This window comes from Stylophora pistillata, chromosome 10 (genome assembly GCF_964205215.1).
Source record: "Stylophora pistillata chromosome 10, jaStyPist1.2, whole genome shotgun sequence".
Classification (NCBI taxonomy): domain Eukaryota; kingdom Metazoa; phylum Cnidaria; class Anthozoa; order Scleractinia; family Pocilloporidae; genus Stylophora; species Stylophora pistillata.
The window spans coordinates 3,268,175-3,339,971 of record NC_142528.1 but is presented as its reverse complement, the minus strand read 5'-3'; the positions used below and the strand labels follow the sequence as shown (position 1 = coordinate 3,339,971).

The window sequence follows — 71,797 nt, the reverse complement described above, 5'->3', positions numbered from 1 at the left end:
AGTCCAAACTAGTGAAATACCAACACCTGATATCCACATTAGAGATCTTAAGTAAACCACGACGGCGACGGCAACGAGGACGTGGAAAAACCAAAAACACCAGTTAGCAGAACAATAGCTCCGCACGTGTATTTTAAAACTTAGTACATTTCTTAGCCGTCCTTTGCAAAACAACAACGTGAGATCACCAAACTTTGCGTCGTCTTTGAACCGAAACCGTGATGGCAAATTACTTTGATTTCCATTTAGAACTCAACGCTACTTTTATACGTTATGTTGAGGTTAAGTTGTGGCGCCGTATGAGATGGTAAATACGTGCAGCCATTTCCGAAAATCTGATTAAAAATAGAAATTCATTTTTTAATCGACGTCTTTCTTGGCGTTGCCGTCCTAACTGCTTAAGGTCCCTAATAAGATCATTGCACCAACAAGGCTCCTGATATCTGAGATGGAGATGAGCAGTCAGGAAACTGTCCAGACTCAAAGCCATGACGCCGAGATGTGAAGCGGTGCACAGAGTACATATCATGACCAGTAGTGGGGTGGATGCCAAGGTATCGCCGTCTGCGGTGTTTTGCTTGGACCGAATGACAATAAGTAGGATATATAATGGCTGAGCTAACAAACCAGCGATAAGGTCAGAAACTCCTTGCAAAACACTATTTGCAGAAAGTATTTGCAAACAAGCCGAGATTAAATTTTTTCATTTCATGGGCTTGAAATCTTTAAGAAAACATTACAATCCAGCTGAAGTGCGATGTGCTTTGCAAATTTTGGCCAAAAAGTGAAAAGCGCGAGCTCTTGTAGAGCTCAACTCAGGCTTAAAGACAAGTCGGGTGCGAGTGATCAGTGAACCAGTCTGTCAGCCAGTCATACGCCAGTCAGTAAGCAATAAGACCTTCAGTGAACCAGTCAGTTAACCAGATAGTCAACCAGTCACTCAGCTGGTCAGGTACCGGTGAGTCAGTGAGTCAGTGAGTCAGTGAGTCAGTGAGTCAGTGAGTCAGTGAGTCAGTCAGTCAGTGAGTCAGTGAGTCAGTGAGTCAGTGAGTCAGTGAGTCAGTGAGTCAGTGAGTCAGTGAGTGAGTCAGTCAGTCAGTCAGTGAGTCAGTGAGTCAGTGAGTCAGTGAGTGAGTCAGTCAGTCAGTCAGTGAGTCAGTGAGTCAGTGAGTCAGTGAGTCAGTGAGTCAGTGAGTGAGTCAGTCAGTCAGTCAGTGAGTCAGTGAGTCAGTGAGTCAGTGAGTCAGTGAGTCAGTGAGTGAGTCAGTCAGTGAGTCAGTGAGTCAGTGAGTCAGTGAGTCAGTGAGTCAGTGAGTCAGTGAGTGAGTCAGTCAGTCAGTCAGTGAGTCAGTGAGTCAGTCAGTCAGTGAGTCAGTGAGTCAGTGAGTCAGTCAGTCAGTCAGTCAGTCAGCCAGTCAGTTCCCCAGTAAGTTAGCCAATCAGTCACCACTCGGTCAGTAAATCAGTTAGCCAATCAGATAGCCTTGAGGTGCCGGTGAGACACTCAACCAATTAGTCAGACAGTCAATCGCCATTAACTCAATCAGTCAGTCAGCCAGTCAGTCAACAAGTCAGTCAGCTAGTCAGGTACTAGTGAGTCAGTCAGCCAGTATAAGAACCCCAGTCAATTAGCCAGTCGCCAGTCGCTAGCCAGTCAGGCACCAGTGTATTAACCAGTCAGTGAACAGTCCGTCAGCAAGGCAGTCAACCAGTCAGTCAAGGACTTTGAAAGGAGCCGGTAAGGATGAAGTTGTCCTTATCGCGTGAAATCTTGGACTTGATGGCGGTGAAGGATTTCAAGGCGTTCAAGACGAGATTAACGATGTACGAGACTTCTATTCTGTGGTCGTAAAGAAAACTGCTGTGAGCGTTGCCACAGAGATGTTTACAGTACTGTCTCCAGCACCGTTCTCGGGCTGATGAACATGGTCCGCTTTAATGATGAACAGCTGCTCACAGAAATTATTCCTAAGAATTCGTTTTGTTTGCTTGATACTAAAATTACCGCACCCTTTTATCTGCTGATACCACGTCAAGTCTATGCCTTTTTCTATCCTCACAAAATCAAGATCAACAGGAGAAGTTTCTGTAATTTTTCCATCGCTGATATCTTATAATATTTCAATGACTGTTTTTCTTCTTTCTTTTTGAATGAAGTTTGTCAAATTCAGTTTGTAAAATACGTGCCGAATTTTCATTATATTTCATTAGCATAGCGGCGAGGTGAAAACCGAATTTAGACTCCAGAGTAGGAATCAAATATTGGACTGAAATTTTCGAAAGTTAGGATTACATTCAAATGTCTTTTTTATGTTATTTTCATGAGTTTGTGGGAAAACTTAATCATGAGAAAAAGAGAATAATTCTGAACTGTTTTATTTTCCCTAAAATCATATTATTCATCGTAGCCGATTGTGAGTACTAGTAAATTCAATCAAGGGCGGGTTCACCTGCCCTTCTTGAAATTAGCTTTTTCCAATGAATAAACAATCGCCGCCCGAAACCCATTAAGAAAGCTTCAGTGAAGAGTGTACTGAGAGAATAAGTGCACTTTGGCTTAAGTCAACTACTATACTTTTATTGCATTCCGTTTGTATATCTGTATGAGTGGCCAAAGACGAGGAAGAAAACTTTCAAACTTATAATTATTATTTCTGCTTTAATTAAGTTTGCGCCATTAAAGACATTTCTCGGAAGAGGAACCTGTTGTCACGTTTTTAACATAATTTATATTTTGGTTCATTGACATCTCTGTCGATTGCAGTATAAAAGTCTTTTTTTCTTCTCAGTCCAATTGCGAGTGAACTGAGCATATATTTAGGAGAATACTCATAATTATTATTACTGCTTTAATTAAGTTTGCTCCATTAAGACATTTCTCGGAAGAGGAGCCCGTTGTGACGTTTTTAACATAATTTATGTTTTGGTTCATTGACATATCTGTCCATTGCAGTATAAAAGTCCTTTTTTCTCCTCAGTCCAATTGCGAGTGAACTGAGCATATATTCAAGAGAATACATTTTCATGTTTTCGTAGTGATAACAAGAAAGTATATTATCTGGAAGAAAAAATTATTTTCCTTTTCAGGGCAACTTTCGATTTAAATGATTTTTATGGTCTTTTTATTTACTCAGGGAGTGAAACTGATTTGAATGCGGAACAAGCTTTTCCTATATTTGGACTTTAGTAGACACTACTGTCTGCCCTATTAAACATTCATGAAGCTGCGGGAAGTTTTCGAAAATACACACATAATAGATATTTTTCTCAAGACAACCTGAACGGATATCATCACCCGCTCAGGATGTTCAGGTGCCTATCATTGTCGCTGACAACAAAACGTCCTTCTAAGCACGCTCAATAGCCTCACTATATTATGAAATGTTACTCCTGGGTTTAAGGGCTCTTCTTAGACTTTCTCAGTCTTTTTTTTTTTGTTTAATCTGATCGCGGCAGCTTTATTCAGTTAAATTATGAACCTTTAATCAGACGTTGGATTTATTCTGTATATTAACTTTTTATGTGTTTTTTTTTATAAAAAAATTATGTTGGGTGTTCATTTTCGGGTAAAATAGTTGAGTGATCAGTTTTAGTTCGGGTTCTTCTACGATGAAAGAATTTTACAGACTAGACAAGCCTCGCGCTATTTATTCAGAGAAAAAGGATTAATTGGTCTCCGAATGCATTTATGATATACGTATGTGAAGTAGATTATGATGGCTGCACATGTCGAGATCGATTTTTCAGCGGAAATAATCAACCTCACTTTTCTGCCCCTAGCAAACACCTATAGCAGGGACAGTCACACTCTGACGATAGTGATCTGAGCGCACATTCTACTGAAAACACGCGGGTAGTGCGTGTGTTATACTGCGGGCTTTTTATTCTGCGATTCAGTTTTCCATGAAAGTAAATGACTCATATTTTGAGTAGGGGGTAATTTCTTCTTCCATAATATATAGGGGCTTTCGATTGAGGCTCTATTCAGCTGTAAGAAAATAAAAAAAAATACTGTTTTTACTTCAAAATATTTAATAATTTTTTTTAGTGATCTTAGAAACAGGCTTGTAAGGATGAAAGCGTAGTCTCTGCATTTTACTAACTCAGTATATATCGCGTTCTACTTTTATGTATCGAGCACTGTAAAACGGAAAAATCGAAATGCAGACTTCTTAATAATAGTTTTGTGTGGGTAGAGGGTTGTTTGGTATAATAAGCTGTGGGTTGTGTAGGCGGAGGGTTGGCTTGAATGTCAATAAACTGCGGGTATGTTTGGTCAATTTAAACCGAAATATTTTGTAAGGATGGGTGCCATTCACAAAACCTAAAAACAAACAAAACAAAGGGGTGCATTACTCATAACCAAAGAAATTTTATCCAACTATGATCACTAAGTCCTCTGGGGTACTTAAAACCGAATAAAATTTTCAAGGCCCGTCTAAACGCACGCAACATTTCAACGCAACATTGTTGGATCGTGCGATAAAAAATGTTGTGAAGAACCTGGCCAAACGAGAGAAATATTTTGCAACATCCAAAAGTGTGGCACCAAAAACTTGACCACTTGAAACAACACCAACCAACAATGTAATGGGGTGGCCAAAGGTGTGGAACACGTTGCGCGCAACAACGTTGCAAGATCTTGCGTTAAATTTTGATAGCGTTTGGCCGAGCCTAAGTTTGATGATGATTCTGATTTTTACATAATCGATGCCAAATAAACACTTTTATAAATACAAATGTTCTAGGCATTATCCGGTTAGTGGGTTTCCTCTTATTTGTTTATGTTAAATAACTGCTGCGAGAACTATGAGACGTATGTATCGAATGTCATTTGGATTCGTTTGGGAAGGAAGGGTCATATAATAAATTCTGGATCTTTATTTGATTAAAGATTCGTGAGCCCGAAGTGTAAAACAACCTTTAAAAAAGCGTAAATTGAAAATATAAAAGCTTCCACTGGAGGAAAAGCGACAGAATTGAAAAGAAAAAAACACTTTCCCTGAATTCATTTCGTCAGGGAGTTGTCGGCGTCTACTGTGGAAGCAACTAAAAGGTCAATTCAAAGTTTAATTATATGGTTTTTGGCTGAGCGACAACACTGTATCAGTCAAAAGTTCTTTGTCTTTCCATCGATGCAAAATTATTGAGCCATGAAAATTGAGGTGTTTTTTGTTTGATTTTTTTTTTATGTGATAGCTCTCTAATATATTGTAGTACTAGAAAAAGTAGATAGCTGAAGCTCTCTATTCTAATTCCAATTATCACCATGCTTAAAATTTGTATTCAAATTACATAGAACTTTCCTTTTAAGATATGTACAATAGCAACCGACACGCTTTGATGTGTGCCTTTTCATGTTGCATCTAAATTAGGCTATCATAAATACAAAGCACTTATTTTCTGTGCCAATGTCGTTAGCAGAGGAGCAACAGCAAAAATTGCACCAATATTCTCGTTTAGACAGGCTCCCTACGGTGATTTTGTCCTTATTACTAGAGATCAATTTTGAATATTACAAGTAAACCATTTTATTACTACTTTATGCAGGCTGTTAGTTCAAAAAGCTTATCAAGTTGTGTTATTGTATCCACTCACATAATAACTGTCAGGTGCAATAGCCATAGGAGTTCGACTTGTTATTTTTCTGTGTCGCTCACTTTCCGCACGGGTGTAAATTTTTGAGAGTGTTAATGATGATGTGTCGAATGTGCCTCATACTCCAACAGTAAATAACGGGGTTTAGCGATGAATTCATACACACAAGAGTCCAACTGTAAAACCTAAAAGTTTTCAAAGCAACGCTAGGCTCGTTATTGGCAGTAGCAGCAATACTAGTGCAGTATTCAGGCAAATTACAGACCAAGTACACAAGATACACGTAAAATGTAGTAATGGCAATTTTCCTCATCCTTGCGGCTTGTTCCATGTCACCGTCATCCTGCTCGGCTCGCCGCACTCGCAAGGACTGAATTTCCCTCGTGTGGCGCCGTACAGCAAAATAAATCCTGCAGTAAACTAATCCTGTGCAATTAAAACAGAACCCAAGGACAACAGGAAGGAAAATAAGAAGGGAGGGAGGTATCCAAAAATGTCCAGATACTCCAAGAAATACACTGAACATCCAGATTGATATCACAGCCAAAACAGAGTGTCTGTGGGTGAAAAGCTCCTGATATCTGAGATGAAGATGTACAGCCAGGAATCTGTCCATGCTGAGTGCGAAAACAGTGAGAATTGAAACTATGGAGATGGTATCCGCGATGGCAAGCAGGGCTTTATTCGTTGATTCGTCAACAGGATCAGCGCTTTTCAACCTTCTAACTAAAAGCACGACGTAATAAGGTTGTACAAATATACCAACACCAAGATCTGAGATGGCAAGACTTAGCAGAAATGTTCTTAACGGCCTCGGTAGCGACGAGGTTTTTCTCATTGCGTAAATTGTTATGATGTTCAATGTGATGGCGGTGTAGGATAACAATGCGTTGAGCACACAATTGGCGACCATCGATGAACGATAGGGACCCTCAGCGCTTGTCATTGTTTAGGACGCAGATGAAGATCAAACGCGTGGATAGTCGACCAGGAGACTAACAGTGGACAAAATGGTAACTTCTCGTGAACGAAAGCAGCTTTAAATTATCTATGACTTCCCGGCGATCTTGACTGATGAAATTTGATATTAATTGCCATCTATCAAATCATTTGGGGGCCTACCTCCCATGATCCTGCAAAAATAAATTTGGGAAAACCTTTTTCTCGTAATATGTCCTCCGAGTAAGATGTTCCGAGGGAGAAGGCCAATTATTTATAAAGCAAGGCCAATTGATGAAGACTCTGAGATTCTTTATTTCTCGCTTGTTTTTGCTTTATATGAACATCCGAAAATGAAATGAAAATCGAATTGCCCTTTGAATTTACATAATAATGACAACAAAGTCAGTTTAAATTCTCTTGCGCGGAAGTATTTCGTAAGGTTGAATTTCCATTGAAAACCCATTCTGTTTGTAAACAATGGTAATCGATCACTATACGCGATAAATTTGCTGAAACCGATGGCAGTTTCAAAAGCGAGATTCACTGACTTTGATAGTCAGATGGTCTATGCAATTTTGTTATGCCCCGATAATCGATAATTTTATGCGATGAATTTACTGAAAATCGATGACAGTTTCAAAAGCGGACTCATTGACTCTGATGGTCAGATGATCTATGCAAATTTGTTATACCCGATAATCGATAATTTTACGCGATGAATTTACTGAAAATCGATGGATTCATTGACTCAGATGGTCAGATGGTCTATGCAAATTTGTTATGCCCGATGATCGATAATTTTACGCGATGAGTTTACTGAAAATCGATGACAGTTTCAAAAGCGGATTCATTGACTCTGATGGTCAGATGGTCTATGCAAATTTGTTATGGCACGTTTATTCCGAGTTAGAGCAAAAGTAAAAATCAATTAGACAATAAGGGTACCTTTGTGCTGATCCCTAAACTAATCACATGGAGGCTTTTTCAAGTACAAAGATGTTCCATTTTGGCCGTAGAAATTTTCAGAAGAGTTTATAATAGTATGATGTGCATGAACGATATTTCCGTGTAAGATCACTGAAACTTAAAGATGTTCTGACGGGTGGTTTAAATGTTTTGAGTTGTAAAGTCATATAACTCAGTTTTGATTGATCTCCACAGTGAAATGTATTATGATTTTTTTGGGTAGTTTGGTCTGGTGGTCCGGCTCCAGGGTTGAGGAAGTTTATACAAAGTCTTTCAAGGAGTATGCAAGACTATGTCATGTTAAACGTCACTCTTTTGTATTAAAAAAAGCAGTATATCGTTGAGATCTCGTTCACTTGTGGCTTTGGAGCTTCTGAATTGTTTTCCTCTTCACAGGACTCAACAAGTATCTTCAAATATGGAAAATTCTGGCAAAATCATTAATTTTAGAAGCAACCTTTCAACGTCCTTAAGGTATCACACTACTTTTATTTTGAATTTACTCGAGCTCAAATTAATTGACCATCTTCGTAGATAAAAATATCTGAAACAATTAGCTTTATTTCAGTGACTGAGCAAGTGTAATTTATCTCATCCTGCTGTTTCTAATTGACCTGTAAAGTAGGCGGAGTTTTCTAATCTTGCCCGCGTTAGATTGTTGCTAGCACATCCAAGCTTAAAAAAATATCAATCTTCGCAAATTCACCAGTATTGAGAAGACTATATGCAATAAAACGCGACCAATATCATTTACTTGTTTTGTTGGATATGAACGAATGCAAACAATCATAACTTTCAGTGGACTTAAATGAGGGTGCAAAAGATTAACATCTTGTTCAGAAATTGATAAACAATCAGTCGTGTGTTCATTTGGCATGTCGGAACATCAAAGGAGACCTAAACGGAGGCATTAGCATAATAACCTCAGAATTGGTAAATTTTGTCTTGAAACAGAGTTTATTGAGTTTCACGCCTTGTACCATACCCAAATTCTGCCTAAACTACTTTGTTTCATTAAAACCCTCCAAGGTTTGAGAGTTTCCGGGTTTTAACTGCGTATTGTTCTTTTTAAAGACAGAATGGCCCCTAAGTGTAATAGCCTGTCGACTGAATTCATATTAAAAAATCGATAACATTCACCGTGAGTGTGTGCTTAAGCCTCGTAGTGTGTTTCTCGTACAGACACGCTACCCAATCTTAGATGATTGTTTTTTTTTCTTCCTTTTTCTTGTGTTGTTTTGAGAGTTTCCGGGTTTTAACTGCGTATTGTTCTTTTTAAAGACAGAATGGCCCTTAAGTGTAAAAGCCTGTCGACTGAATTCATATTAAAAAATCGATAACGTTCACCGTGAATGTGTACTTAAGCCTCGTAATGTGTTTCTCGTACAGACATGCTACCCACTCTTAGATGATTTTTTTTTTTTTCTTCCTTTTTCTTGCATATTAAAAATGTAAGGTTTACCTACGAGTATCAGCCCCTGATCAGTTCGTCAGCATAATAATTATCAACTATGATGATTCTCTGATCGATCCGCTTGAGCAGTTGTATTTAAATGAGAACGTGACTCTTCCCTGTATTTTGTCCGATCAGTGGGTTGACAAAATTCTGAAGGTTATTCTACAAGAAGAAGGTCAATTAGGCGCCGTACAACATAACCGTTGACTATTTTCAGTAGGTAATACGGAAATGCCTTGGTTAGTTAAGAAATAGCACAAGATCATGATGATAATCACAAAGATTTACAATTCATTGGCCCTCCAACTAAAAAAATTATATAATAAATACAAGATACAAATGCAAAAAACCATGTAAAGAATGATATAAACCACTAAAGATATGGTCGATGCTCTTTAAGACAACTGATTTCAAGTCTACAAGGAATTAAGCTCAATGAATGTATTAAAACTAACCAAAGGTCATTTCTAGTGGACAAAGCTCCGAAACAAGTAGAATTTCCAAGTTGTGGATTGTTGCATTATCTTAGCAAGTAGTAACTTCCTGCCGCCTTTAGTGTAACAATTGAATTTTGGACAAGAACCACTCGTAAGTATACTGCATCAAAAAGAAAGGACATGCCTTTTATTTCTTTACCCATGCTCGTGGCCAATGGGGGAAGTAAAATTATTCTCAAACACAGCCGTTGATTTTAACTGGCCCATCGAATAATATAATTGAAGAGTAGGCGATTGTGGTTTCCTCCGGAAAACATATTCCATCTTCTGGTTAGCACACAAATATGAATGAATTTGCGTATTGCTTTAAGAGCTTTTGATTACATCAGTTGTTGTCGGTAGCAAAAGTACTTGCATGGACGGAATCATTTGATGGATATGCCAGAGATCTGGAAAAATAATCCTTTCGGATCCGGGTTGTAGTGATTGCCGAGTTGCACGATGTGATCTTTTATGCCTGAGTTTAGTTTCTATTCATATACGTTATGTTTGTGTAATGCCTTTAAGATTATTACCTCTCAGTTTTCCCAGTGGCCATGGTGGGGAAGTTAAAAGAGTTACTAACAATATAATTACATGATAAATAGTGAAAATTTTTAAATAAGCTTTAGTTAGAACTTAGTGTGACTCTCATTACAACCAATGCAAGGTCAGAAGGGCGATGAGGCACCAAATTCTGGCAAAACTTCTTATCAAGCTCGGTTGCCATAGGATCATTAGTTATACTGTGTAAATACTCACCTTCCAAATTTGGTTCCAAATCTAAGAAATTGTTAAGGCGTTTGAAAACAGAGACTGATAAGAGGGCCTCACGAGTTTGATATCAGCGAGTTAAAATCAGTAAATTGGGAATATGAATCCTGCTTTTCAAAATTTCGAGTCGTAAGTTTACGACTTAGATCTGTTAGCAGCATTCAAATTAGAATGTAATTACCTTGGCTAGAAAACGGATGGCAATATTAAAAGTGGATGGCTTCTAGTTTTCTACTAATAATATATGTCACCTTTGACAAAAGGGTTTACCATGTCTATTGACAAGCAATCTGTCAAAATCAACACCCACTCAACTTCCTTGAACTTCATCGAAATTGGTAGATTGTTTATAAAAGCTCATCCTAAAAAGAGTATAAAACAGATACTTCTGGGTCACATAAATTTCCGTTTGATGCAAGCCGCAAAGCTACCTTTCAAGGTCCATGAAGTATTATTAAAAATGAATATTGGGTACTTTTGAGGTGTTACCTCTAAAACAACAGATCCGGGCTATTTTGTGATTAATTTCATACGTAACTGCTCCAAGTCACTCCTCGGCATTTTTAATACAGCTACAATTTTCAATTGGACATATTCTGCAAGGCTTAATTATCAATATTGATTATTTTTTTTTTAATTGTTACCGAACAAAGGCTTGAAATCGCCTATCATGACTGAGTCTGTTGACGAATGTTTGACACTTAGAAATTTCTTTCATTTCACTGCTGTTCAGTTGACTTTCCTCAAACAGATCACCTGCTCCCTTCTATGGCAGTCTTCTAGAGAGTGTAAACTCAATTATTAGTCGTTCTGATATTGAAATGTCATAATCATCCAGTGAAGAGAAATTTAATTTCTTCGAAGCTTCAACACTTTTTTCCACCTCTAGTATACTACAGAGAAACTTAGCAGTTCAAAGAATCGATAAAGGACTCCTCCAATCGAATACAGATAAATCGAATTTATATTTTTAGTGTAAAAAATAAACCGCTGTGAGGTCTTGGTTTTACAGTGCGACGCTTTGCTTCCGCATTAGACCATGTCACAAACAATACTGCTGACCTGCGCCAGGCATCACCTGTAATCAGTGGGTGGGAATGCTACTGAAATTTCGATTGAGAGTTTCAAAAATGTTACCGGAATCGACTGCTGATAAGCAATCATTCAAAAGTGCGGTTTGAGTGACGAGCTTTAATAATGATAAAATCGAACTTAAACCATTCAACAAATTAAGCCAAAAAGCTAGCATATTTTGAATAAAAAATCTTTCTAGATTAATTTCTGTGCATTTTTTCAAATGTTGGGTATTCAATATAAATCCTCAACTAGATTTGTAAGTTGTTCTCTGTGTGAAGAGGCTATGTGTTCCTCTGGGGGACCCTCAGGGGGTGACCGATGACGTTAACAGCTATTGTTTTTGTTTTATTATATATTTTTTTACCTATAAGTTACCCGGAAATTGATTCAAACGAACGCCAATTACTTAGCTAGAGGGTCTTTAATCAGATAACTCTAAAAACGAAAAAGAAAAACAAGCTTTTTTTTTACTTTGAAATAGGAATATGACACGTAAAGACGATAAATTATGAGCATCTCCTGCTTAACATGGCTTCTTAAAGGTGTTGATTTCGTATTTTGCCGAAAGATTATTTTTGTAAGTACACTGAGTGATTCTGTGAGAGTATTGAAAAGATAAATAGATATTCGTTTATACAACTATGAATTTTTGTCTCATTTTAGTTTCGATTGAATTACTTACACGTTATCCTCTCCTATACCAAAATAATAGGGACTTTAAGAAACCACGACGGCGACGCCAAGGTAGACTTCGATTAAAAAATGAGTTTCTACTCTTAGTTAGAATTTCAAAAATGGATGCAGGAACTTACTGTCTCATACAGCGCCACAGCTCAACTTCAGCATGACGTATAAAGTAGCCGTTGAGTTCCAAATGGAAATTAAAATAATTTGCCGTTGCGGTTTCGGTTCGCAGACGACGCAAATTGTGGCGATTTCACGTTCAAGTTGTTTTGCATAGGACGGCTAAGAAATGTACCAAGTTTCAAAACGCACGTTCTGAGCTATTGTTCTGCCAATTAGATCTCTTTTTTTTCCACGTCCTCGTTGCCGTCGCCGTCGTGGTTTCTTAAGGTCCCTAATAATTCACCTCCGCTTCGGTGAACAAATGTTAACTAGTTTCTTTTAACATCAAAGATATATTTATGATGCACGATCCTTCGCAGTAGATGGCGCTATTTATGCAATAGCGAAAATCAGGCCTGAAAAACAGCAGGCCTGTACGGGATTCGAACCACTGACCTCTGCGATACTAGTGCAGCGCTCTACTAATTGGTGGTTTGCAACCAACCTCTAGAGACACAGGTAACAATGGTGAAAGGAACAAATGCTGGTGGACGAACAAACGAAGCTAATGAGATATTCATTGTTTACGTCCACCAACATGGCGGCTATGACGTAACGTGCAAACCACCTATTGAGCTAACAAGCCAACTGGGAGCAGGCCGTTAAGTTGATTCGTAATAAACCCGTGATGATAAATCAGATACAATAGATATATGAAGTTCATATGTTTTGCACTAGTATCGCAGAGGTCAGTGGTTCGAATCCCGTACAGGCCTGATTTTTTTCAGGTCTGATTTTCGCTATTGCTTAAATAGCGCTATCTACTGCGAGGATCGTGCATCATATGTATAATATTGTTGATTTAAGTTGTTGTCCTTCTCGAGAATAAAAAGAAAGGTTTGCGAACCACGCAATACTCACGATGCCGGTTTTTTCCTTTCAGGAAAAAGTCCCTCCTAGATGCAATTTAACAATCAAATGTAACTCGTTAAAATGATCAAAAGGTTTCAAAACCGAAAGTACAAAATTGTTTGAAAGTGTACCATTGAGGGCTGGTAAAAGCGAGTTCAAAGCCATCTACACAAAAACGCTTAATCAAATATAGAAAACAGATATGAAGAGAAGAAAATCATGTCTAAAATGTAAGCGTACCTCGCCTCTTCTTGATTCATCTAGAAGACCCCTACAATAGATAAAACCCAATATTTACCAAGTCAATTAAATAGCACAATTTTGGCTTACCTTGAATAGGCTCCATTAAGCTAAGAGCATTTGTTTTTGTCTTTGTTTTTGTTCTTTTGTGCGAGTCACCAATAACCAGAGGTGAATAAAACAACTGGTTTCTGTTAACTGTTTGTGACTCATGTGACAAGATAAACTGGAAAGAGAGGCTCTGCTCGTTGCCTGTGATTATAGAGATAGTTTGCAAGATCGGTCTGAGATTTATGGTTGATAGCTTAAAACAAAATCAACATGAAGAAAATAACTAACTTTGGTAATGGCTTCCTTTTTGTTGGTTCTACGGTAGATGATAAGATCGACTGCAAAAATGGATCGAGGTTCTGACCTTTCTGTAGAGAGAAACAGCAAGGTTAACAGTTTTACCCAGGGGACATTCATTGCATACCCAGGGGATATCCATTGTATACCCAGGGGACATTCATTGTATACCCATGGGACACTCCTTGTATACCCACGGGACATTTATTGTATACCCACCGACTGAATACTTGAATAGAGTTCTAAGTATAAGAATCAAGTAATTCACTTGTCTTTAAAGCATCGCCGGCTTACCTCCTTTTTGAGTATTGTTGTCACTGACTTGATCTTTTTACCTGCGAAAAATGCAGAATCGAGAAATTAGAACAAAAAGTATGGACTCCAACAGCTAAAACTGCAGGAGGGTGTCGGTAATATTCCTATGACAGAGAATCACGTTGGGCAAACAACCTGTCACACTGGACATTGTTTTCTGATTAGCTTAGATTGACTAATTTATCAGTCCTATAACCCCTCTTCGCTGTAAGTATGTTTCAAAAAAGCTTTTTTTCGCTCAGTAACGTCACGTTGCTTATTAATCTATTCTTCTATTGATTTCATCCTGTATTCTTTTCATTCTATCTGTGCATAGGATATATGAGTGGTGCAAAACAGTATACAACTTACCCGCTTTATCACCCATCTTGTCAGGGCCAAACATTTTACTGAATTCCTTTTCTGGTGAAAGGAAGTTGAACAATAATCCGCTTCCCTTTAGCAGCGGATTAGAACACAAATACTAGAGAACAGAAAAACAACAAATTGTTCGAAGAATTCATTCCAAGCCTCGAGATTCATTCATGCCTCATTCTCACCTGGAAATATTTCTCAAACTGAACTCTGCAAGCATCGAAATAAGTAGCTGTACTCTTCTGCGAAACTGATTTTAAAGAATTACGCTTCGGTGGAAGAAGCGAGTCATCGATTGAACCTGCAAGAGACAAAATGAAATGAAATCATATGCACGAAGCACTTTTTAGGAGTGTCGAACGGGAAAAAAGACTCGTCTAGTGGGTCTCATGGGTGTTTCTCTCATCTTGCGCGTGCTGGCTGATAAAAATGACCCTGTGTCTATGCCTTTTAGTTTGGTGTGATATTTCCAATGGAAATAATTCAAAGCAAACATAGATCAAACTCCAATACTTACCGTGGAATTCTTGTAACTTGCTTTGAAGAACAAAGAATTCCTTATACCGCCTGTTGATTTAAAATAAACATCAAAGGGCGATTAAAACTGTTAAAACCAAGTCTGTAAAGGTCCAACTTCCTCTTACAAGGACTTGCACGATAGTTCCCTCTTCGCGACTATTGTGGGTAATATGAACAAAAAAGGAAACGATATTACCAGTGCCTTCGCCACTTTCAAAATGGAAAAGGTAAGAGGAATGTTTAGCAAACTTCGATTGCTTTGTGAAAAAATGTCAAAATCGTGAAATTCGTTTAGTTCCTCAACAAAATATAGAATGGAAGGGCATCTGTATAACTTGAACTCCCCTTACTAACAGCAGTCTCTGCTTTTCGGTGAAGTTCGTCGCACGAGGGGAAAAAAATCAGTGCGCCTCGCACCTAGAGTTCTGCGCGGTGCGCTAACACCGTTATTTTTTTCACTTAATTTGTTTTGACTCGTGCGACAAACTACGCCGAAAAGGAAAGACTGCTCGTAATCTGGGAAGCTGATGACAAACAGTAATTAAAACCTACCGTGCTACATCCCATCGGGTCACTACAAAGAAAGGGAAAAAAGAAATATAAGTTCACTGCTTGAGCTTCCCCCCCCTTTTTACCAAAATGCATGCATTTCTAAACCGCTTTACCAGTACCGTACCGTTCCTCAAGAAAGTAGTAAAACGAAAACAGGGATTTCTTTCATTTGGATCACTTTCACTGCTCCTTTAACGGGTCACCGCTTATGTAAACTCACAAAGCGATTTTGCCATATGCGTGGGTTGTGGAGGAGCTGGGGTGCCTTGAAGGCGTCAGTTTTCAGAGGTAGTGCTAGTTTGGTATCCATTGAAACCGTTTCACACTGGACTAAAGAAGGTGTAAGGGACTGAGAAGGATACGCTCATAATCAGAAATACACTCGCAAAGTAACTGTGGAATGAGCGGACACTCGAAGGAACCTCGAACAGAGCTATGGAAAAATACCTAACCACTTCAGTGGAAACAGTAAGAATAAAAATACCTCGCATTGAACCCTTTGTCGAAGAGCATGTTTCATCTTAATGAACCGTTCTTATGTTGAAATTGGTAGCTTAAAATAGTAATAGTTATTATAATTTTGACTTTTAATTATCGTCATCTTGTTATCGACTTTGTTGCAAAGAAAGCCACTTTTTGCTGAAACTATACCTTTTTTATTTCAAAAGGTGACCAGCGTCGCTTTGATTATTTGAAAACTATATACGCCGTTGATAGAGCATGAAGCGAACTAGAGCCTGGCTTGTAACTCTAAAGAGAAGATGATGGAATATGAAAAATTGCGCGTTTAGCTTGAAACCTTGAATCACCAGCTCGCACTCACCGACCGAAGACTTTCACGAAGTGCATTATGGTTACAAATCTCCATGGAGCAAACGCAAATAACTCAAAAGGCAGCAGTAAGTTTGGAAAAGAAGTTCGCACAAATATCCAGAGATTTGGCGGAAATGGAAGCTGGAATCATGAGAGCGTAGAAACATTGGTTGAAAAAGATGGAAACCATAGGAAGAAGAGAACACCTCTCCGATCAAAACATAAAGTCAAGTAAACAGGGTCAAAGTCGCTGAGGGATAAACTATTTAGTGCAACAACCTGCTGATGAAAAGGATGACACATTTGTTGGGTAAAAGTAAATTCTGTCTTCGTTGATTTTGTGATGGAAAATGCTCTGATTGTTCTAGAATACCTAAAGGTTCTACGACGAAAAAGAGGAACTTTGATTTCGGAATAGCGGCAATTGTACCTGATGTATATTTACAGCATACGCACCTTCTTCTGCATCAGCTCTTTCCACAGATATAATAAACATACATTTCTGCAAAGCAAAGAAACCTTTTATGTCATGCATGAAAGTCTATTACTGCTCTCAGTTACAGTAATCGAGAGCAAGCGAACACACCACAGTTAACACTAGTTTAAGGATTCACTCTACTATCTTTGAACACGGTCACCATTCCTATCACTAGACTGATCCAACAGAATTTTAAAGGATCTGGTTTGATTGTCACAAAATGGAAATTACAATTTTCCAAGTCAACCGCGTTACAGTCATTAAAGTTTACGATATCCTTATATAATAATATTTTACTTAATGTACATAATTCTTGATGTAGGTTGTAATTTTTATTGAATATTTTGTTGTGGGCTTCCTAGAAAGTAGGCTGATAGGTTCTAAAGAAACTATTTAGGGCTGTGTCGGTGGGGGTAACGAAATAATTCACAACCCACACAACCCACAATTCCTCTATTCGCTCCGACGAAGGGCTAACGCTTGAAATGTAAGCTTTTGGAATCGTTACGATGGCCAATTTACCATTTAACTTTTGTTGATATATCCAAATTATTTCCTGGAAAGTAGCTTGTAGCTAAGTGTGGTGGTACATTAAATAAAGAAGAACTACTACTACTACTACTACTACTACTACTACTACTACTACTACTACTACTAAATGATAAGGTTATTTCCTCCTCACTTTAACCTGCAATGGTAGCCTATCCCTGACGTTCAATTAGTAAAACAAAACGCGAAAGCAAAGGGCGCGATGGTGGCGAAGGAGTGAAAAAAACCGGGAAGGTTTGGGTCGGGTCGCGTGCTTAATCTCAAGACCCGACCCAATCTTCCCGGTTTTTACTTGAAGTAAAATGACCAATCACCTGTTTAGTTTCCATGATCACGTGAGGAATCGTTATCTTCCACAAGCTGAGGTCACGCGTCTCCTTTTCTTCCACTCCTTCATTTTCTTCTTCACTTTCCCAGTCACAATCCTTCAAACAAATGAATAAAAATTCGTTTTCGAGCTTTTGCAAATCACGAATTGATTTCAGGATCAACATCGATGACCATGATTCAATTGCTCTGTGATCCTTTCACTGTTCACCTACATTCAAACAATTCCAAATCGTTTACACTACTAAGTTAGTTGATGAAAGTTGTAGAGTGTTACCGGAGGTGTGTCTGGGATATCACACGGGTCCTCTTCATACGGTGAGTCATCTGGAGCGTAAAACAAATGAAATGAGGTAAAAACTTCAAAAGATTTTCACTCACCACATAATTTGTTGCTGACTTTGCACTATCTTTAGCGAATGTACTTGCGCAAGTACTTGTAGATATCAACTGAAAAAATTTTCCCTACAACCTATAGGGAACTTGTAACTTTAATTATTAAAGAGAGATTCCATCGCTGCTGCGTAAAACTGTAGTCAAGAGCTTTTGTTGCCCACAAAATGTTCAATTAAAGTAAAATATGGCAAAACGGGTACATCTGCTGTAATTTAATGCGTATGGCACGTTGACTGCTGCTTCAAATACTTTTCAGTCTTGCTGGGAGCACACAAATCAACTTCACCGTTACTTACCTTTGTTTGGATTCATTACTTTATCTTTCAACTTTCCAGCTAACCTTGAAAACTCTGCCAAAGGATCAAACTTTTTCTTTGAAGCCCTGCAACAAATGGAAAAGATCAAGAACCCAAGAAAGTTCGGATAGGGCCACGTGCTCGAATTTAGTGAGCGTCATTTGTTAACTATGATATAGTTAAGCAATGAAAATAAAAAAGGAAGGGATTAAGAAAGTTTCTTTATTTTTTTTTTTACCTTGAAGTCGGTTTGTTCAAAGGTTTGGCTGGCAATCGGCTTCCACACAATAGCGCTGATACTTTCTTTTTGCAATAGAAGAGGAGGTTAAAGCCAGGTTAACCCCTGTTTACCTGAAAGACTTGCCTCAAGATAAGAATAACTATATGCCTATCTTGGTCCTACTAGTTATTTCTAAACCTCTTGAAAGAGCTTATACAGGTTATATGAACATGTACTACTTTTTTGCAACTCTTACTTCAAAATAACTCTTCTGTGCTCAGCACACTTTGTAAAGCCCATTTGTTTTACAACAAAGAATTAAAGACTTTAGAGAGGGTAAAACTGTGAAATGGGTGATGTTGTCAAATAAGTGGTACAACAGTTGATCCCCCTATTCCAAAGCAACAATGTATTTTGACACAAATTTCCAATTTTTTTTCTGAAACAGTAATTATCAGGAAACTCTTCTACAGCACATCAATTTTCAGAATGACATGAGTAATTCTTCAGAATTTCGCCAAAATCGGTTCCAAAGTAAAAAATATGAGCCTCAAACATGCCAATTTTTAGATAGCAAGCACTTTCCCTCTCCCTCCTCCAGCGATACAATCTTCTGAAAAAATTCATAACATGGCATTGCAATAGTCTGAAAGTGAACTTAGATGTTATTCATGTCTTTTTGAAAAGTATAAAGAACTATGGAAGGGATTCATAGGGTTCTTTGATTCCAGTGAGAACTAAATCTGAAGCAATGTTAAGTGTTTGACAGAAAAAGAACGAATGTTAGGAAAAGAAAACGATGAAGAGGAACGGTGGGAAGAATCCTTTCACTCATGTTGTTACCCAGAGCTGTGACTAAAAGTGGGACGGGGACGTGGGACGCGGGGATGTGGGACGCGGGGGCTTGGGACGCGGGGACGTGGGACGTGGGATCGCAGACGTGGGGACGTGGGACGTTGGACGCAGGGACGTGAGGACGTGAGGACGTGGGACGCGGGGACGTGGGACGCGGGGACTTGGGACTTGGGACGTGGGACGCGGGGACGTGGGACTCGGGGACATGGGACTCCGAGACCTGGGACGCGGGGATATGATGAACAAACAACACCTGATTTTTGCGCTGAATTTGTAAAAGTATAATTTTCGGTGGTCTCGGGAAAGGTATTATTTTATGTTGGAGAGCTTGTCAGTAGCAGCCGATGATTTCCAGCGTCCATGGTTCGGCCGGATATGTTTGTTTTCCTTTTTGACCGCAAGAACTCTGGACAGCCATGGAGGACTTTCCCTGTAAGTATCCATTGTTTCTTGTTGATCCTACAACATCCGTGCCTTATCCTTGCAAATTTCGTTCCCGTCCCTGAGTCCCACGTCCTCGCGTCCCACGTCCTCACGTCCCACTTCCTCGCGTCCCACGTCCTCACGTCCCACGTCCTCGCGTCCCACGTCTCATGTCCCCACGTCCACGCGTCCCATGTCCTCACATCCCACGTCCCCGCGTCCTATGTCACCGAGTCCCACGTCCCTACGTCCCACTTCCCACGTCCCCGACCCACTTTTAGTCACAGCCCTTACCAAGGATAGCTCGCTTTCTCTTGCGCAACGTCTTCGAACACGTGACCATGTGATTCCCCCCGAAACAGTAGTGATTCCTTACCGTATCTGTGCTACTGCCATATCATCCTAAGAAAAAGATACAGAGTAGGCCTAAGGCCGATAGGGAAACACTTGTCTCTCCAAGCTACCATGCAAACTATTTTATCAGTCTTGCGTTGCTACGTTTTCTCTTATTTCGGGTGGAAATGAACATCATCGGCTTTCAAGCTCTCAAGCTTTCAGACAATGGGCTTATCGACAGGGGTACTCTATCGAGCTCCTGCTTGTTCATCTCACGGAAACATGGAGAAAAGCAGTTGACTCTGGTTCCATAGTGGCTGTTGCCTTTGTAGACTTTCGCAAAGCGTTTGATAGTGTATCGCACCAGATCTTGTTGGAGAAATTACTCTCAAATTTTGGCATTTGTGATCAAGCACTGGGTTGGATTACAGATTATTTAATTGGGAGAAAGCAGTACACAGTTGATAATGGAAATATCTCTGACACTTTTCCCATATCCGTCGGTATACCACGGGGATCAGTGCTCGGCCCTACACTGTTCTCTTTGTTTGTCAACGATCTACCCACCAAGTGTGAAATCAGGCTCCGTCTACTTATTCGTTGGTGATATTACGATCTACTGTATCAAACAAACGGCAGATGAAGCGGTAGCTCAATTGGATAAAGCTTTAGATAAGCTGTACAAATGGTGTATTTTAAATCGCCTTACCCCACCTCCGCAAAAAAGCGAAGCCATGTTAATTTGCAAAGCCAAAATTACGGGGCCAGTGGCGCCAATCCACATATAAAGGTACCGATGCCATAAAGTGGGTTAACAAGTCTCGTCCATGTTAGGTTCCAAGAGTTCGATGTCGCCATAGTAGTTACACAAAATGGCACATCAACCAATGCTAGGAGTAATAACTGATTTATTTCTCATAGTGAATCATATTATATACAGGTTTTTTAGATAGGCGTAATTAGAACGAAACGATAATCATTTTAGGCATTTACCACAAAGGAAATTTGCAGGTGAGCAGTAGTACGTTGTGGTGTATTCTAATCTGGGGCAAGTGTTAAGTAACTTAAGTGTGGGTGCTCGGAATATCCGGGCATGTATTCTAACACCCCCTCTTGCTCGGACGTTGCGAGCATAACAATCTAACCACCTAGAATAATGCCTGTGAACTTTTGTAACGTAACTTTAGTTACAGGTTTTGTGAAGATGTCTGCTACGTTATCTTGCGTTGCAACATACTCTAAATTTACATTTCCATTCAGTACTTCAGATCTAATAAAGTGGTACTTAATGTCGATATGTTTTGACCTCTGATGATTTACAGGGTTCTTAGCTAGATTGATCGCTCCTTGATTGTCAACTTTAATAAGTACGTTATCGATCACTACATTCATATCACTACATAACTGTTTGAGGAATTTCGCTACTTGAACTGCGTTCGCTAGACTAATATACTCAGCTTCGCAAGTCGAAAGTGCAACAGTTGGCTGCTTGCGACTTTTCCATGAAATTAAAGGGCCTTTTACAGATAGCTGAAAATTATACCCAGTAATGCTGCGCCTATCTTTTACAGACGCTCCCCAATCAGCATCACAAAATCCAACTAACTTCAATGCTGATCTTGATTTGCAAAATGTTAGGCCTTTTGCACGCGTGCCTTTTAAATACCTTAGCACGTGCTTGGCCATACTGAGGTCTGATTCAGTGGGGCAAGACATCTTCTGTGAAAGTTTAGTTACAACATAACACAAGTCAGGTCTAGTACCTGTCATAACGTAAATAAGACTACCAACAATTTCTCTGTATAATCTGGGATCGCTTAATGTGCGCGAATCCTCGCTTTCTTTTTCTATCCCTGTGGCACATGGGACCGATTTAGGTTTGCAGTCGGACATCTCAAATTTCTTTAAAATCTTATCGATGTATTGCGTCTGGTTTATTTCAATACTCTCTTCGCTGCATTTAAACTCCGTGCCTAAAAACCATGCAAGTGGGCCGAGGTCCTTCATTTTAAATTTATTACTCAAAGCGCCTTTTACCTGCTCTAGCAATGGTAAATTTGTTGCGGAAATAATTAGATCGTCGACCCAAACAATTATAATAACACGACCTTCTGTCTCGGAATTGTGAGTGTAAACACAGGAATCTGCGGCTGATTGAACAAATTTTTCTTCGCACAAATAATTATGAAGCATGTTGTTCCAGTTTCGGCCACTCTGCTTAAGACCGTATAAGGACTTTTTCAATCTACAAACTAATTTTTCGCCATTTTCTCCGACTTCTTCAAAACCTTTTGGTTGTTGCATAAAAACTTCGCATTCACCGATTGGTGCATTAAGATAGGCTGATCTTACATCCATTTGATGAATGATCATGCCTGTTTGCACGGCTTGCTGCATAAGTAGTCGAACTGAACTCATCCGTGCGGTTGGAGCAAAGGTTTCGTGGTAGTCAATTCCAGCAGTTTGCGAATAACCCTTAGCTACATATCGAGCTTTGTGGGTCTCCCCACCGTCCGGGCCAACCTTCACTGCAAACACCCAGCGGCCACCGACAATTTTTCTACCCGCAGGTGGCGTGACTAATTCGAAAGTGTCATTGTCTCGAATTGCAGTCATTTCGTCGCTCATGGCCTTTTGCCATTTCATCCCCTCGATAGAGTTTATAGCTTCTTCGTAACTTGTCGGAATGTTTGAAACTCTATAACAGTAATCTACTGTGACGTTAATATCATCGTCTGAGTCAGTGGCTAAAACATAGGTCTTCTAAGTGTTGGGGTTTGTTACGGGTTCGTGGGGGGTAGCGTTTGTCATTTTCACCGTTATCAGATTTCTCACCGGGGCTCTGACTCTCTGTCTCAGTTGAGTTACTAGTCACTTCATCATGTTCCCCCTCTGTCAGTTTTGTCGGGTCAACAGCTGGTCGTAGAGCGTCCTCATCAAAATGTGGCGAGTTGTCAGTTCCGAAAAATTTTACACATCTTACCCGCTCAATTTTGTTTGATTCCGGGAAATACACTAGGTAAGATGGACTTTCCTTGTCATAGCCTACAAAGATACCTTGCTTGCTACGCGCTTCTAGCTTCTTTGCATTTTGAACATAAGCATAGCAAGTGGAGCCAAAAACTTGCATGTGGCTAATATCCGGTCTGTTGCCTACAAGCGCTTCGTAGGGAGTTTTGCCTAATCTCGCGTTGAAACATCGATTTCTGATATGGGCGGAAGTCATTAGCGCGTATGTCCAAAATTGTTTTGGCAATTTTGATTCTAACAAAAGGCATCTGGCCATTTCAAAAAGACTGCGCCATGCCCGTTCCGCCGATCCATTTTGATGCGGTGAGTAGGGGCAGGATGTCTCGTGTTTTATGGTGTTTTCGCGCAATAACGATCAGAACGCTTTGTTCGAAAATTCGCCTCCGTTGTCGCTCCTAATGCGCTTTATCTTGCCATACGGGGCTGTGTCAGCCAGGAATTTCTTTGTGGCCTCTACTGTGTCACTTTTCTGCTTAAGAAAATAAACCATAATGATTCCAGTATAGTCATCCACGAAACATAATGTATACTTGAAACCATCTCTGGCCTCCGGACTGATTGGACCAGCCAGATCACAGTGGACAAAATTTAATGCTGCTTTAGCTCTTTCATCGGGTTTCCGGTTCCGAAATTGACACATTTTACCTTGCGTGCAAACCGCACACTCGCATATTTTGTCATCCTTGATTCTCATGCCGTCAACAACATTAGATAATTTTCGTAAATCCTGAAAATTACAATGGCCCATAATTTTATGCCACTCCATCAAAGAGCTTGCATTGTTGTGGGAGGATGAAATGCTATTCAAATAGTACAACCGCCCCTTTTGTTCGATCTCGAACTTTGTGCCATCCGGTGCTTTGAAATATTTTTCTTTCCTGTTAAGATTTATGCTCGCCCCTCTTTCTACCGCCGCGGAAACAGAAAAAATATTCTGAGTGTAAGACGGGATATACAGAGCGTTGTTAAGGATAACATCATGCAAATTACCGTTAATGTCATATAACTTAACCTTAGCTTCTCCCCTCCCCAAAACTACGTTAGCCTTACTTCCATCGGCGAGCTCAACAACATGATCCTTTGCTTTAAAGTCTAAGTCAAACTTTACAAACTTAGATTCCTCAGTTACTATATGACTAGTAGCTCCCGAATCGAAAAGTAAACTATTTTGCTGTTTCTTACCTAGACCACTTTGGTCTTTAACGGTGAAAGTAAAATAATGTTCAACGGAGTCCATGTTCTTTGATATTTCCCTCTTTCTTTGGGGTTCCGCGGCTGTTTTCGCTGCATCGGTCTTCCGTACTCGGCACTCTTTAGTGTTGTGGGACTTGATCCGGCATTGTTGGCACCATTTATCCACTACTTTATGGGAGTAACAGTTTACAGTTTTGTGCCCCTTTTTGCCACATTTATAACAGTTTCCTTGGAACTTCGCTGGGAGCGCCTTGGACGCGTTAGCCAGCATAACACCGTCGCTTTCACTACGGCAACATCACTCGTTTTCCTCATGGCTTCGAAGGGCTGTCTTAAACTCAGCAAAGGTCATTTGCTTTTCTCTCTGCATAACTACAGTAGCAAAAGCCCTGTAGCTGCTAGGAAGACCTTTTAGTGCCATAGCTACCAGTAAGCTATCGCTGATCACCTCCCCCGCCGCCTTCAGAGCAGTTGCCGCGGTCTCCGCCCTAATAATGTAGTCCGTGGTGGTCTCTCCGTCATTCATACGAAGCGAAGTCAGCTCTGTGTAGAGGCCAATGATTCTGGGCTTTCCTTTCCCTTGGTGGTGCTCTCGCAGCACGCGCAAAGCTTTCCTCCCATCGTTGTTGGCTTCCCTTATGACGAGGGACAAGCTTCTGTCGTCCAAACACTGAACAAGTTCGGCGAAGGCATGCGCTTTCTTTTCAGCACTGGGCGCTGTCGTTTCGCTTTCTGGGGGAACGACCACATTGTACAGCTTCTGAAGGCGCATGTATCCCAAAAACTTTACCTCCCATAGCTCGTATTTACTGTCATCCCCGTCAAACAGGAGTGTTCTCCTGGGCCCATAACCTGTTAGGTTCCAAGAGTTCGATGTCGCCATAGTAGTTACACAAAATGGCACATCAACCAATGCTAGGAGTAATAACTGATTTATTTCTCATAGTGAATCATATTATATACAGGTTTTTTAGATAGGCGTAATTAGAACGAAACGATAATCATTTTAGGCATTTACCACAAAGGAAATTTGCAGGTGAGCAGTAGTACGTTGTGGTGTATTCTAATCTGGGGCAAGTGTTAAGTAACTTAAGTGTGGGTGCTCGGAATATCCGGGCATGTATTCTAACAGTCCAGGCTACTGGGTATAACAGTCGATGATAAACTCTCCTGGGTAGCGCACATGTTGGATCTCAAGAAGAGTTTCGCAAAGAACTATATCTAATTGGGAGATTGAGGTCCCTGCCGAAGGACGTTCTTATTAACTTTTATTTCAGAGTCATATTACCATCAGTAACTTACGGCCTCGTTCTGTGGGGGGTCGTGTTTTAATGCAGATCTCTTCGACTCATTGGAACGATTGCACTGTAGGGCGGCGAGGATAATTTTTAATTTACTTAAAGACATGAGATCGTTGGACGTGTTAAGACAAGCTGATTGGCATCCACTGAGCTCTAGTTATAAGTTATTTCTGTTAAAGCTAATGTACAAAGCATTTCATGATAGGCTCCCACTAGTGCTATCCGAAAATATTATGACGAAACGCTCTACAGGTTACTCTTTACGAGCGTCAGACTCCTTAGCGGTGCCACGTTCCAGCTCTATTTATGGTAAAAACTCTATTGCTTATAGAGGCCCTGTATTATGGAAACTATATATTCCCAATAAAAGTTATCAAAACCTGAAGAAGAAAACCCGTTCAATTGATATTTTTAGAGTTGACTTTCAAAGAGACCTCTACAACAACCACAAATTTTAGATGTAAAGATTTCCATTACTTTTAGGTTACATCATAGCTTCTACTAATTTAATATTTAGATAGTTTGATATTGTTACTTATTATGTATATATTTTGTTCTTAGGTTTAGTATTTATGCACGGCCCCATAAGCTGCATAGCTTTTATTACTATCGCGCTAAAATAAAGGTTGTCTGTCTGTCATTAGGGAACTTAAGCAGTCACGACGGCAACGCCACGGAAGACGTCGATTAAAAAATGAGTTTCTACTTTTAGTTGGAATTTCGAAAATGGCTGCATGTGTTTACCGTCTCATAGGGCGCCAGACCTCAAACTCAACATAACGCATAAAAGTAGCGTTCAGTTCCGAATGTAAATTTAAATAATTTGCTGCAGCGGTTTCTGTTCGCAGACGACGCAAATTTTGGTGATTTCACGTTGCTGTTTTGCATAGGACGGCTAAGAAATGTACAAAGTTTTAAAACGCAGCTGCTGGGTTATTGTTCTGCCAGTTAGATCTATTGTTTTTCCACGCTCTCGTTGCCGTCGCCGTCGTGACTGCTTAAGTTCCCTTTTCTGTCAAGCGACGTTTGGGGTAGATTGAATGAAAACTTAAATATGACCTGAGCGAGTCAAGAGTGTTGGTAGAAAGACCAATCTCTTCGCGCAAACGATCGATCAAAAGATCAGGATTCACCGTATCAACAGCAGAAGGGATCTCTTGAGAATTCATGTTCGTGAAAATGTCATTCATTACTTTGAAACGCCATAGGATGACTGCAAGGCGGGGTATATCGAGTTTGCCATCATTTGCGCATGCGTCTGGTCGAATACAATTTTCTCCTTCAATTTAGACACATAGTGTAAATTGCTTATGGGTCGGTGGTTCTTATACAGTAGATCCAGCTCAGGCCTTTTTTTAGCAGTGGATTGACAAGAGCGCATTTCCAAGCATCAACGAACACACCAGAATCCAGCGATAGACTTATTGCGTTTTACTGCAAAATACAGCCTAAAACTTACAACCGTTATGAAAATAATACGAGGGTTTAAGCAAAGCACTACGGCGACGGCAACGAGGATGTGGAAAAACAAAAGATCTAATCGGCAGAAAAATAGCTCAGTTGCATTTTAAAACTTAGTACATTTCTTAGCCGGCGTCCTTTGCAAAACAACAAAGTGAAATCACCAAAATTTGCGTCGTCTGCGAACCGGAACAGCGACAGTAAATTATTTTAATTTTCATTTGGAACTCAACGCCACTTATATACGTTATGTTGAGGTTGAGTTGTGGCGCTCTATGAGATGGTAAACACATGCAGCCATTTTGGAAATTCTAATTAAAAGTAGAAATTCATTTTTTAATCGACGTCTTCCTTGGCGTTGCCGTCCTGACCGCTTAAGGTCCCTATTGACAGTCAAGTTCGATGAAGTAGAAGCGCGTCCAATCTCTTCCATTTCGAACTGAGTTAAAATTCAGAAAACCGAGCGTCTAAATGAGAAAGTGTGCAGTAAAGAAACTTTCCGCTGGCTCTCAATCAAATAGTTTGAACTTAGCAAATGAACAGCTGGTCAAAATGCTCTCAATACATCAGCGGTGTTTAACACATGGTAATCTTGTACATTAAATGCAAATCCATCACCCGTTCTCTCGAAAAGCAGAAAATCACACAAGTATTTTGCTCCCTTCCCTTTTGCTGGAATGTTTGTTTACTTCTTTTATTAAGAAGAAGTGTTTATTTTTATAGAAAAACTTTTAACTTTAAAATATAAGTGACGGTGGTATTCAGAATAATTTGCAAAGTTAGGTAACTTACTACGTCGCACTCCTCAAAATTCTATTTCAAAGTACTGAGGGAATGCATGTAAAAGTTAAATATACAAAAAATAAATAAATATTTTGAAAACGCGTTGTAGCGAATGAAACTTTACCATCTTTCCAGCGTTTTGTGATTAGTTTATAGTTTATGAATTTCAGATGGTCATATATTCTAATCCAAGTGTATTTTCTATTAGCTAGCATTAAATTAGCTATATGGAGAGTTATCGGAATCACGAATAGAAGATCTCGTATATACAATTTAACAGGCATTCCAGTTTTATAAAACAATTTTAGGCATTATGGCTGATTCAGCTTGTCAGCGGCATGGACACACGCGTTCAATTTGATTTGTATCACTCCTGATATGTCACATGAAATTTTGAACAAATTTCGATGGTTACCGGCGGAACGGTTTAACAGAGTATGAGCTGAGCGAATAACAGTTTAGCAATATATGGTAATGTTTTATGCCAAAGTCAAGCCGGATGTCTTAAGCTGCTGATAGGAGCATGATATATATCTTATCATTAATATCTGGCTCATTGGATAATGCGATTCAAGACTTTTTATTGGCTTAGCCATTATGGTATATGAGCCAATCTACCATAATCTAATATCTGTACATTGTAATATTAGGTTTCTTCTTACAAAATAAAGTCGAGATGATTTGTCTAATATGTTGGGGGCGTTTTTTTTTAATAAAACAATAATTCCACTCGCGCATGTTGGATATTAGATGATTATAGCCAACTCGTCAGGTCAGGTCAGGTCGCTGTAACCGCAACTTGATTCTGCAACAGGTCAGGTCGCTGTAACCGTGGGTAACCTGCTACTGGTACTATGTAACCCAGTACAGCCTGTCGCATAGTCGAGTCGTCGGCGACTAAACTGACAACCCCCCCAGGCTTGCCTGAGGAGGAGGGTGTGTGGACACCCACTTAGGATTAAAAAGAACACCTTCAAAGGGCGGATGAGCTCCTCGCGAGCCAACGGCCATCGACTGCAGCAGAACTTGTCCTCCGGTCGTCGAGGTATCCTTGCCATTGGAACCAGGACATGTGATGTCAAGCACCGTGGGAACTTTGCCGTGCAACTTTGTACTCACGTTAAAAACTCACGCACAGCTACCACTTGGCCAAAAGTCCTACGGCGACTGGTAAGCGGCGACGGGGGCAGGATTGTGAAGTCTGGAAGCCTTCAGTTGTGAACCAGCACGTAGGCGGTGGGGGTCAAGTTACAGTCGCTCTGCTCTTGGAGTTGGGAACAGAAGAGTAGTTCGGTAGTCGCCCCCATGTCTGAGCAGTCCTCTTCAGGAGCCACTCTGCTCACCCCGCATGGGGAAAGAATTAGAAAAGGTATCCTAAACATAGTCTGTTTCCTTATATTCCCTGGCTGGGTTACCGCACCCAACGGGTTCACCTTTGTTGCGGTCGAAAACAAAGAAAGCAACAACTCCTTTTGGTACATGGAATGTACGTACTTTGATGGACGCTGAAAATAGTGAGAGACCAGAAAGGCGAACTGCCTTCGTTGCTCGTGAGCTTCGCCAGTATAATATTGATATCGCTGCGCTTCAAGAGACCCGTCGCGCTGGTGAAGGACAACTGACTGAGAAAGGAGCAGGATATACCTTCTTCTGGAAGGGGAAGGAGGAGAATGAACAGAGAATACATGGCGTGGGCTTTGCCGTAAAAAATGAGCTGATTAGGGACCTGGAGGAACTCCCGGTTGGTGTAAGCGAACGCCTGATGACACTCCGTTTGAAGCTAAAATCCAATCAACAAGCGACAGTAATCTCCGCATATGCACCAACTTTACAGGCTGAACCTGAAGATAAAGAGATATTCTACTCCACTCTTGACTCTGTCTTAACACAGATTCCATCCAATTACAAGATCATTCTCCTTGGTGACTTCAATGCTCGGGTTGGCAGAGATCACTCTGTATGGGAAAATGTCATTGGGAAGGAAGGGGTAGGCAATGCTAACTCCAATGGGATCCAACTCCTGACCAAATGTGCGGAACACCAGCTGGTGATAACAAACACCCTCTTCCGCCAAAAAAACAGGAATAAGACTTCATGGAGACATCCTGGATCACGCCACTGGCATATGACTGACTATGTCATTGTACGTTGCTGTGACAGAAAAGACGTTCTGATCACCAAGACAATGACATCATCTGACGAGTGCTGGACCGATCACAGGCTAGTACGATCCTCTATGTCCTTTGTCATTCGCACAAAGCAGAGAATGACGCCGAAACGGCAGAGGCCCAAGTATAACCTAGGGAAACTTGATCACCCTGAGAAACAAGCTGAGTTCCAGTCCAAATTGACTGCAGCGCTGCTACACGTTGATGACATCGAGGTTGATTGTCTCTGGGAAGGCTTAAAGACTGCTATTAAAACAGCTTGTGACGAAGCACTGGGCAGCCAGAAGTGGTGCCATCAGGACTGGTTTGATGACAATGACGCAGAGATAGAGCAGATGATTGCTGAGAAACGTAAAAGATTCTCTGTTTGGCAGAATGAAATCAGTAATGCTATAAAGAAACAGCAATACCACGAAATGAGATCCAAAGTCCAACGCCGGGTCCGTGAGATGGAAAATGATTGGTGGATTCAAAAAGCACAGGAGATTCAAGATCTATCCGACAGCAATAACAGCAAAGCCTTCTTTGCAGCCACCAAAAAGATCTATGGGCCAACATCCCAGGGTGTTAGGCCAGTTGCAGGCAAGGATGGAACCCTTCACAAGGACTTGGCTGGCATTCGTGACAGATGGAAAGAACATTTCTGTGAGTTACCGAATCAGACTCCCTCGGTAAACATTGACGCAATTGCGAATTTGCCTCAACTCTTCGTAAAAAGCCATCTTGACGAGACACCGACTCTAGAGGATATTGCCACAGCTATAGGTGCTATGAAGAAAGGCAAAGCTGCTGGCCCTGATGGTATCCCTGCAGAAGCATACAAGGCTGCTGGTCCAGCTCTCATTGAGAAACTGCATGTACTCTTCGCGCGAATCTGGGACGAGGAAGTAATTTCCAGCGATCTTCAAGATGCTCTGGTTGTCGCCATTTTCAAGAAAGGCGACAAGGCAAACTGTGAAAACTACCGAGGTATATCCCTGCTTTCCATTGCTGGGAAGATCTTTGCTCGCATCCTTGCATGCCGCCTCTTCCCCATTGCCGAGGAGGTCCTTCCAGAGTCTCAATGTGGTTTCAGACCAGCACGTGGGACTGTGGACATGATTTTCTCGGCACGACAGATTCAGGAAAAGTGCAGGGAACAGCATAAAGACCTTTATAAGGCTTTCATTGATCTGACTAAGGCATTTGACTCCATACATCGGCCAACACTGTGGAAAGTGCTCTCTAAAACTGGATGCCCAGAGAAATACATCAGAATGATCCGTCTGCTGCATGACAACATGTCTGCATCGGTACTTATTGATGGCGAGTCTACCGAAAGTTTTGTAGTGAAGACTGGTGTCAAGCAGGGCTGTGTCATAGCCCCAACACTCTTCACGATTTTCATCTCCGCCGTGCTACACCTGGTGTCGGAGAAATTACCTCGTGGTACAGATATGCAGTTTAGGATGGATGGCAAGCTGTTCAACTTACGGCGACTGAAGGCTAAGACATTAACCACTCACATGGCTATACTCGAGCTCCAATATGCTGACGACAACGCCCTAGTGACCCACACAGAAGAAGACCTTCAAGTGGCTGTGGATGCCTTCAGTTATGCCTATGATGCGTTTGGCCTCACACTTAATGCTCGGAAGACACAAGTTCTTTTCCAACCATCACCTGATCACACACTTGAGCGAAAACAACCAGAGATCACAGTTGGAGACACGCGCCTTAGTTCCGCTTATCATTTCTCGTATCTTGGTAGTTGCCTGTCATGCAAGGCAGATTTGGATGTTGAAACCCAAGTTCGTCTAAAATCAGCTAGTGCTGTCCTCGGTAGCCTCAGAGGCAGGGTGTTTGATAATAGAAACCTCTACACCAACAACAAGATAAAGGTTTACAAAGCCGTAATATTGCCGACCCTGCTGTATGGCTCAGAAGCTTGGACAACCTATAGCCGTCATCTCAAAAGTCTTGAGAGGTATCATCAGCGTGGCCTTCGCCGTATCCTCAACATCAAGTGGCAAGACAGACGAACAAACAGCAGTGTTTTGCAAGAGGCTAATGTCACAAGTATTGAGTCCTACATTATCAAGAACCAACTTCGCGGGGCTGGTCACCTTTTCCGTATGCCTTCATCCAGGCTCCCAAAGAAGATTCTATATGGTGAACTGTCCAATGGAAGACGTAACCAGGGGAGGCAACGAAAACGCTTTAAGGATAGCCTTAAACACAACCTGAGGCAGTGTGGTATCAACCCCGAGAACTAGGAACAATTGGCCAATGACCGGCCTAGCTGGAGAAGTGCTATCCACACTGGTGTAGCGCATAGTGAGCATCGGAGGAGGGAGCACTGTGAGAGTCTCCGCTTGGCGAGAAAAGAGAGACGACAAAATGCCAGCGTAGTTCCAACCTCCACTGATTTCAGATGTCCAGTCTGTCAGAGAATTTTCTCTTCCCGAATCGGACTGTATAGTCACCAGCGAACTCATGTAAACCAATTTAATTTAATTTAATTTAATCACTGCCAAGTGGACATCTTACTCGTTACGAGGGATTGCCAACACACACACACTCACGCACATACCCAGCTCGGCGCTACGCGCCTCGTTGGCTATATATCATCTCATATCCAACGCGTGCTCGTGGAATAATTGTTAATTAACCAAGTGCGAGGGCCGTACTGGGAGAATATCGGCCCGAGGTCTTGACAGTACGGACCGAGCGCAGCGATGTCCGTACAAAAAAGACCGAGGGCCGATATTCTTCCAGTAAGGTCCCGAGCAAGCTTGGTTAATAAGAGATTTATTATACGACTGAAGTTCAAAGGGACACAAGTGCGGTATCATTCGGGACAGTGCCCGGTCCAATACTGAGAGAATATTGACCGGCAATAGAGCATTTTGATTGGTTGATTTTAGTTATTGGCCCTCTGACTGCCCGAGTCGTGTAATAAAGTGGGTTACAACTTGGGTTATGAATAAATTCAAAGCGACAGTGTGCCGATTAGTAAGTTCCTAACTAAACTGGTGAGATCCAATGAATTCCCGTTCTAGTCTGTTTTTTTCTTTTGATGTCGCCCCACGCTTCAGGTGCAAACATTTATATTCATAATTCATAATGTCATAATTCATGCCAGTCCAGTATATTCATAATTCATAATGTCATAATTCATGCCAGTTAGCCAATGAGCAGCGCTCAAGGCAGACCTTGAGGTCTTATGAATTCATATCGCATAATTTTATTCTACTAATTTATCCACAGTGTCTTTGAACCGAACCCCTTCTTTAAACTGAATCATAAAATGAAGAGAAAGTTGAATCAAACAATTACTTATAAAACATGAACCATCACGAAAATAGACAGCAGAATGGTTAGCAATTTTCTAGATTTTGAAATATCGAGTCAGTTAAATTGAAAACTCAATTTTTGTCACAACAGCTCGTGCTGTCAGAATAAAAATTAACAACAAATGACAAACTTTTTTCTCTGATTCATCTGTTTGCGCAGAGCCCTTTAAGTGTTAAATTTCTTGTGGTTCCTTTATTCAATTTCGTGCGGTGTTATCAACACGAGGTTCCACCAAAGTTAGAACCCAAAGAAGAGCCAAAGAGTCGCGCTGAATTCACAAAATTTCACACTTGTGTTCGAGAGAAGTTCCGCTCACGCGGAGAGTGGTTCCGCTCACCGCCGCCTGGTTAGCTCAATTGGGATAGCGCCGGACTGCTGTGCGGGAGGTCGAGAGTTCAATACCGGCCGGACCAACACTCAGGGTCTTAAAATTAACTGAGGAGAATATGCTTCCTTTCTTTAACATCAAGAATTGGTTAGATATTCTAGTCTTCTCGGATAGGGACGAATAAATGGAGGTCCCGTCTCCTGCAGGGTTAGGGGCAGGAGACGTTAATTTCCCACGCACGAGATCACTGTGTGATGGATGTCCTCCCCTGGGGTGGGTTGGGTGGGTAACAGCGCTTTGGACAATTAGTGGATTTTAGCGCTTTATAAATAAAATTATTATTATTATTATTATTTAACAATCTTGGACTGCAAAACTTTCGCTCAAATCGGACTGACTTTATTCTTCACAATTCAGCTTTGTAATGTCTACGATCTATCCATCTCAAGTTTACAAAAATGCTGCATTTATTAGCTAAGGAAGTCCTTACCCAGGTGCGTAGTTCTTAGTGGGAAACAAAGCTTGCTCACTTTCTACAAGAATTCACGTGTACTAATTTCCTATCACACGCGAGTTTATTCAACAGTCATATTATACTGCTAGTCCATAAGTGGCTAACGCCCTAGAAGTAATAATAATAATAATAATAATAAAAATAATAGTAATCTTTATTGAGATGACTTTTTCATATAAAATATGGTTTTCAAAGAGGATCTCCAAAATATACCTGATATAATGCAACATTGTTTAATTTTATATGCCGCTACGCTTCCAGTTACATTCTTCAACTCTCTTTTTTAGCGGGAGCGAAATTACGGTTTACTTGATAAACAATCGAAGACACGATAAAAGAAGGAAATCGATTTTGAGCGTAGAAATGCTTCACGTGCACAACACTTGTATCTTAACGCCTGAGGGTTTCATTCTGTTTTTTTTTTTAGTAAGACCCTCTTAGTACATTTTATTTATTATAATTATAAAATGAGTTATTCAAGGGAGAGGTGTGTTTTAAACGAACATTTGACTATTTGACTATTTTTTACTCTTTGTTACGAGCGACTTTCATTGCTTTGCAACCGAATTGAGAAAAAAAAAAAAGAAAAAGAAAAACCGCTTGGGGAAATGAAATAATAAGAAGAAATAAGTGGACTGGCTTATCCACATTTAAGCCTTGCAGTTATATTTCGCATTAGGTCCTTTACAGAGTGTCGAACGTCGCTCATTCTCCAGCAGTAGATAATAGGATTCAGAGATGAATTTACAAACATTAGTGTGCGACAGTAAAAATAAAAATCATCCCACCAATTTGGTTTGGACTCAAAGAATGGCGTGGCAAGAAGTGAACAAAAAAAAGGCAAATAACAAACTAAAAAAACAAAATATACATAAAATGTGTTGACGGCGGATTTCCTCAGCCTGACGGTATTTGCTAATTCACCATTCCGTGCGGCTTGCTGCACAGCCTGTACTTGTGAAGCCTGAATCTGGTCTGCATGGAGTCTTACTGCAAAGTAAAGTCTGAAGCTTGTAACAGTTATGAAAATGAAGCAAAGGCTCCAAAGGATGATTCTGATGTAGAATAATTTTGATCCATCAGTAATGACCCAAACGCAAACGGATGAAAGAATAGCACTGAGCACCCATGCTAAGATTACCAGACAAAGAACGCGTTTGTGGGTTACAAGTTCTCGATATCTGAGGTGGAGATGGATAGCCAGGAATCTGTCCAGACTTAGTGCCATGATACCAAAGAACGAAACATCAACGAGTGCAAATTGGATGAACCATAAACTTTTGACATCAAGGCTTCTTGAGACACTTGCAATGCACAACGGCTGAGCTACTAAACCGACAGCGAGATCAGAAACGGCAAGATTCAGCAGCAATATTTTGAAAGGTTCTGGTAAAGAGGAAGTTTTCCGTATGGCTTCAATTGTTATACTGTTGAAAGCGATCGCTATCAATGCTGAAAGGGCGTTCAAGACGACATTAACGAAATTCGTTGAATGGCGTGTACGTTCATCATCTGCCATTTTGCTACGAGGGAAGTTAATCGTTTATGTGAAAAAGTTGAATTCCACGCGGTTTTATTCAAGCTGAAAGCTTGTCAATTTGAAGATGCATGCAAATATTTAGTCTAAACCAAGCCAGATGTCTTCAGCTGCTTTGAGAGGAGACATGCAAAATGAAGAGCTGACAACATGGGATATGAATCATAGTGCCCCAAATGAAGTACTAATATTCAATGTGTTTCTAATCTACTCGATGTTTTACTGTGATATCATTCCTGGTTTCGATTTCAAGTCTTTATTTTCACGAAAGATTGGCAACGAGACTGAGACAAGGTAAAAAAAAAAACTAAAAAAGGAGGAAACAAACATGGTCATTGATAGCAAATGAGTATGAAATGAAAAAGTAAAAACTCGAGTGCTCATGCTATGGGTATCAAGTTAAAACTAAGTGTAAAGAATAATAGCTTCTGGCTTTCAGACATATACCAAACTAAAAAATTACGACTTAAGACTGAGGAGGTTTTACTAATCATCAAGATATCGACGATGTTTCCCACCATGTGGATGTCATAATTAGACAGATGAGCGGTATTCTCCTGTTCAATAGCCAAACTAATTGCATAAAAGCCATTCAAAGCTGAGTTACGTCTTCTTTTTTTAATTTGTGACAGAAGGCTGCTTTGTTGTCAGAGTAAAAATAGAACAATTACTTGAGAACTCATTATTGCGCGTCATGAACAACTCTTCATAAGTTTTTAAAATATACCTATGGAACTCACGTCCTTTTTCTTTCCTTTGCCAAATTCATCTTGAAAAATTTTCGTAAGACAACGTGGGGAAGGGGGGGGAGCGAAGGGAGGATTCTGGTTGTTGAGTCAAGATAAATTCACCAGATGCCCCTATAAGGCTCTGTAATAGTCCTATAACCCCCCAACGCTCATTGACAGTAAATTGTTAGTCAGTATTCTATAGTTCACCTTTATACTCTGTTGACAACGACCGATACCTCCTCTGCTCTCCCTGAAAAAACCATGGGATCCCCTCGGAATCTCCCACTCCCTAAGGCAATAAATAAGGACTGGCCCCTTGGGATTAAGGAGTCTTAGCTCCTAAGCTTTATTAACCATAGCTGCTTGGGTACCAGATTGGGTCTTGACATCTAAGAGGAGTCAATCTTCAGTTTGAGGGGGCCCGTTAACCGGCATTCGATTTCAGTTATTTTGAATAATCACTTTACTTTTATCAGTTTTAATTTCATATAATCTTTCGCATCAATACTCCACTAAGTTTTACAAACTGCGCAACCTTCTATAAACTAAAGTATGTATGTAAATCCTGCTTTGTCCCACCCGACAAAAAACTGTGTCATTGTCAGTTTTGCCTGATTAGCTGTAAAGTTGATACCAATCAAGAAATGAATGATTTATAATCTTCTGCACCAGCGATGATCGTAAACCGGTAGAAAATCTTGTGATCTTGAATATTTCCTCTTTTTACCATACCAAAATTTATTTCCAGGGGTGTTGCAGTCGAATAATTTTGTTTGGAATAAGGCATAAACTTGCTTCCTTGAACTAGTTTCTTTTCAAAGGGAGGGTGGCTAAAATCGCTTGACACAATCACTGAATACATACAAAAGACTACAGGGTCGGTACTTTGCTAAATTTTCCAAAACGCACCCCGAATAAGGAGGCAACAAATGTATATGATCGAATTCTGAGCGAAGTTTATACTTAAGTTACTAAGACATTATTAGCCTTTCCAACCTCAATTTAGTAGGTTTAAAAGTCACTGTTACATACATTTAAAGAAGCAAAATCTTAAAAAACTTAGGAATTCAAATGTCGTAGACACATGAATGGAAAGCCGAGTCAGTTCTGTAAAATTTTTCTATCTTGATCATCCATAATTCTGACATGAAAATATCTGTCGCAGTATGCCAATGGTAGAATATCGAATGTCTTTCATTCTCCAATGGTAAATAATTGGACTCAACGAGGAATTTACAAACATTAGAGTCTGTGAGAAACAATAAAAATGATATGATGCTGTGCTGCTGAAGCGATGTTTCCCAAAATTTAACCGGACAACAACACTAGTAAGAATATATTGGCATGTAACAAACTATGAATACAAAATATAAATAGAATACCCTGACGACTGCAGATTTTCTCAGCTTCCTAGCATCGTCCATTCACCATTCGGCGCTGCTTGTCGAACTTGTAGGGCTTCAATTTGATTTTTATGGCGTTTTGCTGCAAAATAAAGTCTGCAACTTATAACTGCTATGCAAATAAAACAAATACTCCAAATTACGATAACTACAACTTTAAGGTGGATCCAATTCAAGGAAACTGCTGAAAAAACAATATTTAACACCCACGGTAAAATCAGCACACCAACGACACGCCTGTACGTCACAAGCTCCTAATATCTGAGATGAATTTGAACAGCCAAGAAACTGTCCACGCTCAGAGCCATGACACCGAGGAACAATGTGTTAGAAAGTGCATGCAGATTTCCACCGAAGAACTTGACAGTAAATGAGCTATAGTACCTTGAAATCTTCAATGCAATAAATAATGGCCGGGCTATTAAACCAACAGCAAGATCAGAGACAGCAAGACTCAGCAGTAATATTTTTAGAAGCTTTGGTGACGACGACAGTCTTTCTCATGACGTGGATTGTTAAATTGTTCAAAATGATGGCTATCGGTGGATGTTATTAAAACTGGTAACGGGAAAGGGATAACGGGGAACGGGGAAAGGGGAAAGGGGAACGGGGAACGGCGAATAGGGAACGGGTGTACAACGGTAACCCACCTGAGAATTCAAAATGGCGGCGTAAAAGATGTTTACAAACACTGATTTTATCGCTAGGTCGCCGCTTGCAGCGAAATTAGACGACTCGCTTTTATTTAACTACTGCCAAGGCGAAGCCACGAAGCCTAGTATTCCGAGGCGAGTATTCGAAGTCAACGTTTCTGCAATGGCTGCCACCATCTGTTCTGACGTCCCTCTTTGTTTCTCCTTCTTGAAAGTTGCATCTTTTGGCAGGGTTTGGGTATGTTGGTTGTTTGCATTGCCCAACAGCATTTTTTGCTGATAAGTAGCAAGGAGGTAATATTTTATATTAACAAAAATGAGCTAGGAAACGTAATAACCAGCCTAGTTATTAAAGTTACTACATGGAGATATCTGCTTACCTTACCGCAAAATAACATCAGGAACATATCATTGTATCGACCTATAAACTTCCATGTAAACAATAGAGAAATCAAACATTGACAGAACTTTTAATAACATTTAATTTAACAGGAAAATATCAGTTATGTCTTCAAGAATGTAGGTGTATGAATTCACATTGAGTCCTTCAATAAAACCTACTCTTACCGTCCGTGCTTTTTGCTCCGACGATCGCGTTCGAAGAGCACGTACTCAAAACTAGTTGCCAGAAACTTTTAGTTCCCTTTACTCCGCCATTTTGAATCCTAAGGCGGGTTACTGCTGTACACCAGTTCCCCGTTCCCCGTTCCCCGTTCCCCATTCCTCGTTCCCCGTTCCCCGTTCCGCATTCCCCGTTCCCCGTTCCCCGTTCCCCGTTCCCCGTTCCCCGTTCTCCGTTTCCCGTTCCCCGTTCCCCGTTCCCCGTTCCCCGTTCCCCATTTCTCGTTCTTCGTTTCCCGTTCCCCATTACCCGTTCCCCGTTCCCCGTTCTCCGTTTCTCGTTTCCCGTTCCCCGTTCCCCGTTCCCCGTTCCCCGTTCCCTGTTTCCCGTTCCCCGTTCCCCGTTCCCGGTTCCCCGTTCCCCGTTCCCCGTTCCCCGTTCCCCGTTCCTCGTTTTCCGTTCCCCGTTCTCCGTTTCCCGTTCCCCGTTCCCCGTTCCCCGTTCCCCGTTCACCGTTCCCCGTTCACCGTTTACCGTTTCCCGTTCCCCGTTCCCCGTTCCCCGTTCCTTGTTCCCCGTTCCCCGTTCTACGTTTCCCGTTCCCCGTTCCCCGTTCCCCGTTCCCCGTTCCCCGTTCCCCGTTCCCCGTTCCCCGTTCCCCGTTCCCCGTTCCCCGTTCTCCGTTCCCCGTTCACCGTTTTCCGTTCCCCGTTCCCCGTTCCCCGTTCCCCGTTCCCCGTTCTCCGTTTCCCGTTCCCCGTTCCCCGTTCCCCGTTCCCCGTTCCCCGTTCCCCGTTCCCCGTTCCTCATTTCCCGTTCTTCGTTTCCCGTTCCCCATTCCACGTTCTCCGTTCCTCGTTCCTCGTTCCTCGTTCCTCGTTCCCCGTTCCCCGTTCCCCGTTCCCCGATCCCCGTTCCCCCTTCCTCCTTCTCCGTTTACCGTTCCCCGTTCCCCGTTCCCCGTTCCCCGTTCCCCGTCTGCCGTTTTCCGTTTACCGTTCCTTTTAACCAGTTTTAGTAACATCCGCTATCGGGGCTGATGATGCGTTCAAGTCAAAAGTAACGATGCTCGCACTTGTCAGGTTGACTCTTCTTTCTTGCATTTCTATTCTGTACTATGTCAAACACTCTCCTGTGTTTCACGGTGGCGAGGAGCTGTGCTTAGTGGTGAACCGGCGACCACTCGACGGGGAGCTACCGATAACTTAATCTTTGTTGACGAAAGGCCGGTCATCAAAATTCTGTATCAATAAGATCCACATCTCAAAACGTTTTAATTAAAATTCGCAAAAAGCATTCGCGTCCTTTTTCTTGAACTGACATAAATTTCTAAGATTTAAGTAAAAGAGTTTTGAATTTCCTATATTTCATGAAACGAACCTCTGCTTTACATATTGGGATTGTCTAATATGCTAATGCATAGCGGGGGCAGCGAGAGTCACAACTCAGGTTTTAAAACGGTGAATCAAACTAGAATCAAATTAAAGATTACCTATTTAAACAGTGACCTGAGAGGATGACAGTTTGGAAAATTTGTTCCAATGAAGTGTGCCAGATGATCATACGTCACTCAGACAAATTAAACGGTTATTTTTTTCATTTTGTTTTTGTGAAAAATTGAAACGAGACCGTAACTCTACTGTACGAGTCCCAAGTTTCTAAGTACCAACTGATTTCCCTTCAAGAAAAAATATTTCTGTTTCAACGCTGCGGTCTGAAGCATGAATACTTCCTCTACCAGGTGGCAATGACGCAAAAGAACTTGATTACGTACTTCAATCATTTCCGTCAAGAAAAACCACAAAATTCATATGGAGAATTGTCAGCATAGCGTAACTGTTCTGGACATTTTTGAAAACACAACGGCTACAGGAAGAAGAATGAAACCAGTTCTAACGCGCTTGACTATCAACCAATTAACTGATAAGCCGCTACAGAAAGAATTCCCATGACTATCGCGTAGGAAATTAACTCTGAACTCCCGATTAAAGGATGCCTCAGAGTTTGGTCTAGCTTGACCAATAGGAACACAGTACAACTTAAGAAAAACGACTTTCGGCTGCAGGTGTGCGGAAAAACCTGCGAGGCACTGAAAGCTTAAGCGATATTGATTATTCAGAATTCATCGGTGTTTCTCCGAAAGGCTAAGCCCCATTTCCTCTATTTTGATAATAACTTCAGACTCAGATTTTCATCATGAAAAATGGTTTATTTTCAGGAATATTTGCATTGAGGCGCGGGGAGAAAAAAAAATTTACACTATATACGCTTTGCATGAAGTATGTCAGTGTCAGATAAAGAAAAGAAGTCATCAATGAGGCTTCAAATATGTTATCTTCATTTTCTACTAAACGTCGTTGCAAAGGCTTTATCAAACACTCAGATCCTAACACAACAAAGATTGTCACAGAAACCCACTTTTACTGTCACGGTTTTTCTTTTTTTAATGGCACATTGAGCATCAGTAACCCACAAATTTTTCTAACAAAATCCGATCGAAACCAGAAGAGCATAGATATGATTCTTATTGGAGCGCTTAAAATTAAGATTTTTATTCCAAGTATTCATGTGTCTTATGATAGAACGCATTATTTTTCATAACGATTTTTGTTATAAGTGCTATACATAGTACTAAAAGTGTACTAATTACTCAGTCAAGATTAAGGTCACAACCGCCTCAACTTTCTTGTAAATTTCTCGTAGTGTGGATGCCATGTGCTGTTCTTGTTCTTTCATGCGAAGATTTCGTTGGCACTGATTCTGATGCCGACTTGCATGGGAATATGTTCCGCAGTACGTCCATCATGGTTTGACGAATTGGTCTTATCCTCCAACAGTAAATAACAGGATTCAATGAAGAGTTGAAAAACATAACGGTCCGTGAGTAGCGAAGGAAACTGTCTGCACTTCCATGTATTGCAATGAAAATTATACAACAATACATTGGCAAATAACAAACTAAAACTACAAGATACACATACAGTGTACTGACTGCAGATTTTCTCGGCTTTGTAGCACTTTCTACCTGGCTATGCTGTGCTACTTGCTGTACATGTAAGCTTGCCTGGATTTGGTTTCTGTGGCGTTTGATAGCTTGATATAGTCTAAAATTAACAATTGTCATGGAAACGAAACAAAGACTCCAAATTATTGCGACGAAGGAGAAGGCTGTATACGCCTTCCTCCAAATCCAAACTAGTGAAATACCCACACTTGATATCCATGTCACGATCACTGCACCAACAACGCGTTTGTGAGTCACAAGCTCCTGATATCTGAGATGAAGATGAACAGCAAGGAACCTGTCTATACTCAAAGCCATGACGCTGAGAAGTGAAGCGGTGCATAGAGCACATACGATGACCAGTAGCAGGGTGGATGCCAAGGAATTCTCCGAGGTGTCTTGCTTGGACAAAATGACAATTAGTAGGATGTACAATGGCTGAGCTAACAAACCAGCGATAAGATCAGAAACTGCAAGACTCAGGAGAAGTGTTTTGAAAGGTCCCGGTAAAGAAGAAGTTTTCCTCATCGCGTAGATTGTACAAGTGTTGAACACAGTGGTGGTGAAAGATGTTATGGCGTTCAAGACGAGATTAACGATGTACCAGACTTCCATCCTGTGGTCAAAAAGAAAACTACTGTGAACATCGCCACAAAGAAGTTTACAGTAAACTGACTTCCAGCTTTCTGACTGGAGATCGTCATCCTATCGATCGTGTAGTTTTCGCTCCCTTATAGCCAACGATATCACATATCACATAAAACGTCCGCCTGTTACTTTCTGTTCTCATAAAATTACGTAGAAACAGGTGACATATTTGCTTAGCTTTATATTGCCTATACCCGGTAGTATGCGAATGACTGAACTCACTTCAGTTCAAAGTTAATAAATGGCAAGATGAATGACCTTCTCTCCTTAAATGACTTAACGACTGGTTCATGCTTAGCGTGCGTTTATTGAAGTATAAATTGTTCCGTTTTATTTCGGAATACCTGTCACAGCTGGTAATAAAATTAATAAAGCTTGTCGCACTCTGTATTAAAAAAGCTGCCATAGTTTATAACAAAGCTTGTCGCGCTTTGTAACAGCTCGGTCTTTCTGTGGAAGTGCAGATAGTGTCGGTTATGGCGTAAGTCCTGTATCACCATCTTCGTCATTATTATTAATTTTCTTATCGTAGTACTGAACTTCAAGATGCTGAGCTAATTAAAAAAAAACAAAACAAAACAAAACAAAAAAAAAAACATAGGACGTAATAACGTAACCTATGTTCCTACCGGGATTATAACTTCCTATAATATACAACGTGCAGAAATGGTGGGAAACTAATAAAAAGAATTAAAACAGCTCGTGTTCCTTTAAAAACCTAGTTTAAAAACGACGTCTTAACATTTGCTAGAAAGACTGGCCACTGGTTACTATCAATTTTGCTAACTATTTACCATCTATTAGCTATCGTTGGGTCTACTTGCGCTCCGACCGTCTATACCGAGTTTATTATAAAGTGAGCCAACTTAATTTATTACAAAAGGTAATGGTGTGTTAGAAAAAAGTATGACAGCTTTTTAATGAAAAAGCGAGACTATTCTATTATAATGTGCGACAATTTCATTTCAAAGTGAGATGATTATTACAAAGAGCTACAGAACACGGATGCACACAGGAAGTTTAGAGAGCGCCATAGAAGCTTAAAAGTTGCTCGAGGCATAGCCGACAGCGATTATAGCTTCTCTAGCTTCTCGCAGCTGAATTGGACTGGAACGTTGCAGCTAAATTTGACTGCATACGCCACGATATATCCGCGCGGCCGTAGGTATTAAGAGATTTATACCATTGTAACTCAATAGGAGTGACATTGGACAAACACACGTGCTGTGTTATAATGCATTTTAGGGTATGCACTTTGTAAGAAGCATTACGGATTTTTATTTAAATCTATTTGCATACTGTTGAGCACCAAATAAACGGAATTTGTAATTCAGAATCAGAAGCAGATGTGAGTTTCCTAAGTTAGAAATACATTTATTGAGGTTTTGACAGTTTGTTAACCTTGAGGTTCCCTTGCTGGACTCGTTAAATGGCTGAAATTTTGCGCAATGGAGAAAATTTTGAAACTTTTATATTACTTTAATCAAAACAATTTATTCATCATTGAAATTTTGAGCACTAGTCAGTTCGAGCGGGGGCGAGCTCACCTGCCTTTCTTAAAGATGCACAAAGAAACATTAAAAAAAGGCTGGGAGAAGAGCGTGTTTAGCGAATAGCACACCTAGTCTTAAGCTACGAATAGAGCAACACAAATGATATTTGTTAGTTCCTTCTCTTAGCATTCAATTACCGTGCATGACGAAGAAAGGAAGAGCTTATGTCAAGCTTATATCTCTTTCTATTAGCTTCCGCGATGAAATTTACTCCTTTTAAATAGAAAGAACACTAACATGTTTGTGATAATTTGTCTCTTGTCTCACCTTCACACAAGATAAAGTTGGAGCAAGTGAAACTGATCTCAATACTGATCAATTTTTTAAATGTAGGCGCGTAAATACTGAAAACTTTTCAAAATATTAAGAATCGACTTAGTTCTTTCAAGTCACTCCTATTTACCCTGAATTAAGCTCTTATCGAATAAGTTACGAAAAATTGCTAGCAATTTTCGAAAACCATACATGATAAATACCTTTCAGTTCTCAAAAACTTGAGTAAGAGTCATGTTAAACTTCAGAGTTCGGGTCATCACGGTCGTGTCTTCGTCTGAAAAGCATACTACTGTGCTTTAGGTTTATTCGTGATAGCTTACAAAAACAGCTATAAATAGCTATGATAACAAAATGTGTTATGAGTTATCATGTCGCCGCGATAATTGGCTATTTTACCAAAGAGATTGTTTTTCCATATAATGAGGAAAATGTCTGCGATTCGCTGCGTGTAAGAAGATTGATCATGAACTCATTTCAACTCTCGATATGGAGAGAATTGAAAAATCGGCAATGAAAACAGATACACAGGATGAATTTTAAAACTGACTAACTGCAAGTAACAATAGCTGTAACATTGGAAACCGAATGCTAATATTTCTGTCTACGTAAGTTGGGAAGTAAGAGGAAATGAATGCCTAATTACCACTGAAAAAGAGGATAGATCACAGGTGGCCCAAGCTTGCTGTGTGTGACTTTTGGCTGTAAAGTTTATTAATGGCATTAACTAACATATTAAGATCGAATCTCAAGCATACGTGTGGGCCGTTAAAAAAAGGAAAAATTAAGAAAAATAAGAAAAGTCTAAAAGGATAATAAAAGCGAGGAATAAAACATGTGCAGTCTCCTTACCTTTTTTCCGTACCTGCTTTGTTGCCAACGGTCGTTTTGACGCTGTTTTGGCGACTTTCTTTGTAACGCGTGTGGTGCTACCGGTCAACTGTGTATAAAAAAACTCAAGGCTGGAAACTTCAACCGGTCCCGGACACCAACCGTCGCCACTCGAAGGCCGAAAAATTGCACAAAAGTCGACCGATCTCTCTCAAATTTCCACCCGTGAGAGCGCTTACTTATTACTTATCCTTTCCAGCGGCAAAAGTTTCCAAATTCCGCTGCATCGATCCGAGAGCCGCTCCGTTTTACCACCCATTCTGGCTAAATCGCTTTATAGGTACGCGTATCCTTTTGCCCTTACTGCGGGATTCAAATATCAAAGCGCATCGCAGCTAGCCCAAGCACAGGCAGCCCAAGCTCACTACTTGAAAAGCGGACGTGACTCATAACGTGTTGCGCAACGTCTTATATTTATAAAGGTTTGTATGGGTTGTTATCGGTTTGCCTTAAAAGAGAGGAAAAAATGTCTTGTTTTGAAATAAAATGGGCTTAGCTTATTGCTTTGTTGTTTTCTTTTTTGATTCCGAGCAACTCAGGCCATTTTGAAGCGTTTTCGGCGAGTTATCGCTATGTTGGTGTTCAACTGCTAAAAGAAAGACAAGGCCGGAAACCTATTTTAAAAGTGTCCGTCGCCCGAAGCGAAGAATTCCGCCAAAAAATTACCACCAGTCTCGATTCCTCCAGAAAATCAAAGCAGAGATGTTGCAGTTTCATTTCCATTCACTCGATTCCCAATTCCTCCCACTGATCTTTCACTAGCGATGCTTTTATCTCCAGATCGATCGGCTTTCCAATTTCGAATTTGGCTGCTTGAACCATTTGCGGCCCGTTGGCCGATCGCACAGTATGTTGGGTAACAAAAATAAGCCCGGCGAGGGTAGCCAGCGACCTGCAGTCCACAGACAAACCAGTTAGCTCCCCTGGTCCCCTCGAGAGGTTTTGTCAAGACGGCATTGTTTTGATCACACATTTCCATTCGTACACACATTTCCATTCGTACACACATTTCCATTCGTACACACATTTCCATTCACACATTTCCATTCACACATTTCCATTCGTAGCCGATGGGGTTAAGGAAACCCTCTACTAATTGGGGACACAATTAATAACCTATCAACTATTTTCTAATGGAACTATTAAAAGAAGCCTAACAATATAATATAGTTAAAAACCTATTAACTAACAACTAATGGGACAACTTATCTAAAACGATTAAGAATTACAAAGGATGCAATTGGTTCCTTTCAATACTCAACTAAAATATTCCATTCGAAGGAATGACGTGGAAATCAGATGTTAAAATGTAGTACAGAACTTGCCTAGATAGATTTCCACCAAAGGATTCAGCGATGAATTTACAAACATTAGCGTGAGGCTTGGTGATGATGATTATTTAACTGTTCAACATGATGTCTGTATTAAAAATGTGTTCAAGACAAGATCAATATTGATCAAATCCATTAAAGTGATTGCTGTTTCTTCCATTAGATTGAAATCGGGTTTCATTATGGGTCTCTAGAACCAAATTAAGACTATCTATGTAAAAAATGAACTGAAGTGAAGACTGTTTGGAAGATGTGTTCTGATGAGGTCTATCGGATGATCATATGTTGCTCAGATAAACTAAATAGTCTTGCGGGTTTCTTTTTAATGAGACTATATATTAGCTTTGCTCCTGGGTTTTTAAGCATCATCTAAACTGTCTTAGAGGAGTAGAAAATAATTTTCCTTAAAAAAGAAATCCTCTTTTTTTTTCGATTAAACTTCTTTTAAAAGCCTTTATGCTTCCTCATCAAAGCGGCAGTGAATTAAAAGCACATGCCTTCCGGTTTATTATTTTAGTCAAGAAAAACAGGTAGACGATAATTAGTGAAATTTTTCTGATAGCTTATAGGCACAGACATTTTTGAGACACGAGGTAACGACTTGGCCGGTTCGCTGTGAAATCAACCAATCAACTGGAAAATCTTGTCTTATTATTTAAACCAGTCACTACACTCAAAATTTCTGCAAAAATCGCCTAGAAAAAACCTCTGAATTTCAAACTACTTCTAACCATGGAGACGCACCTAAGTACGAAGTGTGCCGCAAAGTATGATCGTGATCATCGTATCGTAAACACGGTTTGACCAATAGGAACACAAGTTGATAAGAGTGGCTGACGGCTACAGATGAGGGGAAAAACTTGCGAGGCACTGAAGGCCTAGATGAGTCCATTACTCGGCACCCATGAGTGGAGTATTTGGAAGGCTTCGCCTGACCGTCTCTACTCGGATTAAATCTTCACAATTAAATTGTCATTTATTTCCCACATATTTTGTCATTATGTGCGGAAAAAAAGGTAAGGCTCAAATATCGCTTTGCGTGAAGCATGTCTGTCTAATAACGAGAAGTCCTTTGTTAAAAGGCTTTAGATTTGCTATAATTTTCCTCTGGTTGGGCGAAAAGCTTTACTCAGCACTCAAACTTCAACACTGTGTGTGATGCTTTTCCTTCCCCTGATTCACATGACTAAAAGTATCATATTTCAAATTACCTTTTGATAAAGGCAATATATTTCGCATTAGTTAACGATAAATAACACATTAGCTTCAGTCAAGTCGAATTTCCCTTTGGATACCATGTGTTGTTATTGTTCTTTTTTGCCGTGATGACGAATCTTTTGATATCAATAGGGACCTTAAGCAATCAAGACAGCAACCCCAAGGAAGAAGTCCATTAAAAAATTAATTTCTACTTTTAATTAGAATTTGGAAATTGACTGCATGTGTTTACTGTCTCGTACGGCGCCACACCTCAACCTCAACACAACGAATAAAAGTAGCGAACAATTGCAAATGGAAATTGAGATAATTTGTCGTCGCTGTTTCGGTTAGCAGACGACGAATAATTTGTCGTCGCGGTTTCGGTTAGCAGACGACGCAAATTTTGGTGAAAAAGAAATGTACAAAATTTTAAAACGCACAGGCTGGGGTATTGTTCTGCCAATTAGATCTTTTGTTTTTCCACGTCCTCGTTGCCGTCGCCGTCGTGGTTTACTTAAGGTCCCCAGTATTATTGACAAGAACAAACGATCGAAACCATTTTAGATGATGAATATTCTGCGATAAAAATCCATCATTTGATAACGAGGTTACCCTTGAGTTAATCCAATCAACAAAGTTTTTCTTTCCGGTTTTCTTTGGTTACGACTTGCATGGGAATATGTTCCGCAGTACGTCCATAATGGTTTGACGAATTGGTCTTATCCTTCAACAGTAAATAACAGGAATCAGTAAGGATTAGAGAAAGAAATTGTCTGCACTTTTACGTCTTACAATGAAAATCATGCTACAAATGACAAACTAAAACTACAAGATGTACTTACAGTGTACTGACTGCAGATTTTCTTGGCTTTGTAGCACTTTCTTTGTGGCTATGCTGTTCTACTTGCTGTACCTATAAGTTAGCGTAAAGTTGGTTTCTGTGCCGTTTTATAGCTTGATATAATCTAAAATTAACAATTGTGATGTAAACGAAACAAAGACTCCAAATTATTGCGACAAAGCAGAAAGCTGTTCATGCCTTCCCCCAAGTCCAAACTAGTGAAATACCAACACCTGATATCCACATTAGAGACCTTAAGTAAACCACGACGGCGACGGCAACGAGGACGTGGAAAAACCAAAAAAACCCAGTTAGCAGAACAAAAGCTCCGCACGTGTATTTTAAAACTTAGTACATTTCTTAGCCGTCCTTTGCAAAACAACAACGTGAGATCACCATTGCAAACTTTGCGTCGTCTTTGAACCGAAACCGTGATGGCAAATTATTTTGATTTCCATTTAGAACTCAACGCTACTTTTATACGTTATGTTGAGGTTGAGTTGTGGCGCCGTATGAGATGGTAAATACGTGCAGCCATTTCCGAAATTCTGATTAAAAATAGAAATTCATTTTTTAATCGACGTCTTCCTTGGCGTTGCCGTCCTAACTGTTTAAGGTCCCTAATAAGATCATTGCACCAACAAGACTCCTGATATCTGAGATGGAGATGAGCAGTAAGGAAACTGTCTAGACTCAAAGCCATGACGCCGAGATGTGAAGCGGTGCACAGAGTACATATCATGACCAGTAGTGGGGTGGATGCCAAGGTATCGCCGTCTGCAGTGTTTTGCTTGGACCGAATGACAATAAGTAGGGATATATAATGGCTGAGCTAACAAACCAGCGATAAGGTCAGAAACTGCTTGCGAAACACTATTTGCAGAAAGTATATGCAAAAAAGCCGAGATTAAATTTTTTCATTTCATGGGCTTGAAATCTTTAAGAAAACATCACAGTCCAGCTGAAATGCGATGTGTTTTGCAAAATTTGGCCAAAAAGTGAAAAGTGCGAGCTGTTGTAGAGCTCAACTCAGGCTTAAAAACAAGTCGGGTGCGAGTGATCAGTGAACCAGTCTGTCAGCCAGTCATACGCCAGTCAGTAAGCAATAAGTCCTTCAGTGAACCAGTCAGTTAGCCAGATAGTCAACCAGTCACTCAGCTGGTCAGGTACCAGTGAGTCAGTGAGTCAGTGAGTCAGTGAGTCAGTGAGTCAGTGAGTCAGTCAGTCAGCCAGTCAGTTCCCCAGTCAGTTAGCCAATCAGTCACCACTCGGTCAGTAAATCAGTTAGCCAATCAGATAGCCTTGAGGTGCCGGTGAGACACTCAACCAATTAGTCAGACAGTCAGTCGCCATTAACTCAATCAGTCAGTCAGCCAGTCAGTCAACAAGTCAGTCAGCCAGTCAGGTACCAGTGAATCAGCCAGCCAGTATAAGACAACCGTTTAATTAGCCAGTCGCCAGTCGCTAGCCAGTCAGGCACCAGTCTATTAACCAGTCAGTCAACAGTCCGTCAGCAAGGCAGTCAACCAGTAAGTCAAGGACTTTGAAAGGAGTCGGTAAGGATGAAGTTGTCCTTATCGCGTGAAATCTTGGACTTGATGGCGGTGAAGGATTTCAAGGCGTTCAAGACGAGATTAACGATGTACGAGACTTCCATTCTGTGGTCGTAAAGAAAACTGCTGTGAGCGTTGCCACAGAGATGTTTACAGTACTGTCTCCAGCACCGTTCTCGGGCTGATGTACATGGTCCGCTTTAATGATGAACAGCTGCTCACAGAAATTATTCTTAAGAATTCGTTTTGTTTGCTTGATACTAAAATTACCGCACCCTTTTATCTGCTGATACCACGTCAAGTCTATGCCTTTTTCTATCCTCACAAAATCAAGATCAACAGGAGAAGTTTCTGTAGTTTTTCCATCGCTAATATCTTATAATATTTCAATGACTGTTTTTCTTCTTTCTTTTTGAATGAAGTTTGTCAAATTCAGTTTGTAAAATACGTGCCGGATTTTCATTATATTCATTAGCATAGCGGCGAGGTGAAAACCGAATTTAGACTTCAGAGTAGGAATCAAATATTGGACTGAAATTTTCGAAAGTTAGGATTACATTTAAATGTCTTTTGTATGTTATTTTCACGAGTTTGTGGGAAAACTTAATCATGAGAAAAAGAGAATAATTCTGAACTGTTTTATTTTCCCTAAAATCATATTATTCATCGCAGCCGATTGTGAGTACTAGTAAATTCAATCAAGGGCGGGTTCACCTGCCCTTCTTAAAATTAGCTTTTTCCAATGAATAAACAATCGCCGCCCGAAACCCATTAAGAAAGCTTTAGTAAAGAGTGTACTGAGAGAAGAAGTGCACTTTGGCTTAAGTCAACTACTATACGTTTATTGCATTCTGTTTGTATATCTGTATCAGTGGCCAAAGACGAGGAAGAAAACTTTCAAACTCATAATTATTATTTCTGCTTTAATTAAGTTTGCTCCATTAAAGACATTTCTCGGAAGAGGAACCTGTTGTGACGTTTTTAACATAATTTATATTTTGGTTCATTGACATCTCTGTCGATTGCAGTATAAAAGTCCTTTTTTCTTCTCAGTCCAATTGCGAGTGAACTGGGCATATATTTAAGAGAATACTCATAATTATTATTTCTGCTTTAATTAAGTTTGCTCCATTAAGACATTTCTCGGAAGAGGAGCCTGTTGTGACGTTTTTAACATAATTTATGTTTTGGTTCATTGACATCTCTGTCGCTTGCAGTATAAAAGTCCTTTTTTCTTCTCAGTCCAATTGCGAGTAAACTGAGCATATATCTAAGAGAATACATTTTTATGTTTTCGTAGTGATAGCAAGAAAGTATATTATCTGGATAAAATTAATCATTTTCCTTTTCAGGGCAACTTTCGATTTAAATGATTTTTATGGTCTTTTTATTTACTCAGGGAGTGAAACTGATTTGAATGCGGAACAAGCTTTTCCTATATTTGGACTTTAGTAGACACTACTGTCTGCCCTATTAAACATTCATGAAGCTGCGGGAAGTTTTCGAAAATATACATCTAATAGATATTTTCTCAAGACGACCTGAACGGATATCATCACCCGCTCAGGATGTTCAGGTGCCTATCATTGTCGCTGACAACAAAACGTCCTTCTAAGCACGCTCAATAGCCTCACTATATTATGAAATGTTACTCCTGGGTTCAAGGGCTCTTCTTAGACTTTCTCAGTCTTTTTTTCTGTTTAATGTGATCGCGGCAGCTTTATTCAGTTAAATTATGGGATTTACTCTGTATATTAAATTTTTATGTGTTTTTTTTTTTTTTTTAAAAACTATGTTGGGTGTTCATTTTTGGGTAAAATAGTTGAGTGATCAGTTTTAGTTCGGCTTTTTCTACGATGAAAGAATTTTACAGACTAGACAAGCCCCGCGCTATTTATTCAGAGAAAAAGGATTAATTGGTCTCCGAATGCATTTATGATATACGTATGTGAAGTAGATTATGATGGCTGCACACGTCGAGATCGATTTTTCAGCGGAAATAATTAACCTCACTTTTCTGCCCCTAGGAAACACTTATGGCAGGGACAGTCACACTCAGACGATAGTGATCTGAGCGCACATTCTACTGAAAAACACGAGGGTAGTGCGTGTGTTATACTGCGGGTTTTTTATTCTGCGATTCAGTTTTCCATGAAAGTAAATGACTCATATTTTGAGTAAGGGATAATTTGTTCTTTCATAATATATATGGGCTTTCGATTGAGGCTCTATTCAGCTGTAAGAAAATAAACAAAATACGGTTTTTACTTCAAAATATTTAATAATTTTCTTAGTGATCTTAGAAACAGGCTTGTAAGGATGAAAGCGTACTCTTTGCATTTCCCTAACTCAGTATATATCGCGCTCTACTTTTATGTATCGAGCACTGTAAAACGGAAAAATCGAAATGCAGACTTCTTAATAATATTTTTGTGTGGGAAGAGGGTTGTTTGGTATAATAAGCTGTGGGCTGTGTAGGCGGAGAGTTGGCTTGAATGTCAATAAACTGCGGGTATGTTTGGTCAATTTAAACCGAAATATTTTGTAAGGATGGGTGCCATTCACAAAACCTAAAAACAAACGAAACAAAGGGGTGCATTACTCATAACTGAAGAAATTTGATCCAACTATGATCACTAAGTCCTCTGGGGTACTTAAAACCGAATAACATTTTCAAGGCCCGTCTAAACGCACGCAACATTTCAACGCAACATTGTTGGATCGTGCGATAAAAAATGTTGTGAAGAACCTGGCCAAACGAGAGAAATATTTTGCAACATCCAAAAATGTGGCACCAAAAATTTGACCGCTTGAAACAACACCAACCAACAATTTAATGGGGTGGCCAAAGGTGTGTGGAACACGTTGCGCGGAACAACGTTGCAAGATCTTGCGTTAAATTTTGATAGCGTTTGGCCGAGCCTAAGTTTCATGATGATTCTGATTTTTACATAATCGATGCCAAATAAACACTTTTATAAATACAAATGTTCTATGCATTATCCGGTTAGTGGGTTTCCTCTTTTTTGTTTATGTTAAATAACTGCTGCGAGAACTACGAGACGTCTGTATCGAATGTCATTTGGATTCGTTTGGGAAGGAAGGGTCATATAATAAATTCTGGATCTTTATTTGTTTAAAGATTTGTGAACCCGAAGTGTAGAACAACCTTTAAAAAAGCGTAAATTGAAAATATAAAAGCTTCCACTGGAGGAAAAGCGACAGAATTGAAAAAAAAAAAAAAACACTTTCCCTGAATTCATTTCGTCAGGGAGTTGTCGGCGTCTACTGTGGAAGCAACTAAAAGGTCAATTCAAAGTTTAATTATATGGTTTTTGGCTGAGCGACAACGCTGTATCAGTCAAAAGTTCTTTGTCTTTCCATCGATGCAAAATTACTGAGCCATGAAAATTGAGGTGTTTTTTGCTTGTTTTTTTTTTATGTGATAGCTCTCTAATATATTGTAGAACTAGAAAACGTAGATAGCTGAAGCTCTTTATTCTAATTCCAATTATCACCATGCTTAACACTTGTATTCAAATTACGTAGAAATTTCCTTTTAAGATATGTACAATAGCAACCGACACGCTTTGATGTGTGCCTTTTCATGTTGCATCTAAATTAGGCTATCATAAATACAAAGCACTTATTTTCTGTGCCAATGTCGTTAGCAGAGGAGCAACAGCAAAAATCGCACCAATATTCTCGTTTAGACAGGCTCCCTACGGTGATTTTGTCCTTATTACTAGAGATCAATTTTGAATATTACAAGTAAACCATTTTATTACTAATTTATGCAGGCTGTTAGTTAAAAAAGCTTATCAAGTTGTGTTATTGTATCCACTCACATAATAACCGTCAGGTGTAATAGCCATAGGAGTTCGACTTGTTATTTTTCTGTGTCGCTCACTTTCCGCACGGGTGTAAATTTTTGAGAGTGTTAATGATGATGTGTCGAATGTGCCTCATACTCCAACAGTAAATAACGGGGTTTAGCGATGAATTCATACACACAAGAGTCCAACTGTAAAACCTAAAAGTTTTCAAAGCAACGCTAGGCTCGTTATTGGCAGTAACAGCAATACTAGTGCAGTATTCAGGCAAATTACAGAGCAAGTACACAAGATACACGTAAAATGTAGTAATGGCAATTTTCCTCATCCTTGTGGCTTGTTCCATGTCACCGTCATCCTGCTCGGCTCGCCGCACTCGCAAGGACTGAATTTCCCTCGTGTGGCGCCGAACAGCAAAATAAATCCTGCAGTAAACTAATCCTGTGCAATTAAAACAGAACCCAAGGACAACAGGAAGGAAAATAAGAAGGGAGGGAGGTATCCAAAAATGTCCAGATACTCCAAGAAATACACTGAACATCCAGATTGATATCACAGCCAAAACAGAGTGTCTGTGGGTGAAAAGCTCCTGATATCTGAGATGAAGATGTACAGCCAGGAATCTGTCCATGCTGAGTGCGAAAACAGTGAGAATTGAAACTATGGAGAGGGTATCCGCGATGGCAAGCAGGGCTTTATTCGTTGATTCGTCAACAGGAACAGCGCTTTTCAACCTTCTAACTAAAAGCACGACGTAATAAGGTTGTACAAATATACCAACACCAAGATCTGAGATGGCAAGACTTAGCAGAAATGTTCTTAACGGCCTCGGTAGCGACGAGGTTTTTCTCATTGCGTAAATTGTTATGATGTTCAATGTGATGACGGTGTAGGATAACCATGCGTTGAGCACACAATTGGCGACCATCGATGAACGATAGGGGCCCTCAGCGCTTGTCATTGTTTAGGACGCAGATGAAGACCAAACGCGTGGATAGTCGAACAGGAGACTAACCGTGGACAAAATGGTAACTTCTCGAGAACGAAAGCAGCTTTAAATTATCTATGACTTCCCGGCGATCTTGACTGATGAATTTTGATATTAATTGCCATCTACCAAACCATTTGGGGGCCTACCTCCCATGATCCTGCAAAAATTAATTTGGGAAAACCTTTTTCTCGTAATATGTCCTCCGAGTAAGATGTTCCGATGGAGAAGGCCAATTATTTATAAAGCAAGGCCAATTGATGAAGACTCTGAGATTCTTTATTTCTCGCTTGTTTTTGTTTTATATGAACATCCGAAAATGAAATGAAAATCGAATTGCCCTTTGAATTTACATAATAATGACAACAAAGTCAGTTTAAATTCTCTTGCGCGGAAGTATTTCGTAAGCTTGAATTTCCATTGAAAACCCATTTTGTTTGTAAACAATGATAATCGATCACTATACGCGATAAATTTGCTGAAACCGATGGCAGTTTCAAAAGCTAGATTCACTGACTTTGATAGTCAGATGGTCTATGCAGTTTTGTTATGCCCCGATAATCGATAATTTTATGTGATGAATTTACTGAAAATCGATGACAGTTTCAAAAGCGGACTCATTGACTCTGATGGTCAGATGATCTATGCAAATTTGTTATACCCGATAATCGATAATTTTACGCGATGAATTTACTGAAAATCGATGACAGTTTCAAAAGCGGATTCATTGACGCTGATGGTCAGATGGTCTATGCAAATTTGTTATGGCACGTTTATTCCGAGTTAGAGCAAAAGTAAAAATCAATTAGACAATAAGGGTACCTTTATCCTGATCCCTAAACTGATCACATGGAGGCTTTTTCAAGTGCAACCATGTTCCATTTTGGCCGTAGAAATTTTCAGAAGAGTTTATAATAGTTTGATGTGCATGAACGATATTTCCGTGTAAGATCACTGAAACTTGAAGATGTTCTGACGGGTGGTTTAAATGCTTTGAGTTTATAAAGTCATATATAACTCAGTTTTGATTGATCTCCACAGTGAAATGTATTATGATTTTTAGGTAGTTTGGTCTGGTGGTCCGGCTCCAGCGTTGAGGAAGTTTATACAAAGTCTTTCAAGGAGCACGCAAGAGTATGTCATGTTAAACGTCACTCTTTTGTATTATAAAAAAACAGTATATCGTTGTGATCTCGTTCACTTGTGGCTTTGGAGCTTCTGAATTGTTTTCCTCTTCACAGGACCCAATAAGTATCTTCAAATATGGAACTTTCTGGCAAAATAATTAATTTTAGAAGCAACCTTTCAACGTCCTTAAGGTATCACACTACTTTTAATTTGAATTTACTCGAGCTCAAAATAATTGACCATCTTCGCAGATAAAAATATCTGAAACAATTAGCTTTTTTTCAGTGACTGAGCAAGTGTAATTTATCGCATCTTGCTGTTTCTAATTGACCTGTAAAGTGGGCGGAGTTTTCTAAATTTGCTAAATTTGCTAAATTTCCGCGTTAGCGTGTTGCTAGCACATCCAAGCTTAAAAAAATATCAATCTTCGCAAATTCACCAGTATTGAGAAGACTATATGCAATAAAACGCCGACCAATATCATTACTTTGTTTTGTTGGAGATGAAAGAATGCAAACAATCATAAGTTTCAATGGACATAAAGGAGGGTTCAAAAGATTAACATCTTGTTCAGAAATTGATAAACAATCAGTCGTGTGTTCATTTGGCATGTCGGAACATCAAAGGAGACCTAAACGGAGGCATTAGCATAATAGCCTCAGAATTAGTAAATTTTGTCTTGAAACAGAGTGTATTGAGTTTCACGCCTTGTACCATACCCAAATTCTGCCAAAACTACTTTGTTTCATTAAAACCCTCCAAGGTTTGAGAGTTTCCGGGTTTTAACTGCGTATTGTTCTTTTTAAAGACAGAATGGCCCCTAAGTGTAATAGCTTGTCGACTGAATTCATATTAAAAAATCGATAACATTCACCGTGAATGTGTGCTTAGGCCTCGCAGTACGTTTCTCGTACAGACACGCTACCCAATCTTAGATGATTGTTTTTTTTTCTTCCTGTTTCTTGTGTTGTTTTGAGAGTTTCTGGGTTTTAACTGCGTATTGTTCTTTTTAAAGACAGAATGGCCCTTAAGTGTAATAGCCTGTCGACTGAATTCATATTAAAAAATCGATAACATTCACCGTGAATGTGTGCTTAGGCCTCGTAGTGTGTTTCTCGTACAGACATGCTACCCACTCTTAGATGATTGTTTTTTTTTCTTCCTTTTTCTTGCATATTAAAAATGTAAGGTTTACCTACGAGTATCAGCCCCTGATCGGTTCGTCAGCATAATAATTATCAACTATGATGTTTCTCTGATCGATCCGCTTGAGCAGTTGTATTTAAATGAGAACGTGACTCTTCCCTGTATTTTGTCGGATCAGTGGGTTGACAAAATTCTGAAGGTTATTCTACAAGAAGAAGGTCAATTAGGCGCCGCACCACATTACCGTTGACTATTTTCAGTAGGTAATACGGAAATGCCTTGGTTAGTTAAGAAATAGCACAAGATCATGATGATCATCACAAAGATTTACAATTCATTGGCCCTCCAACTAAAAAAATTACATAATAAATACAAGATACAAATGCAAAAAACCATGTAAAGAATGATATAAACCACTAAAGATATGGTCGATGCTCTTTAAGACGACTGATTTCAAGTCTACAAGGAATTAAGCTCAATGAATGTATTAAAACTAACCAAAGGTCATTTCTAGTTGACAAAGCTCCGAGACAAGTAGAATTTCCAAGTTGTGGATTGTTGCATTATCTTAGCAAGTAGTAACTTTCTGCCGCCTTTAGTGTAACAATTGAATTTTGGACAAGAACCACTCGTAAGAATACTGCATCAAAAAGAAAGTACATGCCTTTTATTTCTTTACCTATGCTCGTGGCCAATGGGGGAAGTAAAATTATTCTCAAACACAGCCGTTGATTTTAACTGGCCCGTCGAATAATATAATTGAAGTGTAGGCGATTGTGGTTTCCTCCGCAAAACTTATTCCATCTTCTGGTTAGCACACAAATATGAATGAATTTGCGTATTGCTTTAAGAGCTTTTGATTACATCAGTTGTTGTCGGTAGCAAAAGTACTTGCATGGACGGAATCATTTGATGGATATGCCAGAGATCTGGAAAAATGATCGTTTCGGATCCGGGTTGTAGTGATTGCCGAGTTGCATGATGTGATATTTTATGCCTGAGTTTAGTTTCTATTCATATACGTTATGTTTGTGTAATGCCTTTAAGATTATTACCTCTCAGTTTTCCCAGTGGCCATGGTGGGGAAGTTAAAAGAGTTACTAACAATATAATTACATGATAAATGGTGAAAATTTTTAAATAAGCTTTAGTTAGAACTTAGTGTGACTCTCATTACAACCAATGCAAGGTCAGAAGGGCGATGAGGCACCAAATTCTGGCAAAACTTCCTATCAAGCTCGGTTGCCATAGGATCATTAGTTATACTGTGTAAATACTCACCTTCCAAATTTGGTTCCAAATCTAAGAAATTCTTAAGGCGTTTGAAAACAGAGACTGATAAGAGGGCCTCGCGAGTTTGATATCAGCGAGTTAAAATCAGTAAATTGGGAATATGAATCCTGCTTTTCAAAATTTCGAGTCGTAAGTTTACGACTTAGATCTGTTAGCAGCATTCAAATTAGAATGTAATTACCTTGGCTAGAAAACGGATGGCAATATGAAAAGTGGATGGCTTCAAGTTTTCTACTAATAATACATGTCACCTTTGACAAAAGGGTTTACCATGTCTATTGACAAGCAATCTGTCAAAAAAACACCCACTCAACTTCCTTGAACTTCATCGAAATTGGTAGATTGTTTATCAAAGCTCATCCTAAAAAGAGTATAAAACAGATATTTCTGGGTCACACAAATTTCCGTTCGATGCAAGCCGCAAAACTACCTTTCAAGGTCCATGAAGTATTATTAAAAATGAATATTGGGTACTTTTGAGGTGTTACCTCTAAAACAACAGATCCGGGCTATTTTGTGATTAATTTCATACGTAACTGCTCCAAGACACTCCTCGGCATTTTCAATACAGCTACAATTTTCAATTGGACATATTCTGCAAGGCTTAATTATCAATATTGATTATTGTTTTTTAACTGTTACCGAACAAAGGCTTGAAATCGCCTTTCATGACTGAGTCTGTTGACGAATGTTTTACACTTAGAAATTTCTGTCATTTCACTGCTGTTTAGTTGACTTTCCTCAAACAGATCACATGCTCCCTTCTATGGCAGTCTTCTAGAGAGTGTAAACTCAATTATCAGTCGTCCTGATATTGAAATGTCGTAATCATCCAGTGAAGAGGAATTTAATTTCTTCGAAGCTTCAACGCTTTTTTCCACCTCTAGTATACGATAGAGAAACTTAGCAGTTCAAAATTTCGATAAAGAACTCCTCTAATCGAATACAGATGAATCGAATTTCTATTTTTAGTGTAAAAAAAAAATCGATGTGAGGTCTTGGTTTTACAGTACGACGCTTTGCTTCCGAATTAGACCATGTCACAAACAATACTGCTGACCTGCGCCAGGCATCACCTGTAATCAGTGGGTGGGAATGCTACTGAGATTTCGATTGAGAGTTTCAAAAATGTTACCGGAATCGACTGCTGATGAGCAATCATTCAAAAGTGCGGTTTGAGTGACGAGCTATAGTAATGATAAGATCGAACTTGAACCATTCAACAAATTAAGCCAAAAATCCAGCATATTTTGAATACAAAACTTTCTAGGTTAGGTTCTGTGCATTTTTTCAAACTTTGGGTATTCAATATAAATCCTCAACTAGATTTGTAAGTTGTTCTCTGTGTGAAGAGGCTATGTGTTCCTCTGGGGGACCCTCAGGGGGTGACCGATGACGTTAACAGCTATTGTCTTTGTTTTATTATATATTTTTGTTTACCGATAAGTTACCCGGAAATTGATTCAAACGAACGCCAATTACTTAGCTAGAGGGTCTTTAATCAGATAACTCCAAAAACGAAAAAGAAAAACAAGCCTATTTTAAACTTTGAAATAGGAATATGACACGTAAAGACGATAAATTAGGAGCATCTCCTGCTTAACATGGCCACTTAAAGGTGTTGATTTCATATTTTGCTGAAAGATTATTTTCGTAAGTACACTGAGTGATTCTGTGAGAGTATTGAAAAGATAAATAGATATTCGTTTATACACCTATGAATTTTTGTCTCATTTTAGTTTCGATTGAATTACTTATACCTTATCCTCTCCTATACCAAAATAATAATTCACCTCCATTTCGGTGAACAAATGTTAATTAGTTCCAGTTAACGTCAAAGATATAATTTCTAATTTTTTATTTTTCATTTTATTCTTTTTTTTTTTTTGTAGTGAAATAAGTCTTTTAGCAGCTTGTTGCTAAATGTTTGTTTGTTTCGCTCAATAGTCTATTACCCCTCCCCCCACAGGGTATCACCCTAATAATCCACTAATAGACGATATGGGTTAAGCTGAGTCTCTGAGATATTACCGTTACTTCATGTTTTACGAGAAATCATGTCATTAGTTATTAAAAATTTACATAAAAAAAGGATCACAGAAGTTCAAGAAATTCGAACTTTTGAAAGCACGAGCGCTCGTTTTGCAATTTGCACTGCCGTTACGACTAAGAATTCGTTTTACATGAAAAAGGCACTCGTTTGCAGCCATTCAGAAGCGCGTAATTTTTTCATGTGTATTATTACACTATGAACTCCACTGAATGTGTCTATACAGTCGAACCTCGATTATCCGGACCTCGATTATCCGGACCTCGATTATCCGGACCTCGATTATCCGGACCTTGATTATCCGGACCTCGATTATCCGGACAATTCGATTATCCGGAGTTTTTTCTCTGGTCCCAGTTTTGATGAATATTAATTAGTTGTGACCTTGAAAACTTAGAGTCGCAAAAAGCCCACTAATCCTTTCAAAAGGCTGTTAAAACAGCGTATTATCCTGTGCGCTTTTCAAAATTCGTAAGTGCGACGAGACAAAGAAATATTCTGATGCGTTATTTGTTGATACATACAGGCTGTGTAGCTATCACAATTAAAATGATGTTTTCTTTGCTGTATACCTTTTGTTTACATTTCTATCTTATTAATATTCATATTTTCGATTATCCGTACTATTTACCATACTGAAGCAAGAAATTATTTGTTTATTCTGTCAGTACACCGAAAATTAATCAGATATTGAACTCTCCACGCGCGATTTTGCCTTATCTGCTGCTCGAAGGTGAATAGCACTTGTTAATCACTTTTCAACCAACCAATCAGTGCGTGCGAGAAGCTCTATTTACCTGTGTGGTATATTGAGACCTAGATTACAGTTCCACTCCGCTAGGCCGACATGCAACCAATGAGATCATGATTTTAACCGATGTTTGTGTTTCTAACTACCTGAAAGGTTTGAATACATCAGCGAATGGTTGACATACATCAGGATAAACTTCATGAAGAACTAACAAACTTCAAATTAAAATCAAAATGTTACAGCTTCACTTTCTCTTTGTGAAACTTCTCCATGTTCCATCAGCTGTGAATTCCATAAACATTCCGAAATATATTTCGAAGTATGTCCACTATAGTGTGTCGAATGTGTTTTATCCTTAAGCAGTAAATAACAGGATTAACAGAAGAATTTGCAAACACAAGAGTAAAAGTGAACAAATCCAAACCTTCTAAAAACATGTTTGGTTCACTCCGTAACACATTCAGGATGGCATTACAATAGTCTGGAAAGTAACAGATCATAAATACCACATATACATAGAATGTGCTAAGAGCAGATTTCTTCAGCCTCGAGAAATGAAGGTACATTTCGCCATTTTGATTCTGACCAGCTTGCCCTAGGTGTAGAGCTCGCATTTGGATTTCAAGGCGTCGTACAGTGTCATAAATTCTGACATAAAAAAGTGTCACACTAACAAAACAGCAACTGAAGAGGGTAATTTCCAATAAGTCAATTACAAAGTCACTCGATAGCCACAACAAAAGTGAAGAAAGAAATGTGCTCAAAAGCCAGATTGAAATGACCAAACCAACGACACGTTTGTGAGTCACAAGTTCTTGATATCTGAGATGAAGATGAACAGCCAGGAATCTGTCTAAACTTAGAGCTATGAGACCCAGAAACGAAGCGTAATAAAATACACTCGTGATCACGTCGAAGATCTCGTTAAGTAGATTGTCTTCCATGTCTTTGATCCACTTTAAAAGAACTGCGATATAAAGAGGTTGAGCCAGCAAACCAACTCCAAGATCAGAAACTGCAAGACTCAGCAGTAATGTTTTCAGAGGCTTCGGTAACGAAGGCGTTCTTCTCAGTGCGTAGATAGTTAAACTGTTCAACATGACTGCGGCATACGACGAGAAAGCATTGAGAATGCAGTTCACAACGTAAGATAAATATAGTGGGTCTTCACCTTCTGTCATCATTTAATGGAGTTATTTGAAGTGCACAAATCGGTTCTTATTGCTTTATCCTTTAGATAATGAAATTTCGTTTTCTCTCCAGCTCACAGCTAATACAAATTTGCATAAGAGCCAAACTTATTTTCAACACAACCACACGGGGTGCCGATTGTTTGCTCACGAAAGAAAAAAGTTCCCGACGCTCAGGCTTCAAAGTAAAACCTTTTAAGAGATCTTGAAGGAAATAAAATCTGAGGTAATCGGTGAGTTACCAATGCAAATATACACTTGATAGGTAAGTAAATGTGCTATATACGTTGTGGGTAAACTACTGATTTCTGATTGGTTTAAGTGAGTTCGATTTGGTCAGGAAAAATAACAATTTCCGAAAGTAATGAAACCTATTTGAAAATTGCTGAAGACCCGTTGTGTGTTTGTTAGATAACCTTAATTACTATCCAACTACACTTCGTAGAGTACAAATAACGCCATAGACGAGTACAAATATCACGCGGTATTTGTACTGTGGAGTACCGGTTTAACAGGTTTTCTCACATCGCGCAAGCGAAGAATTGAACTGTAGTTACAAAAAAAATTTGGCGGACAATTTGAATCACATTTCTGACGACGAAGAGTCAGAATGGCTAGGAAATATACATCCAAGTTTATTAGATGAATCAAACGAAGAAAAACAGCTAGACGACCTGGAAATTTCTTTATTTATTGAAGAAAAAAAAAATACAGCAACACGTCAACGCGCCAATTCCGTTCCGCTTCGCATACTTTTGTCACGCACTCCCCGTAAATAAATATCCGCGAAATTCGCCCGCACTGAAATAACAGTTTGGCGTGTTGGATAATAAATAACTTATTATACGTTTTGTTGTGTAGTATCGCTGAGTATTTTTACTCTTTATTTGTATTTTGACTCGCCCTACAGGCTCGTCAAAATACGGCACAACTCGTAAAAATACTCAGCGATACTACACAACAAAACGTCTAATAAGATATAGGTATTTTTTTCATCATTTGAACTTCCTTGCTCCATGTGCATTATTTCTTTATAATTGGTGGTAAAGCATCTGGCGAGTTGTTGTAAATGCGGGAGGTTGACTCATTTATTTATCCAGGTCTATGTTTTTTTTCCTTCTCACTCCCGAGGAACAAGACTGATGTGTTTATAATCCTGAAGACCCTTTGCCATGTTTAATATTTATTTGTGCTAGATGATTAGCGATGTGCTCCTGGCTCTTTTCACTTTCTAGTGGCGGGAGCAAAACTTTGATCAACCAGAAAGAAAAACATCAAGACAAAGATTAATTTAAGGTCAGCTCAAATTCTCTTAATGATATATTTCTCCTCCAGAAGGAAACTTACAATATGTGCCTCGAGAAGGGTTAACGCAATTGCCTGCTCTTATCTCCTGCAGAACGAGGCCGAGTTAAATAAGCGAGGCAAACATATACAGTGTTATATTTAGAACAATCTTTTGTCTCCATGCCGATCATCTCAGCATTTCAGAACCCATTTTCACCTGAATTCAGCATTTCTATCAAAATCAGAGGTTATGGCAACGGACGATGAATAGAGGGAGTTCTCATATTGTGTTTCAATGTAAAGTTAAAATATCATAGGAAAGGTATACTGTCTTCGCTGTTTAACTATGCAACAATACACCAGTAACAACAAGTTCATACCTTCCTGTAATGGTGGACGACCACACTGCCATATGTTTCATGATTAAAAACGAAAAGAATAAAATAGTTGCATTTTCGTTAAAACAAATAAAAGAAAACATTATTGTGGATGTTAATTTCGCATGACAATTTATTTTGCTTACACAGTGACTGATCACAAAAAAAGAGACAGAAGCAATCACAAACTTTTCAAAGAATAATTTTATTAATTTAGTGATTCAATCTTTCCTGTATTTTGTGGAAAACTTTTAAATAAAAGAAACATACAAATTACCACATTTTTATCATAGCTTTTGATGACTAAATTTCATTTCTGTTACGTAAATATCTACACATTTTAAAAGTTACTCTTCCGAATGAAATTATTTCCTCTTTTCTTGACTCAGAAGAGAAACTTTCCCTCAATTTGTCTTGCATTCACTGATTTTCCCTTTTTTAACATATTTTGATTCATTTGCGACGTGGGAGCTCTTCTGCTGGAAACAACTCACTCTGCGGAAATCGAAATGCAACAATTCTAAGAATTTAGCGAACTGGTTACTAACTGATAAGTTTTATGCTTCTGTCAGCGTAGAGAAATAAAAATCTTTGTCTTTGCATACGTCGAAAATTGTGTCACGTTTAATGTGAATAAATTATAGTTCTAGACCAAAACGTACGGGCTATCTAAGCTTAAGATGTTAGCTTGATGTAGAAAAGAAAGAAAGATACCGAGGAAAGAGCAAGTGTCATACCTTCTTCAGCTCTGGAAAAATCTCACCCATCAAACAATCCAGGAGAACGTACGTCAGCTAAGAGACAAACGAAAAGCTACATCATGATTAGGATACTTGGGTTCATAAACAAGTCAGCTCCTGAATCGTCTCTTATATTCACTTTGAACTATCTGCCTTGATTTGGAACCTTTGTTTGTTCTCTGGGTTTTCATTGAATGATGTAATTCTTCATTCTTACATTCATAAATTGACTTCCTTGTCTCATATAAGGTGAAAATTAAAAAGACAAAAACAATATTCAACACAAAACAACGAAAATATATCAGGAAACAAACACGGCTGTAAATATTTTCGAAACTAGCCTTGCACCGCAATTATTCATAAGTTTCAAGCGTTCGGTTGTAGAAAACGTTGTTAGATAAATCATGCTAAAATATTCCGCAGTTTATTTTTCGTCGCTCTCCTATTAGCCTGCTTTATTTTATTTCTTTGTTTTTGGGCAAAAAGGAGTTGATAAAATGAGTGAACATCTGGAACAAACTACTTTAAAAGCATGACGTGGTGCAAAATACCTATCATTCCCGAACGTTGAGAAACTACTTTATTACATTAACCAAACGACTCCTTCATTTGAAAGCTCATATGAACACACCAACGTGTTTGTTCAACCTGGGCTGCTGAAGGAGCTCAAACAATGAACTAATCCCAGCTTTATGTCTATCAGCTCCAACAACACGCACGACCATATCTGTAGGCAAGTAATAAACATTGTGCACTTAAGCTAAGTTTAACACTAGAGCTGCAGCATGTAGGTGATTCAGGTGCAATTTGGGTGGAGTAAGGGTAGAGGTGTGTTTTTTGTCCAAAGCCACCCCCTATGGTGGGTGGCCTCCTGGTATGTTAACTCACAAACCTGGTATGAACTCGAGCATTTCCTTCAGAGTCTTTTCACGTCTTTCTAACTTCTGTGTATCCGTTCTAGGAAAAAGAAAGAGAAGTCAATCATACCAACGAAAAAACGTAGTAGTACATAGGAAATTAAAATAAATACCAAGTAATTAAATTGGCATGCAATGAAACTAGTTTAAAAAATGGCATTTTAAGACATTTTATTTTACCGTGGGGGATCTTCATCAAAGAAAAGTGCATCTACGAGAGAAGAAAAAAAATGTCATAGGCGTGCCTCTGAGTAAGTAAAATAATTCAAATTAAAAATTTTTAAAAGTAAATTTTCTTCCTCTTGGCTTTGTATCTTTCACCAGGTTTTGATGGCAGTCGAGACTTCATTTGCGTTCGTGATGAGCTTATATCACATGAAAAAAATTCCAAAAATATCAGATGGATCTACACCAGCAGTTCTCTGTCACCTCTTAGTAAATGAATTATCATAACCAGGCGATGTTCATTCGTCAACAAATCCACTTTACCAGCTAAATATCTGCGATACAAAAAAAGGGACGTAAGGTTGGCAATGGGGACGAAAGTGACCAGATTTCGCTGGTATTGAAATATTCGCTTTTTGGTGGGAAACATCTCTTTCAATATAACTCTATTTGTTTGAGAGAAGAGAGAGAGTTGAGGGAGAGTTGGCTCATTCTGTAGAAGTAGAAGTAGACATCTATATTTATACAGGATAGCCCCTTCAGTGTAGTAAACAATGGTATCAACGGGGGTCCTGTTACCCACCCATCCCACCCTAGGGGAGGACATCCATCACACAGTAATCTCGTGCGTGGGAAATTAACGTCTCTTGCCCCTAACCCTGCAGGAGACGGGACCTCCATTTATTCGTCCCTATCCGAGAAGACTAGAATATCTAATCATTTCTTGATGTTATAGAAAGGTAGAATATTCTTCTCAATTATTTTAAGACCCTGAGTGTTGGTCCGGCCGGGGCTCGAACCCTCGACCTCCCGCACAAATAGTCCAGCGCTGTATCCATTGAGCTAACCGGGAGGCTGTATTGTTTTGAACTCACTGTACATGGAAACATGAACATTCAATTTCTGTCTGGGCCAGTATGTTGTGTTCTTAAGCAAGACACTTTACTCTCAGAGAACCTCTCTCCTCCCCCGAGGAGTATGACTAGTTACCGTGGAACTGTGGGAGAAATCGAAATGGCCTCTAGCAGTTATGCCGATCAGTCTCATTTACAGAATTACTTGATATCCTGCCTAAAGTTAAGTTTTATGGGCACCTGTCAGCGTAAACATCTAGAGTCTCTTGAAATGCGACTTTTCCACAAACTAACAAGCTGTATAACCAGGCTGGAACATTGAATAGACGTTGCGCTGTAAGAAAAAAAAGATGACGATACATAGCTTGACTGGTGAAAATTCACCAGAAAAGTTTGTCAATATCGCTGCAGCAGCGACATCAATCTTCGTTGGCTGTTTTGGCTAATTCTTCGTGAGCTACAGAGCCAATAATTACAGATAACTTGCGACTTGACTTATTTCAAGAAACCGAACTAAAAGGCACGCGCAGTGGTTTGGCACTTTGGCAATCTATGGCTAAATTCGCCCAACCATTAGTAAGGCAATGAATCACTTCACTTTGTACACGCTCAAAGAACGAATTTCATATGACTTACCGAGGAACAAGATGTAATCGGTGAGACCGGTCACTGGTATCTGCGGCTTCCCTGATGCTACATAACAACAAAGATTTCGATGATTATCAGCTTTATCCAAAACTCGTGTCCTACTATGATCCCATGAGCTACACCATGTAGATACGAATAAAAACAACAAACAAAGCGATTTAAAATCTTATAGATTACGGATCAAAAACTCACCTTCTACCTTCAAGCGTAATGCACTACTCCTAAAAAGGGGAAAAAACAAAAAATTATTACATAATATTGTTCATTTAAGTTGTTGTCCTTCTCGAGAATAAAAAGAAAGGTTTGCGAACCACGCAATACTCACAATGCCGGTTTTCTCCTTCCTGGAAAAAGTCCCTCCTAGATGCAATTCAACAATCAAATGTAACTCGTTAAAATGATCAAAAGGTTTCAAATCCGAAAGTACAAAATTGTTTGAAAGTGTAACATTGAGGGCTGGTAAAAGCGAGTTCAAAGCCATCTACACAAAAACGCTTAATCAAATACAGAAAAAAGATATGGAGAGAAGAAAATCATGTCTAAAATGTAAGCGTACCTCGCCTCTTCTTGATTCATCTAGAAGACCCCTACAATAGATAATACCCAATATTTACCACGTCAATAAAATAGCACAATTTTGGCTTACCTTGAATAGGCTCCATTAAGCTAAGAGCATTTGTTTTTGTTTTTGTTCTTTTGTTCGAGTCACCAGTAACCAGAGGTGAATAAAACAACTGGTTTCTGTTAACTATTTTGTGACTCATGTGACAAGATAAACTGGAAAGAGAGGCTCTGCTCGTTGCCTGTGATTATACAGATAGTTTGCAAGATCGGTCTGAGATTTATGGTTGATAGCTTAAAACAAAATCAACATGAAGAAAATGACTAACTTTGGCAATGGCTTCCTTTTTGTTGGTTGTACGGTAGATGATAAGAACGACTGCAAAAATGGATCAAGGTTCTGACCTTTCTGTAGAGAGAAACAGCAAGGTTAACAGTTTTACCCAGGGGACATTCATTGTATACCCAGGGGACATCCATTGTATACCCAGGGGACATTCATTGTATGCCCATGGGACACTCCTTGTATACCCACGGGACATTTATTGTATACCTACCGACTGAATACTTGAATAGAACTCAGTATAAGAATCAAGTAATTCACTTGTCTTTAAAGCATCGCCGGCTTACCTCCTTTTTGAGTATTGTTGTCATTGACTTGATCTTTTTACCTGCGAAAAATGCAGAATCGAGAAATTAGAACAAAAAGTATGGACTCCAACAGCTAAAACTGCAGGAGGGTGTCGGTAATATTCCTATGACAGAGAATCACGTTGGGCAAACAACCTGTCACACTTGACATTGTTTTCTGATTAGCTTAAATTGACTAATTTATCAGTCCTATAACCCCTCTTCGCTGTATGTTTCAAAAAGGCTTTTTTTCGCTCAGTAACGTCACGTTGCTTATTAATCTATTCTTCTATTGATTTCATCCTGTATTCTTTTCATTCTATCTGTGCATAGGATATATGAGTGGTGCAAAACAGTATACAACTTATCCGCTTTATCACCCATCTTGTCAGGGCCAAACCTTTTACTGAATTCCTTTTCTGGTGAAAGGAAGTTGAACAATAATCCGCTTCCCTTTAGCAGCGGATTAGAACACAAATACTAGAGAACAGAAAAACAACAAATTGTTCGAAGAATTAATTCCAAGCCTCGAGATTCATTCATGCCTCATTCTCACCTGGAAATATTTCTCAAACTGAACTCTGCAAGCATCGAAATAAGTAGCTGTACTCTTCTGCGAAACTGATTTTAAAGAATTACGCTTCGGTGGAAGAAGCGAGTCATCGATTGAACCTGCAAGAGACAAAATGAAATGAAATCATATGCACGAAGCACTTTTTAGGAGTGTCGAACGGGAAAAAAGACTCGTCTAGTGGGTCTCATGGGTGTTTCTCTCATCTTGCGCGTGCTGGCTGATAAAAATGACCCTGTGTCTATGCCTTTTAGTTTGGTGTGATATTTCCAATGGAAATAATTCAAAGCAAACATGGATCAAAATCCAATACTTACCGTGGAATTCTTGTAACTTGCTTTGAAGAACAAAGAATTACTTATACCGCCTGTTGATTTAAAATAAACATCAAAGGGAGATTAAAACTGTTAAAACCAAGTCTGTAAAGGTCCAACTTCCTCTTACAAGGACTTGCACGATAGTTCCCTCTTCGCGACTATTGTGGGTAATATGAACAAAAAAGGAAACGATATTACCAGTGCCTTCGCCACTTTCAAAATGGAAAAGGTAAGAGGAATGTTTAGCAAACTTCGATTGCTTTGTGAAAAAATGTCAAAATCGTGAAATTCGTTTAGTTCCTCAACAAAATATAGAATGGAAGGGCATCTGTATAACTTGAACTCCCCTTACTAACAGCAGTCTCTGCTTTTCGGTGAAGTTCGTCGCACGAGGGGAAAAAAATCAGTGCGCCTCGCACCTAGAGTTCTGCGCGGTGCGCTAACACCGTTATTTTTTTCACTTAATTTGTTTTGACTCGTGCGACAAACTACGCCGAAAAGGAAAGACTGCTCGTAATCTGGGAAGCTGATGACAAACAGTAATTAAAACCTACCGTGCTACATCCCATCGGGTCACTACAAAGAAAGGGAAAAAAGAAATATAAGTTCACTGCTTGAGCTCCCCCCCCTTTTTACCAAAATGCATGCATTTCTAAACCGCTTTACCAGTAGCGTACCGTTCCTCAAGAAAGTAGTAAAACGAAAACAGGGATTTCTTTCATTTGGATCACTTTCACTGCTCCTTTAACGGGTCACCGCTTATGTAAACTCACAAAGCGATTTTGCCATATGCGTGGGTTCTGGAGGAGCTGGGGTGCCTTGAAGGCGTCAGTTTTCAGAGGTAGTGCTAGTTTGGTATCCATTGAAACCGTTTCACTCTGGACTAAAGAAGGGTGTAAGGGACTGAGAAGGATACGCTCATAATCGGAAATACACTCTCAAAGTAACTGTGGAATGAGCGGACACTCGAAGGAACCTCGAACATAGCTATGGAAAAATACCTAACCACTTCAGTGGAAACAGTAAGAATAAAAATACCTCGCATTGAACCCTTTGTCGAACAGCGTGTTTCATCTTAATGAACCGTTCTTATGTTGAAATTGGTAGCTTAAAATAGTAATAGTTATTATAATTTTGACTTTTAATTATCGTCATCTTGTTATCGACTTTGTTGCAAAGAAAGCCACTTTTTGCTGAAACTATACCTTTTTTATTTCAAAAGGTGGCCAGCGTAGCTTTGATTATTTGAAAACTATATACACCGTTGATAGAGCCTGGCTTGTAACTCTAAAGAGAAGATGATGGAATATGAAAAATTGCGCGTTTGGCTTGAAACTTTAAATCCCCAGCTCGCACTCACCGACCGAAGACTTTCACGAAGTGCATTATGGTTACAAACCTCCATGGAACAAACGCAAATACCTCAAAAGGCAGCAGTAAGTTTGGAAAAGAAGTTCGCACAAATATCCAGAGATTTGGCGGAAACGGAAGCAGGAATCATGAGAGCGTAGAAACATTGGTTGAAAAAGATGGAAACCATAAGAAGAAGAGAACACCTCTCCGATCAAAACATAAAGTCAAGTAAACAGGGTCAAAGTCGCTGAAGGATAAACTATTTAGTGCAACAACCTGCTGATGAAAAGGATGACACATTTGTTGGGTAAAAGTAAATTCTGTCTTCGTTGATTTTGTGATGGAAAATGCTCTGATCGTTCTAGAATACCTAAAGGTTCTACGACGAAAAAGAGGAACTTTGATTTCGGAATAGCGCCAATTGTAAATGATGTATATTTACAGCATACGCACCTTCTTCTGCATCAGCTCTTTCCACAGATATAATAAAAATACATTTCTGTAAAGCAAAGAAACCTTTTATGTCATGCATGAAAGTCTATTACTGCTCTCAGTTACAGTAATCGAGAGCAAGCGAACACACTACAGTTAACACTAGTTTAAGGATTCATTCTACTATCTTTAAACACGGTGACCATTCCTCTCACTAGACTGATCCAACAGAGTTTTAAAGGATCTGGTTTGATTGTCACAAA

The 71,797-nt window shown here is 39.5% G+C and overlaps 6 protein-coding genes across 6 annotated transcripts; all 6 read right to left on the bottom strand.

The window, feature by feature from the left end:
• Positions 1-5,656: 5,656 nt before the first annotated feature.
• On the bottom strand, positions 5,657-6,544 carry LOC148721422 (dopamine receptor 1-like). The gene has a single exon (XM_088736167.1). The coding sequence runs from the start codon at positions 6,542-6,544 to the stop codon at positions 5,657-5,659; it is 888 nt and encodes a 295-aa protein (XP_088592293.1).
• A 7,699-nt stretch (positions 6,545-14,243) lies between these two features.
• Positions 14,244-18,571, bottom strand: LOC148721421 (sorting nexin-14-like). Its single transcript, XM_088736444.1, has 8 exons — positions 18,413-18,571; positions 18,175-18,260; positions 17,760-17,809; positions 17,470-17,580; positions 16,585-16,630; positions 15,316-15,337; positions 14,762-14,811; positions 14,244-14,545 (listed from the first exon to the last, which is right to left on the bottom strand). Exons 2-8 carry the CDS (start codon positions 18,188-18,190, stop codon positions 14,409-14,411), a joined length of 432 nt encoding a protein of 143 aa, XP_088592570.1. The 5' UTR covers positions 18,191-18,260; positions 18,413-18,571; the 3' UTR covers positions 14,244-14,408.
• A 15,421-nt stretch (positions 18,572-33,992) lies between these two features.
• Positions 33,993-35,860, bottom strand: LOC148721420 (adenosine receptor A2b-like). Its single transcript, XM_088736498.1, has one exon. The coding sequence runs from the start codon at positions 35,640-35,642 to the stop codon at positions 34,764-34,766; it is 879 nt and encodes a 292-aa protein (XP_088592624.1). The 5' UTR covers positions 35,643-35,860; the 3' UTR covers positions 33,993-34,763.
• Positions 35,861-41,530: 5,670 nt separating this feature from the next.
• On the bottom strand, positions 41,531-42,772 carry LOC148721419 (melanocyte-stimulating hormone receptor-like). The gene has a single exon (XM_088736410.1). It carries the CDS (start codon positions 42,626-42,628, stop codon positions 41,687-41,689), a length of 942 nt encoding a protein of 313 aa, XP_088592536.1. The 5' UTR covers positions 42,629-42,772; the 3' UTR covers positions 41,531-41,686.
• Positions 42,773-61,694: 18,922 nt separating this feature from the next.
• LOC148721418 (adenosine receptor A3-like) lies at positions 61,695-62,700 on the bottom strand. Its single transcript, XM_022922420.2, has one exon. It carries the CDS (start codon positions 62,674-62,676, stop codon positions 61,771-61,773), a length of 906 nt encoding a protein of 301 aa, XP_022778155.2. The 5' UTR covers positions 62,677-62,700; the 3' UTR covers positions 61,695-61,770.
• Positions 62,701-64,449: 1,749 nt separating this feature from the next.
• On the bottom strand, positions 64,450-68,332 carry LOC148721417 (sorting nexin-14-like). Its single transcript, XM_088736057.1, has 9 exons — positions 68,317-68,332; positions 67,659-67,835; positions 67,263-67,356; positions 66,433-66,503; positions 66,184-66,214; positions 65,979-66,043; positions 65,722-65,813; positions 65,084-65,140; positions 64,450-64,841 (listed from the first exon to the last, which is right to left on the bottom strand). Exons 1-9 carry the CDS (start codon positions 68,330-68,332, stop codon positions 64,800-64,802), a joined length of 645 nt encoding a protein of 214 aa, XP_088592183.1. The 3' UTR covers positions 64,450-64,799.
• Between the last annotated feature and the right edge of the window lie 3,465 nt (positions 68,333-71,797).

Bases quoted from the DNA above. Each gene is read 5' to 3' on its own strand.
- LOC148721418 (XM_022922420.2), bottom strand. From the start codon at position 62,676: ATGATGACAGAAGGTGAAGACCCACTATATTTATCTTACGTTGTGAAC.
- LOC148721421 (XM_088736444.1), bottom strand. The intron at 16,631-17,469 runs GTGATTGGTCAT...TTTGCTTTGCAG, and splicing joins TGATCATGGAAACTAAACAG to AAATGTATGTTTATTATATC. The intron at 14,546-14,761 runs GTAAGTATTGGA...TGTCTCTTGCAG, and splicing joins CAAGTTACAAGAATTCCACG to GTTCAATCGATGACTCGCTT.
- LOC148721417 (XM_088736057.1), bottom strand. The intron at 67,357-67,658 runs GTAAGTCATATG...TTTTTCTTACAG, and splicing joins CGATTACATCTTGTTCCTCG to CGCAACGTCTATTCAATGTT. The intron at 65,814-65,978 runs GTTTGTGAGTTA...ACTTGCCTACAG, and splicing joins AATGCTCGAGTTCATACCAG to ATATGGTCGTGCGTGTTGTT.
- LOC148721419 (XM_088736410.1), bottom strand. From the start codon at position 42,628: ATGGAAGTCTGGTACATCGTTAATCTCGTCTTGAACGCCATAACATCT.
- LOC148721422 (XM_088736167.1), bottom strand. From the start codon at position 6,544: ATGACAAGCGCTGAGGGTCCCTATCGTTCATCGATGGTCGCCAATTGT.
- LOC148721420 (XM_088736498.1), bottom strand. From the start codon at position 35,642: ATGGCAGATGATGAACGTACACGCCATTCAACGAATTTCGTTAATGTC.